The sequence below is a fragment of the Alnus glutinosa genome, chromosome 3 (assembly GCF_958979055.1).
Source record: "Alnus glutinosa chromosome 3, dhAlnGlut1.1, whole genome shotgun sequence".
NCBI classification, from domain to species: Eukaryota; Viridiplantae; Streptophyta; class Magnoliopsida; order Fagales; family Betulaceae; genus Alnus; species Alnus glutinosa.
This window is the reverse complement of record NC_084888.1, coordinates 2,277,265-2,346,010: the sequence shown is the minus strand read 5'-3', so window position 1 is coordinate 2,346,010 and position 68,746 is coordinate 2,277,265. Positions and strand designations below refer to the sequence as shown.

The 68,746-nt window shown below is 36.1% G+C and overlaps 9 protein-coding genes and 3 non-coding genes across 14 annotated transcripts in view; 4 read left to right on the top strand and 8 right to left on the bottom strand.

Annotated features, from left to right (window-relative positions):
• LOC133863653 (cell division protein FtsY homolog, chloroplastic) overlaps positions 1-2,558 on the top strand; it is a 5,413-nt gene extending 2,855 nt beyond the window's left edge. Inside the window, exons 6-12 of one of the 2 annotated variants that reach the window (XM_062299692.1) lie at positions 4-124; positions 255-323; positions 425-507; positions 1,217-1,285; positions 1,380-1,442; positions 1,568-1,694; positions 2,199-2,558. In XM_062299692.1, the coding sequence (XP_062155676.1) occupies positions 4-124; positions 255-323; positions 425-507; positions 1,217-1,285; positions 1,380-1,442; positions 1,568-1,681 (519 nt within the window). In that variant the 3' untranslated portion in view covers positions 1,682-1,694; positions 2,199-2,558. Of the gene's footprint in view, positions 1-3; positions 125-254; positions 324-424; positions 508-1,216; positions 1,286-1,379; positions 1,443-1,567; positions 1,695-2,147 lie in introns of both variants that reach the window. The other variant, XM_062299693.1, reaches the window with a different exon arrangement.
• Positions 2,559-6,295: 3,737 nt separating this feature from the next.
• LOC133862602 (uncharacterized) lies at positions 6,296-12,152 on the bottom strand. Its single transcript, XM_062298443.1, has 3 exons — positions 11,668-12,152; positions 10,626-10,775; positions 6,296-6,424 (listed from the first exon to the last, which is right to left on the bottom strand). The coding sequence occupies exons 1-3, from the start codon at positions 11,914-11,916 to the stop codon at positions 6,296-6,298; spliced, it is 528 nt and encodes a 175-aa protein (XP_062154427.1). The 5' UTR covers positions 11,917-12,152.
• Positions 12,153-15,909: 3,757 nt separating this feature from the next.
• On the bottom strand, positions 15,910-22,092 carry LOC133863663 (uncharacterized). The gene is made up of 3 exons (XM_062299701.1): positions 21,757-22,092; positions 20,931-21,077; positions 15,910-16,499 (listed from the first exon to the last, which is right to left on the bottom strand). The coding sequence occupies exons 1-3, from the start codon at positions 22,003-22,005 to the stop codon at positions 16,356-16,358; spliced, it is 540 nt and encodes a 179-aa protein (XP_062155685.1). The 5' UTR covers positions 22,006-22,092; the 3' UTR covers positions 15,910-16,355.
• A 744-nt stretch (positions 22,093-22,836) lies between these two features.
• Positions 22,837-24,014, bottom strand: LOC133863662 (uncharacterized). The gene is made up of 3 exons (XM_062299700.1): positions 23,693-24,014; positions 23,237-23,383; positions 22,837-23,100 (listed from the first exon to the last, which is right to left on the bottom strand). Exons 1-3 carry the CDS (start codon positions 23,972-23,974, stop codon positions 22,957-22,959), a joined length of 573 nt encoding a protein of 190 aa, XP_062155684.1. The 5' UTR covers positions 23,975-24,014; the 3' UTR covers positions 22,837-22,956.
• Positions 24,015-26,379: 2,365 nt separating this feature from the next.
• On the bottom strand, positions 26,380-30,202 carry LOC133862599 (transcription factor MYB3R-3). The gene is made up of 7 exons (XM_062298440.1): positions 30,165-30,202; positions 30,009-30,063; positions 29,725-29,782; positions 29,450-29,544; positions 29,243-29,346; positions 27,910-28,038; positions 26,380-27,517 (listed from the first exon to the last, which is right to left on the bottom strand). Exons 1-7 carry the CDS (start codon positions 30,200-30,202, stop codon positions 26,380-26,382), a joined length of 1,617 nt encoding a protein of 538 aa, XP_062154424.1.
• Positions 30,203-34,191: 3,989 nt separating this feature from the next.
• LOC133863456 (elicitor-responsive protein 3-like) lies at positions 34,192-36,973 on the top strand. Its single transcript, XM_062299385.1, has 5 exons — positions 34,192-34,346; positions 34,756-34,821; positions 35,172-35,298; positions 35,562-35,676; positions 36,440-36,973. Exons 1-5 carry the CDS (start codon positions 34,274-34,276, stop codon positions 36,584-36,586), a joined length of 528 nt encoding a protein of 175 aa, XP_062155369.1. The 5' UTR covers positions 34,192-34,273; the 3' UTR covers positions 36,587-36,973.
• A 510-nt stretch (positions 36,974-37,483) lies between these two features.
• Positions 37,484-45,631, bottom strand: LOC133863455 (digalactosyldiacylglycerol synthase 2, chloroplastic). Its single transcript, XM_062299384.1, has 5 exons — positions 45,436-45,631; positions 41,996-42,398; positions 41,241-41,507; positions 39,274-39,623; positions 37,484-38,323 (listed from the first exon to the last, which is right to left on the bottom strand). The coding sequence occupies exons 2-5, from the start codon at positions 42,275-42,277 to the stop codon at positions 37,807-37,809; spliced, it is 1,416 nt and encodes a 471-aa protein (XP_062155368.1). The 5' UTR covers positions 42,278-42,398; positions 45,436-45,631; the 3' UTR covers positions 37,484-37,806.
• Positions 45,632-50,021: 4,390 nt separating this feature from the next.
• LOC133863589 (uncharacterized) lies at positions 50,022-54,468 on the top strand. Of its 2 annotated transcripts, none has more exons than XM_062299601.1 (7): positions 50,022-50,181; positions 50,688-51,024; positions 51,104-51,197; positions 51,842-51,963; positions 52,067-52,216; positions 53,575-53,673; positions 54,118-54,468. In XM_062299601.1, exons 2-7 carry the CDS (start codon positions 50,704-50,706, stop codon positions 54,166-54,168), a joined length of 837 nt encoding a protein of 278 aa, XP_062155585.1. In that variant the 5' UTR covers positions 50,022-50,181; positions 50,688-50,703; the 3' UTR covers positions 54,169-54,468. The 2 variants fall into 2 exon arrangements, with proteins under 2 accessions (XP_062155585.1, XP_062155586.1); XM_062299602.1 differs by having other exon boundaries at positions 50,026-50,181; positions 50,695-51,024.
• A 4,713-nt stretch (positions 54,469-59,181) lies between these two features.
• LOC133865105 (small nucleolar RNA R64/Z200 family) lies at positions 59,182-59,283 on the bottom strand. Its single transcript, XR_009899637.1, has one exon. It is a non-coding gene; the product is annotated as a small nucleolar RNA R64/Z200 family (small nucleolar RNA).
• A 310-nt stretch (positions 59,284-59,593) lies between these two features.
• Positions 59,594-59,671, bottom strand: LOC133865080 (small nucleolar RNA SNORD18). Its single transcript, XR_009899613.1, has one exon. It is a non-coding gene; the product is annotated as a small nucleolar RNA SNORD18 (small nucleolar RNA).
• Positions 59,672-59,760: 89 nt separating this feature from the next.
• On the bottom strand, positions 59,761-59,839 carry LOC133865104 (small nucleolar RNA Z199). Its single transcript, XR_009899636.1, has one exon. It is a non-coding gene; the product is annotated as a small nucleolar RNA Z199 (small nucleolar RNA).
• Positions 59,840-63,215: 3,376 nt separating this feature from the next.
• On the top strand, positions 63,216-68,238 carry LOC133863588 (uncharacterized). Its single transcript, XM_062299600.1, has 6 exons — positions 63,216-63,718; positions 64,333-64,492; positions 65,552-65,739; positions 67,098-67,221; positions 67,481-67,611; positions 67,919-68,238. The coding sequence occupies exons 1-6, from the start codon at positions 63,497-63,499 to the stop codon at positions 68,048-68,050; spliced, it is 957 nt and encodes a 318-aa protein (XP_062155584.1). The 5' UTR covers positions 63,216-63,496; the 3' UTR covers positions 68,051-68,238.
• The last annotated feature ends 508 nt before the right edge of the window (positions 68,239-68,746 follow it).

Sequence of the window (68,746 nt, the reverse complement as noted above, 5' to 3'; positions counted from 1 at the left end):
CAGATATTGATGGCAGCAGGCGATACTTTTAGAGCAGCTGCTAGTGATCAGCTGGAGATATGGGCTGAGAGGACTGGGTGTGAGATTGTTGTGGCTGAAAGGGATAAGGCCAAAGCATCATCAGGTAGACAACTAAAGTAAACTAGTCTAGTGAATTCATTTTTGCATTTCATTTCAAATGTTCTGTTGTCTGTAGAAGTTTTAGATGCGATTTTATAAATACTAATTCATGATATTAAAGTGCTTCTTAATAGTTCTTTCACAAGCTGTGAAAAGAGGGAAGGATCAAGGTTTTGATGTAGTGTTATGTGATACGTCTGGACGTAAGTATACAGCTTTCATGGTTAGCTTTTTGCTTTTAGCATGGTTTAATGTGCCTCTTAGTGGATTAAATTTCAGCACAACTGTAATTTTATGTTGTCAGGTCTACACACTAATTACAGCCTAATGGAAGAGTTGATTGCATGTAAAAAAGCTGTGGGCAAAGTTGTTACTGGTGCACCAAATGTAAGTTCAAATTATGGCAGCTTTTCTTTCTTTTACAATTGAAGTATTATATGTTTGAATGTTTGCGAATCTGGAGGCATGCCTGAGAAAATTCGGGGTGGGGATCTTGGATATGGTACTAAAGTATGACCTCTATGATGCTGTACTGAAGTATGACCTCATGTCTGTTATTTGCTTTGGCCCTTCGTGACATAAGCTAGTGGTACTATTGAAAAACTGATTTATTTTTTTTATTTTTTTTTCTTTTCTATAAAAAGGTAACAACTCATTCAGTGTGGGTGTATACCATTTGTCATCCTTCTTCGGTTTTTACTTATCCCAATATATGTTATAAGGGACTTATTTTTCCTGTGTTACTCCCGTATACTGGTTTCCGTCTCAAGTACCAGCTATTATTGTAATCTACAGACAGGTTTCCCAAATGAAAAATATTAGATGTTAGTTATATGCTGTAAATTGGTTTGTTTGGACAACTGTAGTTATTCCATTTAGAGTAGTCATCTCTTCTGGTCTCTTTGAATTGGTGTGTTTGGACAACTGGAGAATGGCATACGTAAATTTTTGTTTTCATATCTGGATCTATATGAACGACGACTCCTTGTCTAACCAAATTTTGTTTGTCTCTGTTGTGCGATGTAATGTTTTAAAACTCTTATTTGGTAAGTATGTTTTCTAAGACTTGTCTATAATGATATCGTTTTATTTGCAGGAGATCCTGCTAGTTTTGGATGGGACCACCGGTTTGAATATGCTTCCACAAGCAAGAGAGTTCAATGAAGTATTATTCCCATCTTTGCCTTTCGCATGTGACTGTTTTTTTTTGAGGCAATACAACGTTTATGTAAATATCTGACTTGGATCTTTTGTGGCAGGTCGTTGGAATTACTGGTTTGATTTTGACAAAACTTGATGGTTCTGCCCGAGGAGGCTGCGTGGTATGTTTTAATTTTCATCTGAACAATATTCTCTGGTGTACTTTCTAGCTTACCTTTTTCATCCTCTTATATATTTATATTTAAGATGATCTTGGTAATCAGTAAACTGTAATTTCTTGTTTCAGGTCAGTGTGGTTGATGAGCTTGGCATCCCTGTGAAGTTTGTGGGTGTTGGAGAAGGTGTTGAAGACCTTCAACCCTTTGATGCAGAGGCCTTCGTTAATGCCATATTTTCATAAAGCCTAAGAAGTGGTCAGTACAAGTAACCGTGAACTTTTTCTGATCTCGGATGATAGTGAAATTTTAGATCATTTCAGTTGTTTTATTTGACTTGTATATAATACATTCTCATTAATTTCAAAAAAAAAAAAAAACATTCTCATTGAGGTAAAGCAGGCGTCCATGGCACCAGCTTCCTTCGGTATAACTTCTGCTTTTCTTCTTCCCCCCCCATATTTCAAAATTGATAGTATCAGCTCTAACCTAACCCACCCCTTAATTAGTTCCCCCATGGAGTTTTGGAATTATCTCTCATCAAATTTAATCACTACTGCCTATCTGATACTATTTTACTGGTTCAGAAACCCAATCGATAGTGTAATGCAAATTTCTCTTAAGATACAGTTACAACTTACAAATGATTTTTCCTTGAATTTTTTCATAGCAAGCTAAATTAATGTTTTTTTTTTTTTTTTCTCTTTCAAGGGTTTTGCCTTACAAATTACAATTCAGCAGAACTTCTTACCATACTAGCAGGACACTAAGGTGAAAGCAAGCAAACCAATAAAATAGTGCCGGAAGTGAAGAGGTTAACCTTGAGGCTAGTCACAGCCACAGGGGTTGCAAGAATACATTCTTACACAAGATGTGAAGAAGTGACGTTGGGCTGCTGCAGAGAAATAGCTCTTGCTGAGACCCTGTACACAATGCTTTCCTGCTTATAGACGTGGCTGGCTCATTTTTGGGTGTGTTTTAGCCATTATATAAGCAGCTTGTTTAACTCGTTTTTTCAATGTCAAAAGGGTATAAATGGTACTACCGATTTATGAAGTGAAACTCTGATGCGGCATTCTTTCTGTACGGTGCTAATGATATGCATTCATTTATTTTCAATCATTCCGGATTTGGGTGGGTTTGGAGGGGTAATAGATAGTCAAATATCCATCCATATAACCATTTATTACCTATTTAAGGAAGTACGTCAATGTTTAGGATATATAATATTTATAGAGTTCTTCATAATATATATATTTTTTTTAAAATAAAATAAAATAAAAAAAAATCTTAGCTACTATTTTCCATTAAATGGTTATTCTCTTCATTTATCATCTAATTAGGTTTCTTTCCGGTTCAATTGTATCCGGTCCTCGTAAAAATAAGAGCAAAATTGTCTTTTCACATTTCTTTGGACAATTTTCTCCTTATTTTTATAAGGATTAGATATTCTCTAATCCTTATAGGTTTAAATACATATAGGTTTAAAAGTACTAGCAACATATTTCTTAAACACCTCTTTCCTAAATGGAAGGAAAATCCCCCAAAATTTCAAAAGACTCGTATGCAGCAAGTTCTCCTTCCCTAAACTAAGAGCAGGCTAGAGTATTATCCAAAATTTATAACTCCATGGTGGAAGAATCTTGAAATGATAACATCAATCCTTAGATATTAGGATCTTCTACAATGAAGTGTCTAATTGCACGCAATTCAGGTAATCTTACAAAACAAAGAAAGGCTGCGGCGCCTACTTATTTCAGGTAAGTGGCCTTGTACTCTGAACTGCTTAAGATAGGTGGGCCTTGCAACCCATTCTCTATAGGCTGCTTGAATTTCATGCAATTAGGTTAATCAAATTGTAGAAGATGCTAACCCACCCCTGGGCTAAACATCAAGATAACCTCGTAATCATCTTCTTTCTCTTATATAAAAGCTCATGAATTCACCCCATGGTAAAATACAAAAAAATTCTTAGTGTTATTGAATATGAAATTAAAGCACTTACTATATCCTCCTAATGTTACTTGGATATTATGAAGGCATAAAAATAATAGATAGTTAGCATTGCGATATATATATATATTTTTTCGTAAGGGCATTACTACGACATCTATGTAGTTAATGCATAAAATACTTTTAAAGTAATTAAAAAGGTCATTTTTTTTTTGACATGTTCACACAAGAGGAGGAGGGGGGATTCGAACTAGTGAGCTCCGCTTCATGAGGTGTGGTTCTTAGCCGATTGATACCCCTTGAAGATGTAATTAAAACGGTCATTATAACATCATTAGTATGCTAAAAGCTTAATAATTTTGTATAAAAACGGACATAGTAATCCCATTAGTGTAGATAATGGGAACAATACTTTAAAAACATATGGATGACATAACGGCATAAATATGAACATTTACTATTATACCATTTGTAAAATTTGAAGGCATAACGACATTAGTGCTACTAATGCTTAAAAACGTTTTAGGATTTTTGACAGCGTAATGGTGCTATTATGGAATACCCAATTGAATTTGGGCATTATAATGACGTATTTGGTAAACGTATAATGAGTAATAAAAGATATAATATTCCTTATTATCATTTTATTCATCTTTTAATATTCTATATAACTCTCAATAATACCTTAAGTACTCCTTATTACTTTATACATTACATATATCAGTGAACATTTAATTATATAAATATTCATATAGTCTTTATATTCTTTTTGGAATTTACCATTATATTATTATTTAGTCTTAAATTTCAATTTAAGACATTCATATTTCAGGATTTAAAATGTTGGGTGCTACAAACTGATCAGCTGCAATTTTACCAGTTATTTGACGTGAATTCTTATCTGAAGAAGTCAAAGTTGTCCTAAATTAATAAAAACCATGCCTAATTAATCTCTTCTAAATTCTAAGATAGATATTCACGTAGAGCTATAAATAGATAGTTTTGATCATCGTGGGATTGCATTGTCCTTCAAAGTCGTTGTATATAAAAACCAACATCCATCCTTCTTGATGTACAAATTCCCGCACAGCTAGAAGACGCACAATTAACCATGGCTGCCACTGCTCGCCTGGCTCTTTTCTGTGTTGTTTTGGTCGCTCTCTTGGCACTTGATGAATGTAAGCATATATCTCTAATTATTATTGCTTCAATTTATCTTTTTTTCTCTATTTCTATTGGATTTATCTGAGTACTGTAACAACATATATATTACTGTTGTATTTGCTCAATGTGACATTATCAGGCAACCAAACTGATGGCTCTGGCAACGGTGTTGCCGATTTGGGTGAGAGCAAAATAAATATTCCACTCTGCAAATTGAAAACATGTCCCGGGGCTACCGACGGAGATCAATGTTGGTGTTGCGTGTTTAAAGGTAGTAGGACTAGTGATTGCTATTCCCAAGAGTTAGAACAAGCTGAACAAAGATGTAAAGATGGTTGCCATCCTTTTGATGAAGCAGTACCATGAATATGGAACGGATCGGATCACCCTCAACACGAGCAAGGGAGTGGATGAGTATTATAATAATAAGTTATTAAGTTTTATGGAATATTGCCGCCCTTTTCCTCGGCCACTACAACTGTTTTTTTTGTTTTTGTTGTTGTTGTTGTTGCTTTCTTTGTGTTTCGTGGGTTTTCGTCTCCCCAGCTCTTTTGTGGTTTAATCAAATAATGGAGACTTTTGTAATCAACTATGTTTGTTCCTCGTACGTCGACGGATCCCGTTCGGTTCTCGACGGTACTTCTCCTGCGACAACCACTTGACGGTTGTTGTTATCTTTACAGCTTGGGGCTCATAACCGAGCTCTTTTGCTCTTATTTACCGCTTCGTCCATCCATATAACCATTTATGACATATTTAAGAAAGTGCATCAATGTTTAGGATTTATATTTTATAGAGTACTTCGTAATAGAATTATTTTAAAAAAATAAAAAATAAAAAAATTCTTAGCTATTATTTATCATTAAATGGTTATCATCTTCGATCATTTATCATCTAATTGGGTTGTTTAACTAGTTATATATGTTTAAGAGCCCTAGCAACATATTTATTAAACTCCTCTTTCCTAAATGGAAGGAAAATCCTCCAAAATTCCAAAAAATTCACCCGCAACAAATCTTCTTCTCTTTCCTAAACTAAGGAAGGCTAGAGTACTACCCAAAATTTTTAACTCCATGGTGAAGAATCATGAAATGATAACACCAATTCCTTAGATATCGGAATCTTTTACAATTTAGTGTCTAAATTGCGCACAATTCAAGTAACCTTACAAAGAAAAGTTACGGAGCCTACTTATTCCAGGTAAGTACCCCTGTATTTTGAGCTGCCTAAATAGGTGGGCCTTACAACACATTCTCTATAGGCTGCTTGAATTCCATTCAATTAGGTCAATCAAATTGCATAGGATCCTTATCCATTCCTTGGTTAAACATCAAGATAACATCATAATCATCTTCTTTCTCCTCTTCTATAAAAGCTCATAAATTCACCCCATGATAAAGTTATTGAATATGAAATTAAAACACTTACACATTTGCATTTCCTCCATGTCTCAACACATTTTTTTAACTTATCAACTCTCCTTAACCGTTTGTCAGTTCTATTTCAGCAAGAAAATTTTGGTGCATGGTAGAATTCAGCAAATACTGTGGACTCAATTCATAATTAGTAACAAACGAAGTGGAAGTAAGAGTAGTAGAGCACTTCCAATGACTTATGCAAAATGGCTAACCAAAAATCTAAATATGATTTTTATATTACTTTTTTAACTATCACATTTTTCAATATGCCAAACCAATGGAACATTCTTAATGGGTTTCACAAAAACATTAAAAGGTAGAGATTTAAACTGAAACAAAAATTCGAATTTGTCGAAACCACAACAATTCATAACTTGGCATATTGAACTCCACTGCAACTACAGTAAAATTTCTTTCACTCCTGCCCACAGAGCCATCAACTATCACCTCCTCCTGTATACAGAAAAAGTAGAACCTGGCGGGAATTTGAAAAAGGAAAAAGAACAAAAAGGCATAACAATGTGAAAGCAGTAAAAGAAATCACAATCATCAAGCATGTGCATGGATATGCTACTAGAAAACAATCAAAAGTAAGACATCATGGTAACAAATCAAAAGCAAGACATCATGGTAACGAGTTAGCAGAACTTGTCTTTAGCCTGGAATTTTCTTCCTCTATGACCAAATTAATGGCTTAATGACTGTTAGAATATTTTATATTCTCAATATTATGTATACCGTATCTTTCCTATTAGGGTTTATTCCATACCTTAATTACTCTAGGGTTTCTTAGTCACTACTCATAGCATCTCTATGTATAGAGGTCTCTAGTAATATGTAAGATGAGCTACTCAATACAATGTAGTCCTTAATATATTTCCACTATTTCTCTTCCTCTCTTTCTCTCTTTCACATATATTCTCTATTTTATATATTTATTTTATCAATGCCAGTGAGTTCTCTGCATCCGCCACCGCTGAAGGAAAGGAGGGTACAACAGAGTCACGGGAAGGTGATACCGAACAAAAATGGAGATGGAAACAATTACACAAACTCACACTCAAAATGAAATATAGAAGTTCACCACCCAAGAGATAACACCAAAAGGATATAGAATATCACCACCCAAAGGATTAGAACAAGGGATACAGAACTTTTAGAACGTCACCACTCTAAGGATCACACCAAAGAGATATAGAGATACAAGGAGAACTCTCTTCTTACAAGCCAAAGGCTGGGGTTTAATACAAAACTCTAGTCTCCCCCACACTTGCACACACAAGTATTATATAAGCTTATAATAATATTTTAAGCTTAAGATAAGCATCTAATGAAGTTAAATAAGTAATAATTGCAGAAAACAATCATCAATTAGTGGGGCAGCAGACAAGGGGACAAACAGTCACCTTAATGCATATTCCTAAGAAGCCTGATCACTCCACTTCAAACGATCATAACTTTTGGCATGCAACTCCAACTGAACTGAAACCTTTTTCGTTGGAAAGATAAGATTTTGAACCTCAAATTAAACCCAGGCATGTGTTGAAAATGATATATAATTGGACGGCCACGAGGTTTTTTAGAACTCTTTAGACCGCATCAGGATTTCTTCAATTGGGCCTTCACATTCTGATGAGCCTGTGGACTTAATTGGGTTGAAGCTTGAGCCTTTGTGAAATCGTCCTTGTTGGGTATACCAATGTCAGAGGGGGAGAGAGAGAGAGAGAGAGAGATCCCTAGGGCTTTTGTGTGAATGTTAGCAAGAGTGCTATTCCAAACAAGAAATGAATGGCTATTCATTTCCTTTTTTGGAGGAATAAATATACTTCATTTTGTGGAATAGTTATTCTCATGAATAATAAAGTAATAGAACGAATGGAATAGCTATTCTATTCTAGGCTCTAATCCGCGTACCAAATGCACTCTTAAAGTCTAAAACGATTTACCTATACAGTAATGATATTTAATTATGAAGATTAGTTGTATAGCTAACCCTGTTAGTTCGTTGTTGCAAGAATAAGGGCATAATCTATCTTCCTTTTAATTTAAATAGTATTTCCATTGCTTAATGGATAATTATTTGCTACCAATAGGAAATTCTTTCTCATCTTTGCAACTTCTTCCGAAAAGAAAGCCATATTCCTCTGGAATACATTCTATAGATAATACAACCAAAATACACATCATTTCTGGAGCTTTTAGCATTTGATCAAAGCCCCCAACTGATGCAACGAGACATAGTGGGTCACTGAATCTACAAGCACACAACTCACAATTCTTCCACAAAACCAAGAAAAATTCAAGGGATTGCAAGAAAAAAGAAGAAAAAGCACTCCTAGCATGGCGACCAAGCCGTCCTTACACGGTTTGAACTACCTATGAACACTATTGCGAACGGGGCTTTCAGGAGTACCCTCGAGAACACCCTAGATCGAATGCGCTTCGATCGTTATAGCAATCGAGGCTTTCGAAAAATCACTCTGAAGAACATCTTGCGATTCTATTTGAACGAGAGATGATGTTGTTTGAACACCACCTCTTCTCAAATTTCTTCATGTATATATGGGCTATTGATCTACATCGTCCTCCCTGGGTTGTAGAGAATTATATCTCGAATTCGCATCGTCATCAAAAGAATTACCGATGTACGAAACTTAATGCTTGACATTAACTACATTAGACGTCTTGATGTGACTAGGAAGCTTCAACCGATAAGTAGTATAACTGATTTTCTCAACTATTTCAAACTGGCAGCAAGCATGTTATATTCCACGGGGAATCTATCTTTAGTCAACACTACCCACAAAAAATCGCCCACCTCAAACTCCACAAAATGTCGCTTCTTATCCGCATTCGCCTTATACTTGGCAGTAGAATCTTGCAAGTCCTAAACATGAACCAAATCTAACGATGCACACTAGGATTGTTCCCATAACGACCAACATTTCTACAACCTGTTATCCTATGTCCATGTTCACCAAATTTGAAACAGCGTGGTGGGGCACTAGTCAAAGCCACCTTGTTAGGCTGGGCATTCGGCTACCCTTTATTCCGTGTAAGTAGTGGAACAACATTACGTACAGGTGGTGTGGGATTTGGGCGACTATTACCTCCAATACTTCCTCCTACGATTCCTAATGGTCTACTAGACAATGTTTTCTCCAAGTACAAAGCCCTTTGTTGGGCTTCAAATTCATTAATAGGATCAAAGAAATTTAAAGCATCTTGAAATTGTTGTCTCGTATCTCAAAACCAATTGATCATCTGACTCTGCAAAATCAACAACCGCCACCGCTCTCGTGTGTTTCAACAGTGTATCCCAACTATTGATCTTGGTTTCCTCTTGCCGCACTCTACTTTAATTCAATTGTTACCACCATAAAACAGATCTCCGACTAAACTTGGTTGCCACCAAAGGAGCTCTCCTATCTTCAAGAACCTCCTTGAAATCCAAGATCTCCTCATCGGCTGCCCATCCAAAAATTCTTCGGGTTGCAAGCAAGCAACCTTGGAACTCCGATATGTCAAGTTTGAACCCTGCCTCCCATCTGCTAGCATTGTTTGGCACTAAGGGGCGCTCCCTACTTGATCTATGCTTTGCAAATGGATTAATAAGCTCATCCTTAACACTAAACTCGTCATCTTCCTTCACGAAAAGCAAATTTAGTTGATGGCAACGCTCGTTAGCACCCCCAAGGTGGGAAATTGCTCAGTTAGTGCGCCAATCCGATCCCCAAACCACTCAAACTGGTCACCAATTTGATCAAACCGCTTCCTTCCCCCCTCCCTCCTCCCCCACAACACAAAAAAAAAAAAGAGAGAGGGGATAATTAGCTTTTGCCCCCATCAATTACCGGCCATTGGCAACATACCCCCATGAACTGATACCTCCACCAAAAGAGAGTATCTAACCATCATCTTTACATATTTTGGCTCATTTCGTCAGTCTAATTCATGCAAAAACTTAAATGCCCTAACTCAATTTAAAAAATGACCAAAATGCCTTCATCTTAAAAAAAAAAAAAAAAAAAAAAAAAAAAAAAAAAAAAAAAAAAAAAAAAACTAAAGGAAAAGGGGGTGGCTCGCGGCCACCCCAGCTTATCTCTGGAGTGGCTGTACGGCCACCCCAGAGGCTGTGGGTGGCCCGCAAACCACCCGTAAAGGTGGCTCGTGACCACCCCGGAATTTGGGGTGGCCAAAGCCACCCCATAGGTGGCTCCGGCCCACCCTGGAAGCTGGGTGGCTGCGCGGCCACCCTAGAAGCCGGGGGTGGCCGAGCTAGGGTGGGCGGAGCCACCTCTGGGGGTGGTTTGCGAGCCACCCCCTCCCCCAAAGAGGTTGGCTACTACCTTAGGTTTATTTTTTTTGTTTATTTTTTATTTTTTTTAAAAAAAATATTAATTTTATATTTTTTTGTTAATTACTGTGAATGGCATTTTGGTCTTTAAATCAAAATTAACTCTAAAAAATGGTATATTCCATCCAAGTTAACGGAATTCCCTGACGGAAGGGGCCAAAGTATGTAAATATGGTAGTTGGGTACTCTCTTTTGGTCGATGTGTCAGTTCATGGGAGCATGTTGACAATGACTAATAGTTGATGAAAGAAAAAGGTAATTACCCAAAGTAAAAAAGAAAAAAAAGAAAAACCTCACATTCATTGGAGCACTAGAAAGGTATGAAATGCTCAATTCCCCAAGAGAAAGTTCCTTATCCTCGGCCACTACGCTTCTGGCACAAGCGATTGACACCGTCTCAGCAACATCAGCCGCAACAAACCCTCCATGAAGTGAACCATAGAAATTCTGCAAACCCAAGAAAAACATTTACCAATCATTCGAGGAAACGACGAATGTCACAATAATTAAATTCATCATTTCCAATCAGTTTAGGCTTTTGAGACCAATGGTAATTTTTTAGAGAAAAAGAAAAGAAAAACATTACAAGAGTGTCATGAATTTTAGTTAAGGTTGAAATACTTAAACATATTAAACAACTTCATTGTAATCCATTACAGCAATTGTCAGTTTCATTGCCTAGACTATGTGGACGAGAATTTCTTAAGAAACATGAAAGGTTTAATCCATGTATAGTTTTTTGAGAATTGCTAGATATCCTAAATTTTTTTTTTTTTCAAAAGTTGGCTCCCAAATGATGTGTCATAATCCCATAAGATTGTGACACATTTCCCAAAATGATAGATCACATGAGATTGTGACACATTATTTGGGAACCAACTTTTGGATTTTTTTTTCTTTTTTCTTTTTTAAAGGGGGGGGGGGGGGGGGGGGGGGGGGGGGGGGGGGATGGGACAAGTAATGGTGGTACCCCAAACAACAAAATCATTATATGTATGCCAAGTAGTGTAGAGATGAGCAAAAAATTAAAAAAAAAGTTATGTGGCATTGATCTAAGTTGATAAAATAATTGTAATTTTCATAAGAGAACGAACTTTAAAGCTATGAGAAATAAGCTTCGTTAATTTCTCATTTTCTGCGACCAAATAAGCATAGAGCTTCCCAACTTTCCTCGGACCCAGACACTAAAACATCTTAGTTCTCAAATCAGACAACAGAAATAACACAAAAATTACATTTTTCAACGAACAACTCGAATTTAAGTCTCACGAACCAAAACAGAACAGATATAAAAGAGAACCATGGAAAAGGAAGCAAAGAGAAGAGTGACGAGAGTTACTGTGACAACAGGATTGATGGTGTGGAGGCAGGTGACTCGGCCACGTAGGACCCGGTCTGGCTTGACGAAGGCGCGAACCAGGTCGGAGTAGAAGCCCTTGGTATTGCAATTATCTGGGATCGAGTCGGAGACTCCCACTGTTTGAAGGCAAAATGTTACCGCCGATAAATGTTCCGAAGGAAATTCCTTGGCTATTGTTGCAGAGGAAGACACTACTTCTGGAAGATGAGCATCTGAGGGCTTTGCCATTGTCTATTTGTCTGCTTTTTTCCTCTCCTAATCTGGCGGTCTGCCTGATCAACTCAGTGGTCTTCATTGCTCCTTTCATAGTGATTGATCCTGCCTAGGAAAACTACAGCACCCCTATCCTGTACTTTCAACAAACGCGTCGGCCAAAACCATTCTCAAAAGCCCTGAGCCACTTTCATTTAATATGAGTGGGCTCGTATCAGACTAAATAGAAGTGACTAAGCCACCCTCAAGACTCTAAAGAGTAGTTTCGGCAATTTTTTCCTTTGGACGTAACTGAATCAGAGTGATAGGGTGGTCCGGCCACCACAAACTATATATAAGAAAAACAGTGATCATTCACGGTCACTGATCTGCGCCCTGCGCAGGAAGCCATCCGTCAGGAAAAATACTATACCAATCTCTGTTCAGCGAACAGTAACCGTATGAACTGTTTGCTGAACAGTAATTTAATAAAAAATTTCAACAGAATCATAGTAAAAAAAACTGTGCCAATTTTTCAATAAACAGTGACCTATCATAGTTCACTGAACAATAATTTATTGAATAAATAAATTTCATCAATTACATGCAGCGATCGATTAAACCAAAAAACAAAAAGTTAAATCAAACGTTCAGAAATATTCACGTGCGTCGTCAACGTTCAGAAACCTCTCTCTTCAAGTCTAAACCTTTCTAGCATATTTAACAGAAACTACACGTATCTCATGCCCTTTTAACATTCTTTTTAACATAAATGCAGATGCGACATATCAAAGCATAGACAACCCTTTTACCCTTCTTGCTCAACAACAATCTTTCAAAGTTTATCAAAGCCTTTTCATTTGTTCAAACAAAATCACACAAACAAGCAAGATAGTGCAAAACTTTGCAAAAAGTATTACCGATTATAAAGTAAGATGCTTATCTGAGATTTGGAGACAAGATGCAGTGGGGAATACAGTCTAGAGTAGGTCAACGCTAGTGAAAAAGAGAAGAGCGGCATAGAGAAGACCAAAAAATAGAAGAAAAATCAAGAGTTTTAACATATTTTTGGTGGATATTCTTGGAATTTTTTTTTCTTCCCGCTCAAAAATTTGGTAACTGTCACGCCAAATATTTGCTATGCGAAATCGAGGTTTTAGTTTAAATATGCGCCTTTTCAATTAAGCACCTCCTAACCTGTTGCCAAAAACTGTGGTTTTTTCCACAATTTTAGAAAATGCGATTTTAAATCACAATCCCAAACACCCCACGTTTTGCTATTTCCTTTAAAATCGTAGATTATTGATGCAAATAAGCAATCACAAACGTACCCTTATTATTCTATTTTAGATTTCTTCAACTATTACACCCTTTGTAAAATTCGATGGCATATTAAAAACGTTTTAGGATTTTTGACAACGTAACGGTGCTATTATGAAATACCCAATTGAATTTGGGCATCATAATAGCGTATTTGATAAATGTTTTTTGCGTCACGCCCTTATTACGTATAATGAGTAATAAAATAGATAATATTTCTTATAATCCTTTTATTCATCTTTTAATATTTTTTATAACTCTTAATAATACCTTAACTTCTTATTACTTTATACATTACGTATATCAATGAATATTTAATTTTATAAATATTCATATAATGCTTAATTACATTCTTTTTCGGATTTACCATTATCTTATTATTTGGTCTTAAATTTCAATTTAAGACATTCATAATTCAGGATTTAAAACTTGGGGTGCTACAAACTGATTAGCTGCAATTTCATCTGTTGTTTGACGTGAATTCTTGTCTGAAGAAGTCAAATTAACTTCTAAGATAGATATTCACGTAGAGCTATAAATAGATAGATTTGATCATCGTGGGTTTGCGTTGTACGTCCTTCAAAGTTGTATATATAAAACCCTACATCCATCCTTCTTGCTGTACAAATTCCCGCACAGAAGACGTACGTACAATTAACCATGGCTGCCACTGCTCGCTTGGCTCTTTTCTGTGTTGTTTTGGTCGCTCTCTTGGCGCTTGATGAATGTAAGTATATATCTCTAATTATAATTGCTTCAATTTATCTTTTTTCTCTATTTCTATTGGATTTATCTAAGTACGTACTGTAACAACATATATAATACAGTTGTATTCGCTCAATATATGTGACATTATCAGGCAACCAAACTGATGGCTCTGGCAACAATGTCGTCGATTTGGGTGAGAGCAAACTAAACATTCCATTCTGCAAATTGAAAACATGTCCCGGGGCTACCGACGGAGATCAATGTTGGTGTTGCGTGCTTGACACTGATGATCATGATTGCTATTCCCAAGAGATAGAACAAGCTGAACAAAAATGTAAAGATGGTTGCCATCCGCCTATTGCTGATGAAACACCATGAATATGATACGGATCACCCTCAACCCGAGTAGGGGAGTACTGGATGAGTATTATGAAAATAAGTTTTACGAATCACCCTCAACTTTTTGCATGGACCTATTGTTCGTTTCCTTCTCTGTATTACCTTTTCTATTTGGGTTTTGTTATTGAGGTGCCCACCTCGTTCTGTTTATTTATTCCCTTGTAACCCTTGTCCCATTATTAAATAATAATAAAAAATATTGATAGAATATTACATGTCGATAATTATCTATATTTCAATTAAAGAGTCAAGAGTCTGTAAGACTTACTGCTTCGGTCCAATTGTCGTTAAGTGTAAGAGACTACTGATGAAGTGAAACTCACGCAGCATTATTTCTGTACGTTACTAATGATATGCATTCATTAATTGTCAATCACTCCCGATTTGGGTGGGTTTGGACTTTGGAGGTGTAATAAATAGTCAAATATCCATCCATACTACCATTTATTACCTATTTAAGGAAGTAGGTCAATGTTTAGGATTTATATTTTATAGAGTACTTCGTAATAGAATTATGAGAAATGATCCCTACACTCATTTTTCACAACAGTTCCACAACAAGCTGACATGGCTGGTAAAATTTTATTATTTTTTTATAAAAAGAAATGAAAACAAAACAAAAAAATAATAAAATATTACCAACCATGTCAGCTTGTTGTGGGTCTGTTGTGAGAAATGAGTGTATGGATCATTTCTCTAGAATTATATATATATACATATCTTAGCTATTATTTTTCATTAAATGGTTATCCTCTTCATTTATCATCTAATTGGGCTGTTTAACTAGTTACATATGCTTAAGAGCACCAGCAACATATTTCTCAAACTCTTCCTCTTTCTTAAATGGAAGGAAAATTCTCCAAAATTCCAAAAAATTTGACCGCAAACAAATTCTCCTTCCATTTCCTAAACTAAAAGAAGGTTAGAGTACTACCCAAAATTTATGACTCCATGGTGAAGAATCATGAAATGATAACACTAATCCCTTAGAGACCAGGATCTTCTACAATTTAATGTCTAAATTTCACGCAATTAGGGTAACCCTACAAAGAAAGGTTACGGAGCCTACTTATTTCGTGTAAGTGGCCCTATACTCTGGGCTGCCTAAGACAAGTGGGCCTTGCAACCTCTTTTCTATAGACTACTTCTATGTCATGCAATTAGGTCAATCAAATTGGAGAGAATCCTTATCCATCCCTTGGCTAAACATTAAGATAACATCATAATCATCTTCTTTCTCCTCTTCTATAAAAGCTCATAAATTCACCCCATTATAAAGTTATCGAATATGAAATTAAAACACTTATATAGTTGCATTTCCTCCGTGTCTCAGACACATTTTTGTTACCTATCAACTCTCCTTAACCGTTTGTCAGTTCTATTTCAGCAAGAAAATTTTGGTGCATGGTATAATGCAGCAAATGCTGTGGACTCAATCATAATTAGTAACAAAGGAAGTGGAAGTAAAGCAGCCTCAAGATAAATCCAATTTTTTATTCTTTATCTTTTGATGATTGCAAGATTACAACTATTTTAGACCAGAAAATTTGGTAATGAATTATAGAACATCCATGGCCCTCATGTCTAACATAAAAGAAACACTTACAAGTTAAAGGCTATATGAATTATTTCATCACTTGAATACTTTCCCCTCTTTGGGTGAGAAATGATCCTCTTCAGCCTTATGTTATACCAATTATACATGTGAAAATGCATATAAAATCTATACTAGATTGCAGGAGCAAGAACCAGCAACATATTTAATCCCCATAGCATAATGAGTAATGCGATAAGTTCATCTTGTGTTCCTAAAAAAATGAGGCAACTTTTAAAATCATCATTAAGCTTGTGATCAATCAATATTGAATTTTGATCAAATGATGATTTTAAAAGTCACCTCGTTTTTAAAGGTACACAAAAGTGACGCATGAAGGACTTCTAAAATTACTCATAGCATAAGTATCTATTTTTCAATATATGCCGAACGAATGGAACATTCTAGAGATTTAAACTGAAAAAAATTTCGAATTTGTCGAAACCACAACAGTTCATAACTTGGCAATGGGCATGTTGTAGAAGGTAGCACGAGCAGTATAGATTAACCGGCCTGTTTTCTTGAGCTTGAACTCCACTGCAACTACAGTAAAATTTCTTCCACTCCTCACTACAGAGCCATCAACTATCACCTCCTCCTGTATACAGAAAAAGTAGAACCTCACGGGAAATTGAAAAGGAAAAAGAATAGAAAGGCATAACAATGTGAAAGCAGTAAAAGAAATCACAATTATCAAGCATGTGCATGCATATGCTACAAGAAAAGAATCAAAGTAAGATATCATGGTAACAAGTTAGCAGAACTTGTCTTTAGCCTGAAATTTTCTTCCTGTATGACCGAATTAATGGCTTAATGCCAGTAAGTTGAGAGCACATTTTTACATACTTGAACCATGACAATGCATATTTTTTTGATAACGTGGAACCTCATCAAGGTAGGACCCTTCGGACCCACCACATGAGGAGTAAAACCCGGATACACAATCCTACCTGCCAGAACCATGTTTTAGGTAATCCAAGAGAACTCCTAGTACGGAATCGAACCCGATGTCAATTGTCAATGCCTACGGCTCATCCAAACCCACCCTTTGACCACAAGGCTGCACCTTGATGGGTATGACAACGAATATTAAGAGCCGAACCAATAACTTACGAGAAATACCATACTTCTCATGACACATGCTGCAAATTAGTAATCATCCTTTAGGACTCGTGCGATATGCAGGGATCTTCAAGTAATAAGTGATAGAAATAACAAATAAACAATGCAATTTCAGTATCAAGATCAATCTTAGTCTGATTCACCCAACAAGAATGAGGCTGCAGTTAAAATGTTTCCAAAAACTCCGGCCTTTGGCCTGCATGCTCAGCTTCACATCTATTTTCCTTTGTGCTTATCACATTCTGTTCCAAGGCAACCTGAATTTGGCATCTAGAGGAAACAGTCCGGCACTCTTAAGAAAAGCTAAAATTCTTAACAGTGCCTTTCTAGCAGAAAAACAGTGCTCACTGCTCACTGAGTTACGAAGCCAGCAAATGACAGGCAGATAGCAATCGAAAATATAAATTCAAGGAGCGTCACATTCATTAAATCTTAGGGCACGTTTGATATGTAAAATGACTATTCCATTGAAAACATGATTAGCTATCACTGAGAATGAAAGAAGCTAGGATGAAATTGTTATTCCTATTTATTAGTTTGGTTGTAACATTGGAATAGAACCCTGAATATGTATTCCACTCTTTGGTACAATGCAACATGCTGATAATGGAATCATATTGTAATAAAATTTCCTAAAACACCCTTACAATACAATTCTAATTTATATTTTTATGGACTTTTTTCTTCATTTATTTTTAAACATAAACAGTTATGTTATAACTGCTTTATTTTTTACACCAGAATACCCAATATAATCAAAGTCAAGCATAGGTTCCTATGCTCATAATATTCTTATTTTTTTCAAGTTAATTCCCATATAACAGAAAAAATCACAAATTTTGCAGGTATAACTATAAGGATGTTTCACTGCGCCCAAAATATTCTTATTTCTTCAAGTTAAAGATATTGCAAAAATACCATAACAATAAAAAATTATTAAAAAAAATCTTTGCAGCAGACCCCTTAGAGCTTCATCCCTTATTTTCAAAATGCAATATTTCACTGTTAACACAACCCACAAACTAAAGAAAGAAAACAAATTGGTATTGCAGCAAAAACAAATGAAATAACAACAAATCTTGAATCCAATTCTCTCTTTTCTTTTAGTTTTTTTGGGTTGCCTTTTGCCATTAGAATCACAGTGAAATTTCACATTTGTTGAAGTCACACAAAACCACAAAATATGAGAGAGAGAGAGAGAGAGTTAGTTACAATGCTTCTGTTTCTGAGAGAATAGCAACGAAGACGCCACCGCTAAAGGAGAGGATGGTACGACAGGGTCACTGGAGGGAGAGAGAGAGTGAGACATCCCTAGGGCTTTTGTGTGAATATTAGCAAGAGTGCTATTCCTAACAGGAAAGGAATAGCTATTCATTTCCTTTTTTGGAGGAATAACTATGCTTAATTTTGTGGAATAGTTATTCCCATGAATAATAAAGTAACAAAACGAATGGAATAGCTATTCTATTCTAGGCTCTAATTTGCGTACCAAATGTACCCTTAGTCTACAACGATCTACCAATATAGTAATGATATTTAATTAAAAAGATTAGCTATGTAGCTAACCCTGTTAGTTCGTTGTTGCAAGGGTAAGGGTGTATTTTTCTTCCTTTTAATTTAAATAGTATTTCCAATGCTTAATGGATAACTATTTGCTACCAATAGGAAATTCTTTCTCATCTTTGCAACTTCTTCCGAAAAGAAAGCCATATTCCTCTGGAATACATTCCATAGATAATACGACCAGAATACACATAATTCCTGGAGCTTTTAGAATTTGATCAAAGTCCCCAACTGATGCAACAAGACGTAGTGGGTCACTGAATCTACAAGCACACAACTCACAATTCTTCCACAAAACCAAGAAAAATTCAAGGGATTGCAAGAAAAAATAAGAAAAAGCACTCCTAGCATAGCGACCAAGCTATCCTTACACAGTTCGAACTACCTATGAACACTATTGCGAACGGGGCTTTCGGAAGTACCCTCAAAAGCACCCTAGATCAAATGCGCTTCGATCGTTATAGTGATCGAGGCTTTCAAAAAATCACCCTGAAGAACATCTTGCGATTCTATTCGAACGAGAGATGATGTTGTTTGAACACCACCTCTTCTCCTCAAATTTCTTCATGCATATATATGGGCTATTTGATCTGCATCGTCCTCCCTGGGTTGTGGAGAATTATCCCTCGAATTCGCATCGTCATCGAAAGAATTACCAATGTACGAAACTAAATGCTTGACATTAAATACATCGGATGTCTTGATGTGACTAGGAAGCTTCAACCGATAAGCAGTATAACTGATTTTCTCAACTAGTTCAAACATATTCTCCCACGGGGAACCTATCTTTAGTCAGCACTGCCCACATAAAATTGCCCAACTCAAACTCCACAAAACGCAGCTTCTTATCCGCATTCGCCTTATACTTGGCAATAGAATCTTGCAAGTGCTAAACATGAACCAAATCTAAAGATGCACACTATGATTGTTCCCATAACGATCACCCTTTCTACAACCTGTCATCCTATGTCCAGGTTCACCATATTTGAAACAACGTGGTGGGGCACTAGTCAAAGCCACCTTGTTAGGCTGCGCATTCGGCTACCCTTTATTCTATGTAAGTAGTGGAACAACATTACGTTCAGGTGATGTGGGATTTGGGCGACTATTACCTCCAATACTTCCTCCTACGATTCCCAATGGTCTACTAGACAATGTTTTCTCCAAGTGCAAAGCCCTTTGTTGGGCTTCAAATACATTAATAGGATCAAAGATATCTTAAAACCAATTGATCATCTGACTTTGCAAAATCAACACACGCCACCACTCTCGTGTGTTTCAACAGTGTATCCCAACTATTGATCTTGGTTTTCTCTTGTTGCACTCTACTTTAATGCAATTGTTGCCACCAAACAACAGATTTCCCACTAAACTTGGTTGCCACCAAAGGAACTCTCTTATCTTCAAGAACCTCCTTGAAATCCAAGATCTCATCTACATCGGCTACCCATCCAAAAATTCTTCGGGTTGCAAGCGAGCAACCTTGGAACTCCAGTATGTCAAGTTTGAACCCTACCTCCCATCTGCTAGCATTGTTTGGCACTAAGGGGCGCTCCCTCCTTCATCTATGCATTGCAAATGGATTAATGAGCTCATCCTCCACATTAAACTCGCCATCTTCCTTCACGAAAAGCGGATTTGGTTGATGGCAATGCTCGTTAGCACCCCCAAGGCGGCAAATTGCTCAGTTAGTGTGCCAATCCAATCCCCAAACCGCTCAAACTGGTCACCAATTTGATCAAACTACTCCTTCAAGCGTTGCAAATGTGTCATCAATTGCTCATCACATGTCGTGTCATCGTGCTCATACACATTGCCAATACTTGCATGGTTATTTCCTCCTCTGCATGCCATAGTAGGAAAGAAAACTTTAGCTTTGATACTATCTGATGCAGGATGGTGTAGTGGGTCATTGAATCTATAAGCACACAACTCACAATTCTTCCACAAAACGAAGAAAATTCGTGGGATGCAGGAAAACATAAGAAAAGGCACTCCTAGAGTGATTCTTATTGAAAATTGATATAGTCTAGCGGCCCAACTATCCTTATTAGGCTTAAATAGAAGAAGGGTCACAGCCCTAGAAAACAAAGTATAAAACTACCCTGCCACAATTGCGTTTGAACACGATTTCATCAACGCGCTTAGATTGTCATAGCGATCAAGGCTTTCGGGAACTCACCCTAAAGAACATTTTGCGATACCATTCGAATGAGAGGTGATGTCATTCAAACACCGCCTTTTCTCCTCAAATCTACATCACTAACACAACACATCAAAGTACAACCTCAAATAACCCCCCCCCCCCCCCCCCAACACAACAACAAAAAAACAAAAAACTCACATTCATTGGAGCACCAGAGAGGTATGAAATGCTCAGGTCCCCAAGAGAAAGTTCCTTATCCTCGGCCACCACGGTTCTGGCACAAGCGATTGACACCGTCTCAGCAACAATCGCAACAAACCCTCCATGAAGCGAACCATAGAAATTCTGCAAACCCAAGAAAAACATTTACTAATCATTCGAGGAAATGACGTATGTCACAATAATGATTAAGTAATTAAATTCACCATTTCCCATCAGCTCAGGCTTTTGGGACCAATGGTAATTTATTAGAGAAAAAGAAAAGAAAAACATTACAAGAGTGTCATGATTTTTAGTTATGGTTGAAATACTTAGACATATTAAACAACTTCATTGTAATCCAATACAGCAACTGTCAGTTTCATTGCCTAGACTATGTGGATGAGAATTTCTTTTTTTTTTGTGGGGGGATGGGACAAGTAATGGTGGTACCCCGAACAAGAACAGCAAAATCATTATATGTAAGCCAAGTAGTGTCGAGATGAGCCAAAAAAAAAAGTTGTGTAGTATTGATCTAAGCTGATAAAATAATTATAATTTTCATAAGAGAAAACGAACTTTAAAGTTATGAGAAATATCAATTTCTGTTCGTTTCTCATTTTCTGCGACCGAATAAGCATAGAGCTCCCCAACTTTCCTCGGATCCAGATACTAAAACATCTTAGTTCTCAAATCAGACAATAGAAATAACACAACAATTACATTTTTCAACGAACAACTCGAATTTAAGTCTCACGAACCAAAAACAGAACAGATATAAGAGAACCGTAGAAAAGGAAGCGAAGAGAAGAGTGACGAGAGTTACAGTGACAGCAGGACTGATGGTGAGGAGGCAGGTGACTCGGCCACGTAGGACCCGGTCTGGCTTGAGGAAGGCGCGAACCAGGTCGGAGTAGAAGTCCTTGGTATTGCAATTATCAGGGATGGACTCGGAGACTCCCATACTTCGAAGGAAAATTGTTACCGCCGACAAAAGTTCCGAAGGAAATTCCTTGGCTATTGTTGCAGAGGAAGACAGTACTTCTGGGAGATGAGTATCTGAGGGCTTTGCCATTGTCTCTTTGTCTGCTTCTTTTTTCCTTTCCTTTCCTAAGGCGGTCAACCCGATAATGTCAGTGACTCAGTGGTCTTCATTGCTCCTTTCATAGTGATTTTAAAATGCGTTATTTGATGTAATATTTTTTAAAAAAAAATGGAGTTAAATGGTTTGAACTTTAAAATTATAATTTTGCTTTTAAAATAATTAATTTTTTAAAATATATATCCTTACTTTTGATTTGAAATCACAATTTTATATATATATGTTTTCAATTCGTAAATTTTTAATAACTCAGTTTCAAATAATATACTTTTTACAATTTAGTTTAAAATCATAATTTTTTGACAAGTGAAATCACACTCTCAAACCCAATCGAACTTCAGCTTATAATTGAATCTCAAACATGCTCAAACCCGATTGAATAAATTTGATTCGGTTCAATAAATATGCTTTAACATAAAAATATGCTCAATTATTAACCTGTTATTAAATTATTGTGTGATTACCTAATTGTTTAGGTATAATGTTGCACTCTTGATGTTCATGTTGAGCACAAGAGCCTAGCGGGTGGATCTACTTTAGTATTTATAACAATTACTGAAAGCGCATTTTAAACTATGAAAATTGTTAACATAAAAGTTTTGAAACAAAATAAAGAATTAATTTTGTTAGATCAATTTTTGGTACGGCTTGGCCGATGATGCACAACTTACAAAATAATAGAAGCGTCAAAGGATCTGCGGTCTTGACCGGAGATACTCTAATACTTAAATTAGCACACTTCTTTGTGTTTATAATATTTTTAGTTCGGCCGCTTCGATAATAATTTTCTGGCTCCGGTCCAAATTGACATATATTTTATTTACTATTTCTCAATAATAAACTTAAAACATTTAGTTAACAATTTTCCATACAACGTTAAGAATTAAGATGCATAAGCCTCAAAGATATTGAACCACAAAGGCTTCACAACTTGGCAACCGGCATGTGATAGAAGGTGGCCCGAGCAGTGTAGATCAACTGCCCAGTTTTCTCCAGTTTGAACTCTACTGCAACTACACTCAAATTTCTTCCGCTCCTCACGACGGACCCATCAACAATCACCTCCTCCTGTACGTGCATAAACAACACTCCCATTTCACTTCTGGGGCTTATTGGCGTATTCATCAACGAATCTGTTTTCGGCTTCTACAATTTCTACAAGAAATTTGGTATAAAAAAAAAGGGGGAAAAAAAAAAAACTCACGTTATTTCGAGCACCGGAGAGATATGACATGCTGAGTTCCCCAAGAAAGAGTTCCTTATCCTCGGCCACCACGGTTCGAGCAGAAGCAATTGACATCATCTCAGCAATAGCCGCAATAGCCCCTCCATGTACTGTTCGATAGACATTCTGCAAACCCACCAATGGCAAAAATTTGGTTGCCCAGAAAACGGAGGAAAACATAAATTTCACCCAGTAAATTAACTGAGCTCCGATATCCAGAATTCACTGATTTGGGATTTGTCAAGGTTATATGCGAAAGGAAAACTTTACTTTTCCCAAATGTGACCTTCTGTTAAGACTTCAAAAATGTCAGAATTTCCAAATTACTCTTATTTTTGAAAAATAAATAAATAATTTAGAACACAAGCCGTGACCCACGGCCAAGGCCAGGCTGTGGGTTTGCAAGGGAAAAGAAGTAAGATTAGAAATTGTTACAGTGATAGCGGGTGTGACCGTGAGGAGACAGGTGACTCGGCCACGAACGACTCGTTGGGGCTTGAGGTGGCCGCGGATCAGGTCGGAGTAGAACTCCTTTGTGTTGCAATTTTCTGGGACGGGACCCGAGATTTCTACGTCTCCAAACATATCTTTGATCGCAATCACAGATTGAGAAGGAACATCCTTGGAGATTTTCATTGAGCCACAGAATGATTCTGGGAGATGATGATTTGTTATGGAGGGTTTTGCCATTGCCTGTCCCTTTTCTTCTTGCGACATTTTGTTTTTCTTAATGGCCTAGCAGAAGCTCTCTGCGTCAAATCCGATATATTAACGGATGAGATGTCTTGTACATTTTTTTTCGCATATTTTATTTTTTATAAATTTATAATTAAGTCACGTATAATTTTACATATTCAATAGCAAATTTACACGACTCTTAAAAATGAGCAGAATAATAAAATCAAATATTTCTACTTAGGAGATGTAAAAAAATTACACGATGATAGTTTTTTCAACTATACAAATTTAATTTTATCTTCCTTATTTTTTATAAAAAAATTTGGAATTAAATCGGGCCTTGAAAAAACTACAACTTTTTTTTTTTTTTTTTTTATATAGATGCGACTGAAAAGTACAAGCAAAGGAAAGAACATACGAAAATAATTCCTAAACAACAGAGTTATTCAGATCTGGACCATGCGCAATACTGACAAACTGAGTAGTAGTGGAAGAAGTTGATGAGGGAATGGTGGGAATGCTGCTTGACGAAAATCGAGCTGCGGCCCATTGTGCCACATAATGTGCACCGAAGTTTGCACTTCTATTGACTTTCCGAGCTGACCAAGAAGAATCAGGGGGGAACATGTCTAGCGTTTTGCGAATTATGTCAGTTTTTTTACAACACTTAAAAGCCAAATCTCCACACTATTTGCCAGTACATTATTGGATTTTTTTTTTTTTTGACAATAAAAAATATAAAGGTGGAATGACAATGACACATCAACGTAATACGATAACAGTGAAATAATAGAGTAATATATATCATTACTCTTATTTATATGTTCTCATATATTTCTCACTCCCTTTTTTATTTTTATTTTATTAAAAAAAAAAAAAAAAGGAATTTAGTAACTAGATGTTTAGAGGATTTCAATTTAATGCTAAGTTTTTACTTTTGACCATTAGTTGTTTAAATGTTTTATAGTTTTAAATAGAATCCTCCGCCAATATCCCATTCAATTAATTAATGAGTAATGATTCACTATCACCTAAATATACAACTTTTCACCACCTTGCCTCACTTTAATTTATTTTTAAAAAATAAAAAAAAACTTAAAAAGTAGTGGGGGACCACCTTGACCATCTTGCCACATAGGCAAGGTGGTAAAAAGTTGTATCTTTGGGTGGCATTGAATAATTACTCTTAATTAATTGATGTCATGTGACATTAGTTTCAGGTAGACGAATCAATTAATGCCCTGTATTTCTCGATTGACACACTATATGCTAATGGACACAGTACATATTACATGATATATTTATTTTAAATTATAAATATACTTTTAAATAAAAATTAAAAACAAAACAAAATAACAAAAAGAAGAGAAATGGCCAACCACTCCTAACTAACTAAGGGAATCGAGGTGAGAACACCTCACAAAGGGATCGTTACCCCTAATTGTTGAGCGGAACTGCCCCTGATAAAAGAGTGGCCGCCCTTGATTGGTGAGGAGAGGCTCCTCATTAAAGCATAAGGTTGAAAAGATGCGTTTGCCCCTTATAAAGAGGGGTGGCCACCCCCACACCTAGGAAGAGAGGGGTTGCCGCTCCTTATCCAGTGAGCAGTCCCTTACACCATTAAGAATGGTAGGTCACTTTCTTTTTCTTTTTCTTTTTTATAATTTTGTGCATATTTATAATTTAAAGTAAGTGTGTAATGTGATGTGTACAATTAGCAAGTGACATGTTAAAATGAAAGCCACGTGGCGTCAATTGGTTAGTACAAAATGAAAATATTTTTTATTAGATTACCATTGGTCTTATTTTTTATTCCTTTGCATAAAACATAATTCAATGGGCATATGTCCATTGTCCACTACTGAAATTGTAATATTTGTATCCAGCATACAACTCAATCAGACAATTCATGCTGAAATTTTCAGAACAGACCACCAGTATAGGATATTACTGTTGCTCAGCCATTGTGGAAGTGATATTTGTGCCTTTATTGAGTTGGCTGCCCAAATCCTATCCCCTCAGTCCAGGCCTGTTTAGAGGTGTATCAAAATTGAACACGAAAATAAAAATAATTAATCTGCAAGAAAGAGCCAAAAAAGGAAAAAGAGAGAGTATTAGAAAATGAAAAAAGTAGAAGAAATATGGGGAGCAAAGACAACAAATCCTATCTGGTCAGCAGGCCTGCTTCATATCTATCATAATCTCCTCATTGTTTTCTGCTATGGTGTTTAAAATCAAAGCTAATTGATAATTAGTTTTGAAGAAACAGAAATTTATATCAACAAAAGACTGGGAAAGTCACTCACCAAATTTATATCAACAAGTTATAAACTATCTCCTAATCGAGCAGCTTGAATCCTTGACAGATGCTGTTTATCAGGCTCTTGAACATTCCACTGAACCATCTTAACCGCAATTGCATGTTGGCAGAATCCTACTCAGAATTAAATGCATGTTCCAGCCTCCAGGCGTTTTTCTACACATTTTACAGAAGCAGAAGTTTCGAGCTTCTGGGACTTTGAAGGAGGCAGGAAAAGTTGCTTCTCATTTGTCAGAACTGCATCATTGTGATTATTTGCATTGTCAATTTTCCTGGAACATTGAAGGCTTCGTTTTCTTATGATAGATGGTGTATTTTTATAACCCCTTGCAGCTCTCCTCAATATGGATTCTGGACTGCTACAATCAACAGTTAGTCCTTTATTGTGGCTTGGTGGTGTACGAAAAGAAACTGGACTTGATGCTGTTCTGATATAGCTATCTGTACTTGGGAATCTACCAGTTTCCAAAAGAATGTTAAAATCCTTCTGGAGGAGTGGTTTGTAGCACAGCCAACCATGAGTCGCATCCTCTAAAAGAGGATTCTTGGATTGGCCACTTAATTTTGAATTCCCATTTCCAGAGTTGTCTGAAGAACATACATTACCTTGTGGCCCATAAGAAGATTCAGGCAATCTCTTAGCAGTGACAGGAGGAGCCGGCTCATGAAGAAAATTATGAGTTATTCTCTTGCAACTATGAACATCTGCAGGTATACTGAAACAGAGTTGCAAGGGTCCGGAAAGTGCTCCGAAAGGCATCGGATTGATAAATTCATCAGGCTCATGAGTTTTTTCATCTAAAAATTGATTTACTTGATGAATGGATGGAGTATTACATAACTCATTGGACCGGATAGCTGTATGATGTGATTCTCTCAATGTGTCACCCTTATTAGCACTTTCTTGGCATTGTCCAACACCCAGACCACAAGAAGTGGCATTGTCATCATCAAAAATTGTTCTTGGTGGTGTTTTTGTTAGATAATTTGCCCCTCTTTTTGGAGACCTGTAATTCTCTTTGTTTGAAGGTAGCAAATTGCTCTCCTTTCCATCAGCAGTTCCAAGAACCAAATCCAGTGAACAAGTGTATTCACTTCCCTCCAAGTTCACTTTCTGATCAAGACTTTGTTTAACCTCCTTAGACTCTCTACTTTCGGCTTTTGTTTTATGATTGTAGGGATCAGAACCACGCGCTAAACGAAAAAGCTCTACTTTCTTCCTCACTGAGCAGTTCCAGTGATTTTTTATAGAATTTTCAGTCCTGTTCATATCAGATAACGTATCATAAGAAGTTCTCATATCCAGCTTGAAAAAATAAATTGCTCTTTATCAATGTATGAAATTCAACTGATTTCAAAGGGCATAATATCCCAAGTATAATGTAGCCTTTTCAACAGGACCCCTTTTTTTCAATTTGATTACACCAGCTCTATAAAATCTCATTTTTAGGGAGAAAGAGAGGAAACATGTAATCAATTGCCATCTGCTCATATAATAGTTCAGTTATACACTTTTTAAGTGTTAGAATATATGAAAAATATATTCTATATTTGGTTGATATTGAAATATTTTCTATTTACGGGTTAAATATATTATCCAGTGAAATATATTTTTGATATATTCTAAACTTAAGTAAAAGTTTTGTGGTGATACCTTCCATGCAGGAACTTTGCTATCTCAGCCCACTTGTTCCCATATATTTGATGGGACGTAATGAGAGTCAACTCCTCTTCTTTGGTCCATGCAGTCTTTTTTATATCTGGGTTTAAATGGTTGTGCCACCTGAAAAAATAAAAGGAGGAAAAAAAAAAAAAAAAAAACAGTACCTAGATTTAGATTTATTCATTTCAAAGGAAAGGAAAATATAAAGAGGCTTCCTCTGATCAATATAAAATAATCAAAGATGAAGCTAAAGCAGTTATCTACTGCATATGCACAGGGTCAAAGGCAAGAATTTAGTCTAGGTGGGCTGTGCTGGACTGGGAATTTTGTTTTATTTTTTTGAGTGGGAGGACCTGTGAAGATTTAAAAATAAAATATAAATGAAGAAAATAGTGGAAGTAAAAAGAAAAATAAGACAATAAAATTTGGATATAAATCAGGTTTGTAGGAAATTTCATACAACCCACATATAATTGATATGTGTCCATTAGCATGTGAGAAGTACATGTTATTTTAATAGCATGTGCTTCTCACATGATTTTTTAATAGCATTAATAAAAAAAAAAAAAAAAATGTGATTCTCACGTGTTTAAATGATATATGTTAATCTTATATGTAAGTTGTATGAAATTTCCTACAAACCGGTTTGTAGGAAATTTCTGTCCATAAAATTTTGGAGTGGTTCGATATTAAACACCTACGTCTGATTTTTTAGAGTAATGCTACATGTCATACCTATGTCCCTCTTGTGTCCCTCTAAAAATGAGGTGGCTTTTAAAATCACCATTGAGCTTGTGATTGATCAAAATTGAATTTTGATCACATGGTGATTTTAAAAGGCACATCATTTTTAGAGGGACACAAGAGGGACACAAGAGGGACATGGGTATGACGTTTAGAATTACTCGATTTTTTATAATCTCTTTACAATACAAATGACCTCTATTTATAGGAGAAATATGGTAAGTGAAACCTTGAAAGCAATTCAAATAAGGTAATCAAATCACTAGGATTTGATTAAAATTACACATATATGGAAAATATAAACCCAAAACAGAAACAATCTATATTCTAACAGGACCATTAAAATATGAAGAAAAAGAAAAAACTATAAAAAAAATTGCTTTCTTTTCTCCAATTTTTTGGGGTGGAATTGTCCCTGCATTTGTGTTTTTTGTAGCCTTTTATGTGTGTACATACGTATGTGTGCAAGCATATTTGATATTACATATTTCATCTATGCTAATAATTAAGCAAATGAATAGGTAAAAGCAATTAAAAAAGAAAACGGATAAATTGTAGTTACTGACCAGAGTGCACTTACCTTTCTCTACATTGCTTGCCTATCCGGCCTGGCAAGGATTTTGAAATTTCAGACCATTTCTTGTTCCCCAGCTTTGCAACGAGCTCAACGATGAGATCATCTTCCTGGAAGATTTAAATAAGAACTAAATCAGAATCATAGACAATGAACTTTTAAATGGAGGTCCTTGTTGAAAGACACATGCAGCCACTGGTATGTTATTTGCACCTCCTTGCTCCATGGCCCTTTAACAAGATTGGGATTGAGAACCTTCTGCCAGCGATGCAGACATTGAACATCAGTTCTATCAGTAACACATTCAGCTGCAAAGGATACATATTGAATCAACATTTTTGCTTTCTGATTAGTTCTATTAAAGAGGAGGAAAAAAAAAACATGGATCTTTCTTTCTTTCTTTCTTTCTCTGGTTTCATATGTCTTTGATTCAATTAAAGCCAAAGCTTTTAACAAGAAAAATACTATCAGGAAGGGATGATACACACCAATCTTTTTCCAGTTTTTACCATTGAACTTTTGGACAGCAAAGGTTAATATTCTATCCTGTTAACAAGAAACAGGGGACACAAAACAAATTAGGTGCTTGATGATGAACATTTGATAGTCAGAATGCAAGTTTTTATCCAAAAGAAGCAGCTAAAGATACATGGCTTGCACATCAATACATCAGAATGTATGCATGCAGCTGACAAAAGAACGTTTAATCTGTGCAATTAACTTATGCAATAAGACGCTATAAAGAATACAAAAATCTCTAGCTATTATTGACCTCCTCCTCTGTCCATCCCCCCTTTGTTGATCGCCTTGTTGCACCCGTTATCCGCCTAAAAATACCATCAGGGCTATCATTACTACACTTGCAGAAAACAGGGTAAAACAACAATTCATATTCACAAATCAAAATGCAAAAAAGATAGGAATATACAATTCAGGATTCTTGGTTATCTGCTTCTCATACTCCATAGGAAGATAGCGATAATAGAACAAGACACAGCTATCTTTGGTTGCTCCCTTCACTCAATTGAGCCTAATGCAGCTACATTCTTTTGTTGAGTAGAATTCCACGCTACTTGGATAATAAAAACACATAATAACATCTATTTTTCTTTTTCTTGAGTCAGTTTTCTAAGCATCCAAACAGACTCAAAAGGGGTTCTAGCCAAGTTTTTATCTTCAAATTAACAAAAAAAATATATATATACAAACGATTAGCAGCATCATACAAAAAAGATATAGAAACACAAACCCTTGAAAATAGATTGGCCTGGGAACCCCATTATCACAACCAGACACCATAGGACTTTTAGAAACCACACCCTCCTTTTTCACATAACTATCACATTCTTTAATTCCTTTCGTTATTTTAAGAACACTACGTGTAACCAAAGGAGTATTAAAATAAATATAAAATAAACCCACAAGGGAGAGTCATTCTTTACATAAACCCAACTGAGATGAAAAGCAAAATCAACGGAAACGTTATGGTTTTGATCAGGGAATTCCAAAAGAGGAGTTTCTTTTTTCTTTCTCCATCAAAACGTTTTCTTTTTCTTTTGTTGGGTTAAAAAAAAGCTGTAACGGCTAAAAGATAAGGAATTGAAGCAGAATAACTCAAATAAGTACGAGTGTGTGTGGGGGATCAGAAAAGAGTTTGGGTTTTAGAGGAGAGTTATAGAGACTGAATCTGTTGGATGATGATTGACGTAAAATATTAGGTTTAGCTGAGAGTGAGAGAGAGAGAGAGAGAGTTGGCGGGAAGTGAGAGCCACAGGAGTACTAGTACTACTGTACTACTAACAAAGATTAGGATCCAAACGACAACGTGAAAAGTTCAATTTTCAACTTTCAATTTTCCTTTGAAACTATATTGTCATCAATCTTTCAATTGGTCTTTAAAAAGACAAAAATACCCCTACAAATAATTTTAAGAAGACAAAAAATGTTATAGAATTAATTTTATTTTTTTATTTTTTTATTTTTTGGATTTGAGGGGCATTTTTGTTTTTAAGGATCAAAAGAGAGTATTGCAAGCCCTTTGGTAAATTGAGAGAACACATTCAACCAATTGAAAGATTGAGAGAAAGTTGAAAATTTAATACTAGATTGGGGAGGATAATTGTAGTGATAAGAGAAAACATTAATTGTAGTAATGTTTCTTAAACCGTTGATCAAAGTTCAGAATTCTCAAACTTATGATCGCACAAGGGATTTCTCAAAGAGGTTTACTTAGATATATGGGTATTACAGCTTTTACTACAAGACATTTACATACTGAGGTGACAATCAAGGGCAGAGGGAGGAGGGGTCATGGCCGGTTAAAAAAAAATCTCAGAAATTAAAATATAAGCTAAAAAATTAAAAATTTAGCCTATTGGCCTTTACTAATATTTTTTTTTTTTTGCCACTGGCCCTTGCCCATAAAAACTTTTGGTTTCGTTCCTGGTGACACTTTATGTGGTATTTATCAAGTCAACCAATAAAATGTGAACGGTCATATAGCAATCCACGTATATAATACCTATTTCCATAGAATCATGAGTGGATTGTCAAATAAATTTATAAGAAAATTATAATAAAAACTGTATATACATAGTACCCTAAGTATTTTCCATGTATATTAAGACCTTGTATTGACCAAAAAAAAAAAACACACGAAAGTTGGAGCTGTATTCAGTCATTCATAAAGACTGATTCAAATGTTGTTTGAGACTATTAGGTCATTATTTTGGGATAACTATGGGACAAAAATGTAGTTTTAGCATTACTCTTTTAATATTCATTAGAGTTGTTTGAAAGGGAAATGGTTTTTCTACATTACATTATCCTACATTAATCATACACCAAGACACATAAGGTGTGAGTCTCATATACATGGGTATCACACCCAATGTGTATTGATGTAGGATTTATGTAAGGTAATGTGATGTAGAAATAACACATCCCTGTTTGAAATGCTTTAAAATTTATCCACTTAATACAGAGAGATAACAAATGAAAGTGGATTTAATTTATGATCCGTTTGTTTCGGCGTAAAATGATTTATGCATTTTTCGGTGTTTGGCAGGGGCGAAAATAATAGTCAACTGGAAAATGATTTCTGTTTGACCAAAAATGCTTAGTAAATTTCGGAAAATGCGTTTTCCGAAGATGTCAGACGCGGTCGATTTATTTTAAACGACACAGTCGACCTTCACGTTCAAGCAGCCGACCACCATCGAAATATTGCCGGTATCGGAATCCGACAACATCCGATTAATATCGCCGGAATCTGTCGAAAGAATCCGGCCACTTTCGCCAGAATCCGGTCAACCCAGATTTCGACGACCAATCTGGTCAGACTGGCCGGATCTGGCCAGAGAGCCGGAATCCGGCCGGCTGGCCGGATATGGCCAAAGAGGCCGATTCCCGGCCGGCTTTGGCCAGAGATGCCGAATCCCTGCAGGCAGGCCGGAATTAGGTAAAAATGGTTAGAATCTTGTCGGTCAGTGACCGAATCTCGTCATCAATGATTTTTATATTAATATTTATATGTTTTGAATAAAAATTAATTTTTAAAGGTTAATATGATTGAATGAAAATATGAAAAATATTTGTGATTTTCTGTACGCGCCAAACACCAAAAAATGCTTTCGGCGAAAAATATTTTTCAGAAAAATGACTTCCTTGAAACCATTTTACGTCGAAACAAACGGAGCATTAGTACACAGGTTGACACCCAAACTTGGTTACATCTATATTCGAGTAGGACATGCTCTTTTATCTCCAAGAGGTAATTCAATCGGTTGGAGACCACGCCTCATGAAACAGAGGTCGCTAGTTCAAATTCTCCCTCTTGCGTGGACATGTCAAAAAAAAAAAAGGACATGCTCTTTTATGAATAAATCTCTTAATAAACATTAGCAATAAAAAAATATATATATTGAAAATATTAAAATATCAAGACCATGTGCATGTGATATATATATATATATATATATATATATATATATATATATATATATATATATATATATATAGTCACATAAATACTCTGATTTGTCTGTTAATGTATTTTTGAGAGTGTTTTTTGTATTTAATATGAAAAAGTGTTATGGTATAACATAAATTAATGTTTTTGTTTAAAGAAAGCAAAAGTGTTAACGAACAAAGCCTGGACTCAAGGCTCAAGTAAATGCTTCGACTCAACAATGAATTGAATTAATGAATTAGTTCTTATCTTATTCCTAAAAAGACATGTGATGGCTATTATATAGTGGACTTAATTAGCACCATTAATTTTTGGGATTAATGAAGTAAAGACCATAGACGTTGGGACGTTGGCCGGTCTAGCTGCATCCATAGAGAGGGGATCGAGATAATTGTTTTGCCATTATTTTCACAGAGACAAGGACATAATAGTCAAATTACTGAAGCATATTATCAAGCATATTTTTAACCAAAATCTCATACAGAAAGAATAAGAATTGAATGCCCTTTTTTTGTGGTATTTATTAAAATATTAATTAAATGATTAAATTAATTATTTATTATAAACGACGATTTAACATATCAAAATAAAGGTCTTGAGTTCGAATGTTAACTCCACAATTTACCCCCAAATTTATTTAAATATTCTTAGGCTATGTGCGGGTGTATTATCTCTCGGTTTTGTGTTTTGGCCGTTCATTTTTATGCGTGGGAGATTGAGTCTATAACAATATAACTAAATGAAAATTTAATTAATTAATTTTTGAATATAAGAAAACGATTTCTTAAAATTATGGCCTTAAGCTTAATATTCATTGAAGCGGTCTCAATAATAAGTGCTAATTTAATAACCAGGAAAACAGAAAACGAAGGAATTAACGAGCATGAGTTGGCAAGGAATATTCAAAGCATGTGCGTTGTGTCGAGAACTGACTAATGAGCAACAAAATAACGGTAATTAGTTTGAAGCAAACGCAGAAATAGATTCCTCTTCCTCGCGCGGATAGTCGAGTTTTTTCTGGTCAGTTTTATTGCAGCTTCTCAATTCCTGCTGACTTCTCTCCAAAGATGGCAGCCGCACGAGGAACGCTTGAAGTTCTTCTCGTTAGTGCCAAAGGCCTCGAGAACACCGATTTTCTCTGTACGTATGATCTTGCTCATTGCTGTATATATATATATATATATATATATATATATATATATATATATATATATATATATATATATATATATACATTTTTTTTTTTTTAATTTGTTATCTGATAGAGCTTCTGCTCTAAATCAAATTCAAAAGATTTATGATATAGCGGTTAATCTCAACCTAAATCTTTTTCTCGCTTCTCAATGACTGTTTGTAACTCCGTGTTTTAAAACAAAAGGAGCTAGATAGACCAACAACTCTTTTACAACTTGTTTTTTTGTACCATTTTTTTTAAAATTTTTGTGATATGAACGTACATGATTTCTTCCTTGTCAATCTGTATCGCAATCAGACAATTGATCCCAGTTAATATTATTGTCTGATGGATTATGTGTTCATGATCGAGCAGCTAATATGGATCCCTATGTCATTCTCACTTGCCGGTCCCAGGAACAAAGAAGCAGTGTAGCATCAGGTACATTTGTAACTGTCGTCGTTTATTGATTTTTTTTACCCCTTTTTTTATTTTTATTTTTTCAAGAAAAAAATTGTGCAATGTTTCATGATTTTGATAGCAGTTCGTCAGTAGCTTTCACTGTAGGTTCTTCCTATCAATAACCTTAACTCTCCATAGGGTGCTCCCCGGCCATTTCCTATGTTGTTGTTTTTTTCCCCTCCTTTTTTGGTCGTTTCTTTTCTGTGTTGTCTTGTTGTGGAGTTTGCATGTGTGCTATTTGCTTAAAAAAAAAAAAAAGGTAGGTTAGTGTAGTCTCTTCAAGCAAAAGAATGTTGTAATTTTCTACAACTAGAAAATGTTTGATGCAGGTCAAGGATCTGAACCAAAATGGAATGAGAGCTTTGTTTTCACAATCAATGATGGTGCTTCAGAACTCAGTCTGAAGATAATGGATAAAGATACTTTCACCAAGGATGAATTTGTTGGAGAAGCGACGTAAGTTATCATAATTTCATGTTTACTCATTTATCAGACACATCTAAGCACAGTTGGAGTTCTTGACTCTCCATAAGCATACTAAGTGTCTATTTTGGGTTTACAATTTCAAAACGCGTGATTTGAACATATGTTTCTCAATTAACAATGGTTTGAACTTTGAATCAGTAATCTTGTACAGCCAACCACTGATCGATCTGCAGTTTAAGTAGCAGTTAGATATCATGTAGTTCATATTAATATGTACACATACAACCCTGCAGCATTCCTTTAGAGCCATTGTTCATCCAAGGAAGCCTCCCATCAACTGCATACAGTATTGTCAAGGATCAGGAATATTGTGGAGAAATTAGAGTTGGCCTAACTTTCACCATCGAGGTATCTCTTATTCTATAATTAGAATTTTATTATCAGTTGTATGTTTTTAAATACAGCTCCTGGTTACATTTGTCAGAAGGGACAATACTGTTAGTTTACCCAAATGGGGTAGGTATAGTGGGATAAGAATCTCCTCTCATTCGAGTGCCCGAATAACACAGAAATTTGGATAGCTTAAGAGAGAAGGACTGCGAGGCCTATCTGCCCTAGGCAATCTAGGAATATTACATCAACAATTTTCACTTCTCAACCTCCTATTTGACAACCTTCCTCCCCTCCCTTTCTCTTATTTTCACTTCTCTCAAAAAACGTCAACTTCCAAACATTCTAATTTTTTTTCACTTTTTATATTACATCAACAATTTTTTATTACTATTCAAATAAAAAACTCACAGCTATACATTTTTTTCTTCATTTTTTCATAAAAATTCTTTTTACTTTATATCACATCAATCACTTCTTACTACCACTCAAAAAAAAAAAAAAAAAAAAAAAATCACCTCAAATATGGGGGAAGGGGTTGTCAAACGGGGTTTTATCTGAATTCATGTGTTATTCGAAAAGCCTGACAACAGGAGATTTCAATCTAAATATAGAGTTGCATTAGATCGCGAAAAAGTGAGATGATATAGTAGGAGCATTATTTAAGTTAATGTATGAAGAACAAGTCACATGAATACTTGCTGCTTTGGACTTCACATAACTGCAATGTCATGCTTGCTTTGTTAGCGTCCAACACTCATACCTCCATTACTTGTTGCAGGGAGGCAGCAGTCGGGAGTGCTGCACAGAGGAAGTGAACTATGGTGGATGGGAAGAATCATCAAGAGAAGAGGAGAGCTATGGTGGATGGAAAGAATCATCAAGAGAAGAGGAGAGCTATGGTGGATGGAAAGAATCATCTTACTAGGATCAACCTTGCCCTTTGTTGATCCACAATTACCTGTTGATTTGCGGTTTGAAGTTTGCCCTCATCCCACTTGGCTAATGTAAACTGGCTTATCAACCCTTCTTAAAAAAAAAAAAAATTAAAAAAATATATCAAGGACTAGTGGGCATTGCACATCAGCCCAGTAAGATGAATGTGGAATGATGGTGTAGTATGTAATCCACTCTTTACCTAATGTTAGAATAAACCAAGAATAAGCAGTTTTTGAGTCATTACAATTCCGCTTTCATGTCGTTGTGCCATAATTGGGTTGAGCCAAGTGTTTCTTCAGGTCAAAAAGCACCAAATTTGATGACTCATTGAGACACTCGGCCAAACTTCCGATAACCCCACAAAATTTGATTGGCAAATTTAATAGTTTTGTACCTGAAGTCATGTGGGTTGTCATATTAGTTTATAAAAAACTTGTAATAAAAACTGGAATACCCCTACCATCACTCTTTTATTAATGTAATAACTTAACGCCCTGATTCAACTTGAAGGAAATTTGTGTCATTATGACACATTCATTAGTCTACGAAGCCAAGCAAAGCCCTTCTCAATTATGAATTATGCATTGAGACATGCCTACACACACTTTCATTCTTAAGTGTACATTTCCTGTTGCACTAAAAATCACCATTAAATTTAAGATGAATTATTATTAAATTTTAAATTAAATGGTAATTTTTAATGTCACATCAAAAATGTGTAGTATAACATTTGTTGCATCTATCAGTTTGCATGCACTTCCTACATACATGACCTCAAGTTTATGCCAGTCAAAGGATGGGCTCGTCCTCTATCTAACATTAATATGAAAATATCACGGAAACCATCCATCTAATGCTCCAATTTTACTAGATCTAATGGCCCATATTGACCATCATAACCACACTTTCCTTTTAGAACATGTAGAGACGTTTTCTTCAATGTACAATCAAGATCTTATTAGTGCTAAAATTCTTCTATCATGGAAACCGGTTCTTATAATATGTTGACATGGTTGGGCTATAATCAGAACACTTTACTACACATGAAAAAGGTAAGAGTTCAAACTAGTCGATAGGTGATGGTGGCTTCTCAGAACATATTACCAATCTATGTCATTACTAAGGTTCTTCTTGTATTCAGTTTAAGCAGACTTTTTTTTTTTTTGATAGAGAATCCCAAGCCAATATCATAGAAGAAGCATAAACCTATCATTTCCTCCAGCCTCGCTTTCCTTCAGGAAGGGCCAACCCTAACTCTTTGCGTTGTTCTTCATCTGGCTGCAAGCTCCCTGGAATTGCACCAAATATTTTTCGTGATGCTTCAAACCCAGAAGCCACATAATGCATATATGCTGCTGCATCCTCCATGCTCCTCCCCAAATTCAAAGAAGTGGACATAAAGGTCTTTGGATTTGGAGGAATTTTTGACAGTTTCTTTGCAGGTGCCTGGTCCAGCTCAGTAGCCTTCAGAAACCGTTCTGTGGCTGCCTCCCATGACAACACATGCCTCTGTGCATTGGTCAGCTGGGCAGGTTCTTCAGCTAATGCCTTGCGTGTGGCTTCCACAAACCCATTGCTGTCCTCATAAGTCCAGCAATTTGGGAACTGCTTGAAGAATTCGTTTGAGGGATGATTGGCACATACAACAATTTTGCCCATTGCCAGTGCTTCAGCTGTGGTGGTACAAACCACATCTGTGGTGCTTGGATTCAGAAACACTTTATAACTGAAAGAGAAACAAGAAGAAGAAAAAATATTTAGTATGGAGCAACAACAACCGTGTTGACAGACTCTAAGGAAGAAATCTCATCTGGGATTGCTGTTGCAGACCATATCAGTGGTGTTGGACTCAGAAATACTTACATTACCGAAAAAGAAACAAGAAAAATAGAATTTGATCCAATCATGTTAACTCCATCTCTAAGTAAGAAATCCTTTAGACTCGGTCTATTTAGAATTGTCCTATGCAACTAGAGTTCCACATGTTATTAGCTTAAAACCACAAGACCAGTTTCATGCATAATTTAACAAGCCACCACATTGAAACCTGAAGAATGCAGGTACCAACTGCTCAGCAGCAGATAAAGAAATACATCAAGGTTCATGAAATTCCTATAACTTAAATAACCAAGTAATCTACATATTTAATCTCTCAATTCAAACCCACCCCAACCCCCCCCACCACCACCACCACCACACAAAGGGAGGATCAGAATCTCTACTAGAGAATAGAGATGAATAGCACATTTTTAGCATAAGAAAAACCATATCGAGACATGGTTATAAAAAAACAAAACAGAGTGCCGCTAGAAGAAATATGACCAAGTGGATTATCACAAATCAGTCAAGTGATTGGACAGGATTTATTCTTCTGTCGTTGCAAGCAACAGAATGGAATTCATGCAATTATTAGCCCAATAATTCTTTGTCAGGGCCAGGGGCTTTCGGTTATTATTATTATTATATTTGGGGGCGGGGGGGGGGGGGGGGGGGGGGGGGCAGATCATAGACTTGTTGACACGTCTTGCTGATAAGGCCACCAGCAACCTCCAAGCTATCTGATGCATGGCATTATTTATTGACCAAACCTCACACTTTTCCCTTTTTACATTAGGGATAAAACTAACAACAAACTTCGTGTCATAAAAGGTTTGGACATATACGGAAAAGGCTTACTCATGGAACAGAGGATCAGCATGATCACGCCCAGGGTGAACTCTAACAACTAGTTCCAACTCTTTAGCAGCTTCCTGAACTTGATCAGAGTCCTCACCATTTCCATATAAATCAACCTCGAGCCCAGCTAGTTCCTTTTGGTGATCATGAAGAAGTCTTAATAGCTCCTTGTAGCCTTTGCTCCATACCATTTTCCCAATGAAGTAGGCACCTTTCGTGAAGGCTCGTTGCCCATTTTGTTGTTGCTCTGTCTTTTTTTTTCCTATCTCAAGGAACTTGGGATTGACTCCATGAACGTTGCAGATGATTGACTTGGAATAATCCTGTGTGGCAGCAGATAATCTGATAACCTGCAATCCAGCACAAATACGATCTGGTGAGCAAGCAATTCTTCCAATATAATAATGACACATTTTGGGAATAGGCAAATTCAACTTTCCTCAAAATACTCCACTTTCCGATAATACATTTTTAGCATGTACAAAACAGTAAAGAAATTAGTAATTATAAAGGTTTCTTCTCCACATTATCATTACTATTTATAAATCTTGGATTAGTTGGAGTCACACACTCACAGTACACCTAGATTTATTCCACAGACAAATAATCCTAAATGCCTCATAATCCCCAAAAAACATGCACTCAAAACTTTAACATCAAGAAAGCAACTACATTCAACTCCCAATGTATAGAATTAATGGCCTTCAGATCTATACTAAAGACAGATTTTAAATGCCTAATCTCCCCATAACATTCTAGCACAACAAAAATTGATGGCCTATAATAGATCTTCTCTCTCAAGTGGTGCATCAGCATATCAATACCCTGAAAATTAGACTACCCTAACTTGTTTTGCAAGGCATCATTGTTTTGATGCCAAGGAATGATTAATTAGGTAATTAACCCCACCTGGCTCATAAGGGTGGTTTGGATATTAGTGATCAAGCTGGGTCGGGGATTTCAAACCTACCTTTGGGGTAATGAATATTCGTTTTCACTAATGAGTATCATGTATGCAAACTTCTTATATATATAGATTAATCTATTATATGCTGTTCATGCAGGCCCCTAATCATATGGGTTAGAAAATAAATAACTAATTCAACCAAAATAGTGTAGCAGGCAGCCATGGAAGGAAACCAAGGCGCAACAGCAGTCAGCATAGGTGTCTCCTGCAGACTATTTTAAAAAACTTCAAGTAGAAAAGTCAAACTTAGAGCTCCGGGATTTTGGTAAGCATAGTTATTAGCTAAGTATTTAATGTTTTGTGGTGAAGGTTTGCTAATTTACGTAAAAAGTAGCTAGAAAGTTCTTTGCTGTGAAAGAGCTTAAGGGTGAAGAAAGCCAGTTGCTTTTAGCTAGCAGCTGATACTTTTTGGGGAAAAATCAAATTTAGTCCTTAAGTTTTTATGCGATCTCAATTTAATCCTAGAGTTTTCAACAGACAAATGATTTGACCTACATTTGAATATCCATCCGACATCATCACCTATGAATTTGATATGTACTGATGCCACTATAAAACAACCATCTTGACTTCCATATTTTATAGAAATATCACTTCATGTTAAGGTGTCGAAAAATAAACATTGGAATAACCAAATGTTGGATACTGGTAGTCCACATGAAAACAAAAAGATAAATGCTACACTTCCCAATTTTTTTCTCCAAAAGATGGTTCCCACGTGATGTGCCACCATCCCATAAGATGGTGAAACATTTCTCAAAACAATAGATCTCATGGAATGATGACACATCACTTGAGAACCAACTTTTGGAGAAAAAATTTGGGAAGTGTAGCATTTCTCAGAGGAAAATGCTAGACACAAAAACAATTCCTTGCGCTATTTTGCCTAATACAATATAAAGTCAAAATGCCAAATAACAATAAACAAAGAAAATTGAAAATATTTAAACATCCAAAAATAGAAATTTAAATCATGAAAACTCAGTTACAAGAAACAAACCTTGTGGCAGTAAATATTAACAACCCAGCTATTTCCGTATTTAAGAAGAAATGCTTTCATTCGTCCATTCTTCTCTCTCTTCACATATTCCAAATAATTGGTGTGAATAATTCCTATAACCAGGCGGAATTTAACCTTCCATCTGTTCCCGTGATGATACCATGTAAGATGCTCAGGCTCCTCAAGAACAGCAATATCTGCCTCTTCATCAGGAATGATTTCAGAAATATCTCCAACAGGAAGAATGCTCCTTTTATCTATTGAAAACTGCACCCAAATTGATGTCATGGATTAGAATTGTTCTCTAAAACTGAAAATAAGAATGGAAATGGCAATAAGACCCTGTTCTTAATATTGTGCCCAATGTTGAGTCTAATACAGGAACAGAGAAGTCTGCACAGAGCCAAGGCAAATGGTTTAACCTCAATGGCCATTAGGGTTAACTTAATCCCAAATCCCAATAAAATCGGAATTAAGGCTTTGTTATAGTTGAGTTAAGCATTATGCTTGAATTAGACAAGTGGGCCAAGGGGAATAAGATGGCATAAGCACTTCATCATTCATGAAGTTTCAAAGGGATGATAAAAAAACTTTTGCTTGCTAGCCTACACATAAAGGACAAAAGCCTCCCTACTTGAGCAAATAACTAGTTATTCAACTCTCCTTTTCGAACATGTTCAACCCACTTCCAAAAGTGATTAATTTGGGTGCATGAGTGTGCATTGAGGATAGTATAAAATTACATAAATGATTACCTTCCCAGGATAAAAACGTATACTGAAACAAGATCTGAATCCAGCCCTCTCCTCAAGCCACTGATGGACATATTTCTCCTGCTCAGATGGTGAGCTAAACGTGATGTTGTTGGGATGTACTAATTCTTGATCTTTCAAAGATAACCACGGAATCACCAAAGTGACTTTTCTCTCCCCATCTTTTGAAAGATAGGCTGCACGAAACAGAGGGTTGACAGCAGTTCCAGTCATCCATGGAAGGCTGGCAGTTGTAAAAATCGCAATATGCTGCTTTTTATCCATTCAGTAATCAGGTTCAACTTCGAAATCTAACCATCTCCATAGGCACTCTCACAACTTGAATCATACTACTTAGAAAGTTAAGTAAGCACAACTTTCAAGAGCCACAAATTATTGTCCTCAACTGCATAATGGATGAAAGTAAACTATCACGCAAAATATCTAATTGTCATACAAATTCACAACAAAATTATGAACGAAGCAGCCCAATAAGGAATCGAACATAACTTGTGCTAACTAAAGAGAGAGAAACCGTCACATAGATTAAACAGCATTCTCATATTCCTCAAATGTTTGGTGATGTTCATTAAGCTGTATAGGGCCTAATTCAATTATCTCAGAAAACTTTTTTTTGATAAGTAAATGAAATTTTATAAAAAGCGTAAGGCGCCCCTCTAAGTACACTGGAAGTATACACAATGAAACACCTAAGAAGGCAAAGAAAAACGAACAAGAAAATCAGAGAAACTAATAGACACGAGTGACAAAAAAGCCTCCGTCCAAAGATACAACATAAGAAAAAACGAAGCAACAATATCCTCCATGGAATTCTCCAAGTCTTCAAAACACCTAATATTTCTCTCCTTCCAAACACACCAAAGAATGCAAATAGGCACCATCTTCCAAACTACAGCACTCCTTGACCTATCTGCCTTCCACCAACAAGCAAATAAATCTACAACTCTCCTAGGCATAACCCAAGACAGACCAAACCGAGAAAAGACATGATTCCACAAATTAGAAGCCACATCACAATGAAGAAGAAGGTGGTCTACAGTTTCCCCATCTCTTTTACACAAATAGCATCTATCCACAATGATGATCTTTCGCTTCCTGAGATTATCCGTTGTAAGAATCTTTCCAAGGGCTGCCGACCACGCGAAGAAAGCCGCCCTCGGAGGAGCCTGAGTCCTCCACACACTCTTCCAAGAGAAATGACTACCCTCACAACCGGCCAAAGAGCTGAAATAGGACTTCACCTTGAACACCTCTTTCTTAGAAGGGACCCACCTAAGCCTATCAGCACGATCTCTACTCACCGTGGCTAAATGCAACACATGATAGAAAGATGCAAATACACCCACTTTCCAGTCATGCGCCTCTCTAACAAAGCTCACATTCCATTGGATAGATCCGCCCAAAACCTCCATATTATCCGCAACAGAAGCATCCTTCATCCGAGCAATACCAAACAGAATAGGAAAAGCTTCCTTCAACACCCTATCCCCGCACCACAGATCATGCCAAAATTTTGTTCTAGCCCCATCCCCCACTTCCAATCTAAAGAGACCAGAGAACCTCCCCCACCATTTCCTGATATTCTTCCACAACCCCACCCCATGAGCACCTATAGGCTCGCGGGAACACCACCCACGCCACAAACTACCAAACTTGGCGTCCACCGCAACTCTCCCCTTAGGGTCAATTACTTATAAAAAAAAAAAAAAAAAAAAAAAACAAAAGTAACAATTGCCCATCAATATTTATTAACAGATATATACATTTAAGAAAAGGGTTTCTTACAGAGGGAAAATTTCAAGTTCGTTTTGCATTTTCTCCAGCAAACGGAAAAGACTTTAAATAAATTCTTCAAACAGTGAATTTTCTTCTTTCTTATAGTAAAATCAACACCCCAAATGATTGTTTCATATTACATTGTAAACAAAATTACACTCTAAAAGTAAACAATTGAGCTTAACTTTTCTATAGGTGGTGCAAATAGGAGTAAATGATGAGCCAATCTAGATTGCTTCTAAAAAAGGTGGAGAAATGCTAGAAGTACTAAATCTTTTAATAAAGATGGGTAGTAAGATGATGTAGAGCTTATTCATTGGAGATAATCAAAACAATTAATAAAAAGAAATGCTACGGGCACCAATGAATAAGCTCCACATCATCTTAGTACCCATCTCTTAGTAAAAGATTTAGTACCTCTAGGATTTCTCAAAAAGGTGTTTATGCGTGTGCTGAGACTTGGGAGGCTATGAGGGAGAAAAATCAGGAAGTGGGGTGGAGGAATGTCTAGTCTTCTATAGCCATTGCACGACACACTTTTATTACTTGGCTTGCTGTTATAGATTGTCTTGGAACAGGGGAGAGGATGTAAAAATAGGGATATCGTGGAGATGTGCTTTGTGGTTTCTGCCTGCAATGCATTGAAGGTAGAGGCCATTTATTTTTCCAACGTGCTTTTAGCAAAAGAATATGGCAGGTTATCTTGCAAACTTGTCTAGTAGATGATGTTCTTATTTGTTGGGATGATGTGTTGAGATGGGGTTTGAAAGAATGGATGAAGAATTTGAAGTCCACTTTATGCAGACTTGGCTGGTATGCTACAATCTATAATATCTGGAAGCAACGAAACAAAGGTAGTTGCTCGAATTAAATGGGAGGTTAGGGCAAAGGTTATTGCAACTGGAAAATTTAAAAGGACTCGGGAAAATATAGCTCTTTGTGATAGTTGGGGTATACATGTATAAATCTTGTTTTGATTTGAGTGTATAGTTTGTTTGTAGTCTGTTGGTGTTATAGGCATGTATAGTTGATTCTTTGTTGTTGTTTAGGCTTGTATAGTTGCTGAGTGTTTTTCTGCAGAAGTGTGGCTTGCAGCATGTCTGCATTTGTTCCGGTCTTTACTGGAGTGATATTGTAAAGTTGGTTCTTTGTTAGTAAAACATTTTCATTCATCGAAAAAAAAAAAAAAAAAAAAAAAACTTTTCTATATTCTCCAATAAATCGACCGTATATTCTCTATCCAAATAGCATTAAAACTGCTAACTTGCACATAGAAAATTTCCCATATTTAGTCAATCACATCAAATTTACTAAAAAATTCACTCCAAATCCATCCTAACTAAAACCCAAGAACCCAAAATTCACCAAATATTCAAAAACTAAATATAAAATTGTGTAACCGAACCGGCCAACTGACCCAAATAAACCAAGAACGCATTAAAACGAAAAGGAAAACAAGATTCTTCTCAATAACCAGATGTTGCAGAAATCATAAAAAACAAAAGGAAATACCGTAATTTCAGAGCTCCAGTATCGCACGCCGTACAAGAACGATAACGTTAAGCAATTTAGGATCAGACATAATTGTAAATACAACAATCCAAACAGCAAAGTAAAATTGAAATTTAAAAATAAATAAATTGTACCTTAAATTATTTAGGGAAAACATAGGCGAGAGAGATTTGGTGGAAAAACAAGGCGGAGAGAGAGGGGTAAGAGAGAAAATGAAGGAATATTGGAAACGTGCGAGAAGCGGAGAAGGAAGGAGAATACGCCTTTTTTCACACGTTACTACGCCGTCGAAGGCAACATTTTTCAGAGAACGATGAGACGGCGTCGTATAACATGCATTCTGCCGAATAACATGTGTCGGTGATGGCGATTGGTGACTTCCCTGGCTTCCACTGATTGGACGAAACAGTTGGATGTGGGCCGTAGGATGATTGGGTTAGGGGTGTTTACATGGGTCCACACGATTGTTTTTTTCTTAATAGGTCCACAAAAAAATAGAAGGTCATTTATTTTATTTTTTATTTTTATTTTTTTTTGAACAAATAGCATGTGCTATTTAGGATCTCAATGCCCGAAGGCTACATCGTGAGCAATGAGAAACAAATCCCCCCACAAGCTTTTAAGTCAGAAGGATCTGACTTAAAAAACAATTACATATATAGAATCTCAAATTTCACTAAAATTGCAATCAGCTCCTAAAAAAAAAAATTCTAGTAAAACTTGAGCCACACATAAGCAACTGTACCTAGAAACAAGAAAATACACAAACACAACTAGCAGAAAATACAATCCAAAAACGCCAGAAGGGGAGCACTGTCTTCGCCGGAGACCGGCGCGTGTACAACACGCGCCTCCCCCGAAAACACTAGCCGACAGATTAGCCACCCAGAGCCCCGACCGTCGCCTTTGCTCAGCGAAAAAACGCCGGAACGAGACACCATGCGCCGGTAGAAGAGAGAACTTCACTGGCGCGTGACAATCACGCGCCGGTCACCAGTGATCCCGACAACCGGAAACAGCAGCGGCGGAACAAGAAAGCGCCGGTGAACTCATTTGGGCGACGCGTGTCTCTAGAAAGCCGATGGATAGCCGAGATCTAGCGTAAAAATTTGAGCGCAGCTGATACACACCACAAAATCATTTTCCCATTTTATTTTTATTTTTATCTTTGACAAGCAGCAGCATCTTTTATTTTCTTTTTCGCAAACGGCAGCACCATAAATCATTCTTGATACTCCAGTCAAGAAAAGGGGTCGTCTGAAAAACGACAATTTTTTTGGGACAGTCTAAAGGAAGAGTTGCCTTGAACAACACATACTGCAACAGCAAGTAAACTTGAGAACTACAACAAGGAGTACTAGTAATGATTGAACCGGAGCTGCCAAAAAGAAACATCATCGCAATGTTCAGCGAATGAAATGCCCAACAAATGAGGCATTGTGGACACTGCATTTGGATCTTGAGGTCTCCATAAGCAAAACGAGAGTGCTATCTATGGAGATCCAATGAACGCATCTATATATGCAGCTAGATCTTGAGATCTCCATAGGCCAAAATAGGATATCATCTATGGAGATCTAGTAGGGAATAAGAGGGGGGAAGTCGTGGATCTATTGCAGGAACCATAAAAAGGGCAATGATGCGTGCAACATATGTGGGGGCAAGGTGGCTTGTAGTGTGCATATGCGGGGTAGAGGGCAGCGACGAGTGCAATGGATGCCAGTGAAGGTTAAAAGGATTGCGCTTGGGTGGATGAGGGAAGGGAAGCGTGATAGACCTAGCTAATCAGGGGCGGAACTACCAGGCCTAATGTTTTTCCTAAAAAAAATAAAATAAAATAAAAAATAATTAAAATTAAAATTTTACTCCTAAATTTTTTATTTTTTTTTCAATTTAGTTGGAATAAAAAAGAGAGGAAAATAAAAATGAAAATGAAAATGAAGAATAAAAAAATGAGAGGGAGGAGCAGTGATACCATCCCCTGCCCCCATTTTCATTAAAATGGAGATGTGACATCAGAAGTTGTTTTGATTAAAAAAATTATTTTCTTTAAAAACAAGCCGGTTGGAGGATGGTAAAAAATGATTTCCCGAGAGAGAGTAGGCCTCCTGATTTTTGGTCGGCACGCACAGAGAGAAGACAAAGCACTCATAAGGAGGAGAAAAAAAATAATTTGAGAGAACGAAAAAGGAGAGACGTGTTCTCTCGAATTAGTTTCTCTAGCATTTTTATTTATTTATTTATTCTTCTTTATTTTTTTTATTTTTTTTTTAATTTTTTAATTTTTGGGTATATATAAGTAAGAGGGGACCAATTGTGGAGACCATATTGAAAATTAATATCCTAAGGGGCCTAGATGGTAAGGCCTAGGCACTCCTTCATACAGGTTCAATTGTAGAGACCCTACCTGGGAATAACCATAGAATCCCCTATCCTCTGAGAAACCAATGTCCTAAGGGGCCTAACAGTCTTATGTGAGTTCAATCGTAACTTGACATAAAGCCTATTAGGATTACAAGAAACCAATGTCCTGAGGGGCCTAGACTGTAAGGGGCCTCAGAGTTGTAGACACTCCCTCATATTGGTTCAATTATAGCTTGACATCGAGCCTCATAAGGGTTCTAGTTATGTTGGGTTTGTTTGTCAAGCAACATTATAGACATGTACTTTTTTTTCTTTTTTTCTTTTTTTATATTTTCTACTACTAATTAATATCAAAGCATTCCCACTTTTTATATCACATTAATAATTTTTTATTATTATCCAAACAAAAAAATTCACTACAATACAAAACTTTTTCACCTTTTTATACAAATTCTTTTTATTTTATATCACATCATCATTTTTTATTAATTTCAAAACTAACAACCCCACTACTCTGTTCTGTTCTGCACATGTCCAGCTCTTACATCACTTAGCCAGTCGCCTAAGGCTCCTAGTGGACATTGGAAGAAGGCTCCAAAATAATAACCTTATAATTAAGGTCTCTTAAAAAAAAAAAAAAAATTGTCTAAGACCTCAATTATGGTTAAAAAAACAATATTTTATAATTAAAGCCCAAATTACGAAAAAAAATATCAATAATTAAATGCGCAATATATTGAGAGTTTAGATGGAGAAATAGAGAAAGATGGGAAGTCAAAGAGATGAAAATGTCTTAATTATAGTAAAAATATCAGCTAATCCTCTCTAATTAAGGCCTCAATTATAATTAAAAAAATAATTTTCAATTGGAAGACATAAATAACTCAATACACAAAATATTGAGACTTTGCAGGCATAAAGAGAGAAAAATGAAAAATCACATAGATAAAATAAGACCAAAATTATAGAAAAATGTTCATCATATCTCTCTAATTAAGGACCTAATTATGGTTAAATTATTTAATTTCAATAAATTAAATTCATTAGAAGATAGTTTGCAACCAAAAAAAGGTCATAATCTTGAAAGTGTTATCAATCATGATATTTATTCAATGGTTCGGATTTATTTTCAGAAGCCACATATTTTAAAGAGATTTTACAAATAGATTTAAGTAGTCAAATCGACGTATTAAATTATATAAAAATATTAGATTATTTTTCAAATGCGTGTATCTTTTATAATTTTTTTTATTACCAACACTTGTTATAATTGCTTATGCATAAAGAAGTTTTTTCAAAATTAAAATTGATAAAATCCTACATAAAATCCATAATGTCACAAAAAGGATAAGTGAATTAGCCGTATTATCAATTGAAAATGAGAGGTTAAAAAAACTTACATATCACTATTTTTTTAATATTTAAATATAATAAAAAAGCTCACTTAAATTTATTGCTTTAAACCTTAAAATTGATTGAGCCGACCCTGTTAAATCAGGCGGTGCGTTGCCCTTTAATTAGATCCCAAGACACAATCCACACCAAACTTTCACCACGGGACCACCACCCTCGTTGCTCTCTAGCATTTTTTCTTTTAATAGAATGAAACCACCCTAAAAGATTGAGAATTGATACACTTATATATTCTATACATATGTTGTATATTTACATATAATTAAGTTTCAAATCTATTTTTAAATTTGTAAGGCTCAATATGAGTACCATAAATCTGAAAGTAGATTTAAAAATGAGATGTACAAAAAATATATATGAGATATAAAAATATCATTTATCTAAAAGATTTATGTGTATGTGTCCATAAAAATATATGTACGTAGAATTAGACCAGATCCATTGTGGTCTATAATAAAAAAAAGGAGAAATTTTTTTTTTTTTTTTTAATTTTCATTCATATTTTGTTTTTCATTTCTGTATAAAAAATATGTAAAAAAATTTGTAAATTTATCATTAAATAATTTAAATTTATGGACTCACATATATGAGTCCTACAAATTTAATTATGAATTTAAAAAAGAGATTGACCAAAAAAAAAAATGTGCACACTGAACACCATCTAAAAAATATAAATGTCAGACATCTCAATATTTTTTTTAAAATTTGGTTCCAATATGATGTATCACAATCCTATAAGATTGTAACATATTTTTCAAAATAATAGATTTCATGAGATTATGACACATCATATTAGAATCAAATTTTTTTTAAAAAAGTATTGAATTAAGGCTCCCCAACAAAAAGGAAGGAAGAACTGTACAGGAAAGTTTTTACTGACAAACCACGTGTAAGAAATATAGCCCTCGGCACCGTCCAAGTATTAACAGTCTAGCATTCCTCCAACGAAAACCGTCGTACAAGGGATCTATATAAAAAGCTAAGCTGCTCTGGAAGTATAAAAGTGGAGAATCCTCAAAAGTTATGGACCGGTAGCTCAGCTTTTAGAGCTTGCATTTTTGCCCTAGTTTCAACAAAAATCACAGCGAAAGCCCAAATCTCAGGTAAATGCTCTAATCAATTTCGCAAAGAAATTTCCACAAATGTTTCTGATATTCGAACAATTTCCAGCTAAAGTTCCAAGCATTTGTTTGTTTGTTTAAATTTATTTATTTATTTCGGGTCGGATTTTGTTGATGGAAGCTGTGAATGTAGATCTTCTTTTGTGTTTCTTTCATCTTCTCGGGAATCAGATGGGGCTTTACCTGGAAGTTCTTTTGTTGATTCAGACTTCTATCAAATTTAAATATTTCATGAGTTAATAGGGGTTATATGTACGGTTGAGCCCTTAAATCTCATCTGAATCTTGATCGACTAGAATTTTCATAATTTGATGGTCTGATTTCTGATGAAAAATAACTTCAACTAAGCAACTGATTGGGCACATCATTGGCTGTGTTGGTTGTCAAAAAACATCTCGCTTAAAGGAAGACGTGTATTGTGTAGGATATGTGGCGTTATTAGGAATATAGGTTTTAGTGATGAATTCTTATGTCTCTTTAATTTTTAGTTTTCAGCTCGAAGAAATGTTGATGGGTCATGCGGATGGTCTATCAGAACTGGGGTCATCGAAGGGTCGACTACTTAGTGATCCTGAATCCGAGTTAGACGATGATGATGCTGCAGATTGTTCTGAGCAGATACTGTACTCAGCCTCCTTTGAAGAACTTGCAAGCAATTGCGTTAAATATGAAACGGTTATATGGCTTTCTATATCGCTATTGCTGGTTCTAGCTTGGGGAGTGGGCATCATAATGCTTCTGTATCTGCCCATTAAAAGATATGTGCTTCAGAAGGATATTTCCTCACGCAAACTGTATGTTACCCCTAGTGAGATAGTCTACAAGGTATACCACTTGTTTGGATTTTTCTCTTGCTATTTATAAAAAGCACTGTGTATCTAATTATTCATTGCTCTTTGTGAAGGTCTCAAGGCCTTCGTTTGTACCCTTTTGGGGCACTGCGACAATTGATAAGCATGTGCCACTTTCCATGGTGATTGATATCATTATTGAACAAGGTACTGATGCAGGACTTTTCAGATGCTTTTCGTGTTATGATTATGAAATAATTATTCTGGGTTATATAGTTATTGGTTGTGTGCCCATGCAATGTATCTGGTTTCAAGGGTTAGTAGTTATGAGTTGCTAAACTGTAGTCGAGAGTAAATGTGGCCGTAGCAGAAGTCATGACTTAATATTCTAAGTTTTTTGGATGCACGTCTTGTAAGATGGCTAAAGGGAGTGAATGGTGCTGTTCTTTTTCTTTTTTTTCTTTTTTTTTTTTATTTTTTTTATTTTTAAGTAATTGGCCCCAAGGGGAGGGGGAAATTAGTATTAAGATTTTTATATTCCCCCCCTCTCTCTCTCTCTCTCTCACCCCCCCCCCCCCCCCCCCCCCCCCTGAAAATGACACACACAAAAAAAAAAAGTAAAGAAAAAGGAATGTTAGGGCAGGAACTTGAGTTAGGAAAGCCGAATTACTCATTTGTCCTCTGATTTTTAAGTTTCCTTTTCAATTCATAGCTATCTACATTAGCTTCTTGATCATGTGAACTCGTATGACTTTGATTCAATATTGTTTTGGGTGCGTAAATTTTCCAAGTCAAATACTTCATTAAAAAAGACAAAGACATATGGCATTTTTGTGTTCTGTTCTCAATAGGTTGCTTGCAGTCAGTGTACGGAATCCATACCTTTAGAGTTGAAAGTATAGCACATGGAAAAGCTGCACCTGTAGATGAACTACAGATTCAGGGGGTTTCTAACCCTGGACTTCTGAGAAAGGTAAATTAAGCTTTTCTTCTCTTGGTATCCTAGTGTCAGATTATAATCAAAAGGAGGAGCCAGTTATCAAATTAAAACTTATCTTGAGTTGCATGTCTTGTAGGTCATCATAACAGAAGCTTCAAAGATTATACAAGATGTTGGTAGAAGTTGGAGGCCTATGGTTCTAACTGCTGAAGGCGAAAACACGGGTCGTATGGGATCATTGACTGAGGGACCAACTGCTTTGAGATCACCAATAAAAAATCTGAAGGTAGTGATAAAAATCTGTTACTAATACTCTTTAGAACTTTTGGATGCTACCAATAATTTTGTAAAGCACAGTTTGTTTTAGACTAGCATGAAACTCAGTTAGGTTTGTGGCAGTTTATAAACAAACCCCAGATGGAGCCAGTTTAAATTGGCTGAAGTTACCTTGCAAGCCATGGAGGCATGAAGCTTTCTAAGATCTCATAGAAAAGCTTATTTTCAATTCCTTTCTTTTTGTGTTCTTGCCCCTATTCTGGTTGGAGAAAGGAACATATCATGGGCCATCCCAGAAATTGTAGCTTGGTAGTTGGGATAGACGGATGCAGATCAGGTTTTATGCTCTTTATGGTGAAGGGTCTGGTATTTAGAGCTTGAGGGTCTCAGGAAACGTTCTTTTAATCCAATATGAGATCTTAATGCAATTCTCCCTTGTTCTGATAGTGACTTTGAAAATTTTGGTCATGTTTGCTAAGTGTGTTTTGAAAAGTGTTCTTTGTGTTTTGATTTGAAAAGAGTTTTTGATGTGATGGAAGTTGAGAAGTGTTTTTGATGGGGTTCACATTTGAAAGTGTTGTTTGTAAGGTACACGTACGATAATTGTTTGGTAAATTTTTTTAGTGTTTTCAAAGAAACAAACATTAAAAATACTTATTTTTATTAAACATGTGTTTTTTTTTTTTTCAGGTTTGGAGGCCACTTCTTACTTGTAAATATATTTTTAAAAAGAAGTGGTCGCCCAATGCAAGCACCCCCAACAAAGAGGGGGTGGCCGCGCTGTAGGAGGTGGCTGCACACAGCCACCTCTAACTTGTCGGGGCTGTGTGGCCATCCACTATCTAATTGAGGTGGCCGCTCGACCACTTTGTCCTGTTGGCAATTTTGCTAAAGCAAAGGAAAACAAAAGATAGGCAATTTTGGTATCTGGACTCTTTTTTTTTAAGTTCCTGATAAAGGAATAAGTGAACTAAATTTAGCCGTGCACATGTATTAGTTTATATTTAATAAATGATATTCAGTTACTTGGAAAAACCAAGGATTAGAAAACACAGGACAACAAAGTCATCAGATTTTTCGAAAAGGTTCCAACAAATAAAGAATAATGATGAAACAAAATAATAACATCCGTCTTTACAAACTAATGGTTGATTTCCTTGTTTTTCTTTCTGCTAATCAGTCATCAATTTAGAATAGGTGACACTGTTATCACATAGCAGGATTTTTGCTTGTTTGTGTGTTTTTTTTCTTTTTTTTTCTTGTATTATTTCCTGTATAAGAAATGCTATATTGAAAATATTATCATCTATCTGGTGAGTGTTTTGTTCTTATGTAGATTCTTGCAATATTAAAATTATACTTATGCAGATGACAAATTCACCGCGCCATGCTTCATCGGAACGCAGAGGCATAGTAACTGGGGAATTGCTGCTAAATAAACTTGAAGAAGTAAATAAATCAGTAAAGGTGAATATCTTTCTCTTGTTTCTTTAGGGAGTAAGAAAAACATAGTCGCTTTGCTTGTTTTCCTTCAGAACGGATACCACTTTTTGAAACTCAGAAAACCTTAGGAAAATGTAAAGAAGTAACATAAAGATGCATTTTAAAGGAATAGTCTATGATAGATCTCCATCTCATAAGAGATTGTGAAATGTGTAGTGGCTATCATAGATTATCCAGATTTCGGAATTCAATGCTGAACAAGCATTAGTTGCTTTTCATCTTGTTTTCAAACACAAATCACCTTCCAAATTTTTGAAACATTTAGCCATATCTCTCAACTTCTAGCTGATTCAGTTATTTTTTTAGATAAAATTAATTCTTGAACTATTATTATTTTTCCTGGTCTTATAACTATATATTGATTTATGCAACTCTCAGCATACTTATCTTTCTTAACTTAATGACTAGAAACTCGAGTTGCTCGTCGAGAAGTCCCGTGCCTCCCCTGAAAGCAGTTGAATCGTTATCAAGTTTTGTCCTTATTTTGAAGTCCCAATTTATGGCAATAGGCAATTTGGAGGCGGAAGTACATCTTGTTATTTTGTCTATAGCTAAAAAGAATAGGAAAATAGTAAAAACCATAACTAAGCTAATTACCTATCCAGTTGCCTCGTTACTTCCATGTGTACATAATATGGATAGGAAATCTGAGCAGTTGCAAAGGGAATGTTTGGTAATGTGTTTTGAAAGTATTTTTCTGTTCGAAAAAAATGTTCTGACGACGGGACATAGAAATGAAAATTGTTTATTGTGTTTTAAGGAATACGTTGTGTTTCCAATTGTTTGTTAATAATGCATGTCTTGAGAACAGAAAATACATACAAACAAATATGGTTGATTGCCTGATTGAGACTGCGTTTAAGACCTCAAAAAGAGCTTTTAAAGCTCTTTGGAAAAAAAAACTGTCCAGACTTTCTTCGAAATACTTTTTCTCCTAAAATAATGCTGAAACCTTCGTTTCGGGAAAAGCTCTTCGAAGCAAAATTCTGGAAGCAATTTTTTTTTTTTATATAGATACGAGCAGGAAGGAAACAACAAACATTGCAAAGCAATGGCATAAAAATACAACATTTAACGATCTAAAGTAACAGGAACACTACGAATAGGATCGAAACCAACCAACACTCACAAGCTGAGTAGTAGGGGAAGAAAGGATTGTTGTTGGAGTGTGAATGCTGCTTGAACTAAATCGAGCGGCGATTCAATGTGCCATATAATAGACACCAAAATTTGCACTTCTATTGACTTTTCGAGCGGCGGTCCAATGTGCCACATAATGGACACTAAAGTTTGCACTTCTATTGACTTTTCGAGCTGACCAAGAAGAATTATGAGGGATAATATCTAATGTGTGTTGAATGATGTCAGTGATACGCCAATCCTGAACAATAGTTAACTGTCGAAGAGCAAGGATAACCACCTGAGAGTCACCTTCAACGACAAACTGGTCAAGGTGTAGTGATGAAGCTAGAGAAATAACGAGGTGTGCAGCTAAAGCCTCGCATTTATTAGGAGAACAAGTGGACTGGATCTGGGTAGTCATCTTGATCAATTTGCTCTCATGGTCTCGACAAATAGCCGCTTGATAAGAAAATGAGTCGCGAATGGCAGTATCAAAATTGATCTTGTACCAATTTGGTGGAGGGCGAATCCACTTTTCCGGAGCGGGGTCTAACTAGTTTGACCACGCATCGCAGTGTTGATGATAAGTATTGATGACTAGCTTGGCAAGGATACAAGCATCAAAGGAAAGGCCATAATGGAAAGCTTTATTACAATGGAACCAAAGGAAAGTCGCAAGTAACAGTAGCAAAAACTTGAAAATAATGAAGCTCCGAACAGGGAATGTGAAGAAGAGCCTCATGGTATAAAATAACTCGTATCCATTCACATAAATTGAGAGAATCCAAAGTGGTACAATCGAGCGGCCAAGGCGAGAGACGCCAAACTACTCTTGCAAAATGACAGTTAAAAAAGATCTCACATTTTTTTCACGCCCTCCCCTAAAAATTTGAGAGGAGAGACGTTGGTCCTAGGTACCCAAATTTTGGGTCTCAGTCACCATTAACGAACACGAACGAACTTCTTGGTGGCGTTGGAATCGATGAATTTTGGGAAGCTTTTGGAATCGAGCATGGAAGAGATTGGTCGGCAAATGTGAGTGTGATTTGTGTGAAGCTTTCGTTTTATTGAAATACAAGGGAGGGAAGGAAGCAAGGAAGGTGATGAGATGAGTCAGGGGAGGTACCGACAGTCTTTCGAAAAGGAAGCACGATATAAGTGATAGGAAATAAAAAGCTTTGCGGAGGTATTCTAGAGCTGCAATTTCGAAATGCAAGCACAATATCGTTGACAATAAATATAAAGCTTTGCAGAGGTATTCCACAGCCGCAACTACAAGCATGCGATAACGTCAAAGTTATGGAGTAAGGAAAATCTTATGTATTCAAATTAACCGTCATCGTTTTTAGTGGAGGTTTATGTTTGGTCTTATTTTCATCCTTTGTTTTCCTTTATGCGATGACAAAATCAGAAAAATTAAAATTAAAATAAAATAAATCATCTTATTCACTCCCCAAAACCAACTTAACTTCTAAAAGGTTCATACAACATACTCTATCAAATGACTGGTGGATTTTCTCCTACCAATTTAATTGAATTTGGTAGTTTTGGCTCCATATATAAAGAAATTCGGGATTTAGAAAAAATGACAGTTGCTGTGAAAGTTTTGAACCTTCAACAGAAAGGAGCTTCCAAAAGTTTTTATGACGGAATGCAATGCGTTAAGAAATATACAACATTAGAATTTCGTTAAAATCTTAACCTGTTGCTCCGACGTGGATTATAAAGGCAATGAATTCAAAACTTTAGTTTATGAATTCATGAAAAATGGAAACTTAGACAAGTAGTTACACCTAGATAGAGACAATGAAAGTCCACCTAAATATTTGAATATCATTCAAAGATTAAATATTACAAACGATGTAGCTTCTACACTACATTATCTTTACGATCATTGTAAAACACCAATTATTCGTTGTGATTTAAAGTCAAACAACGTTCTTCTTGACGATGACATGATTACAAAAGTACGTGATTTGGCTGGCAAGAATCCTCTCTACAAGAGATGATGTTTCTCCTAATCAAACTAGCAAAGTTGGAATATCATGATTTTGATCAACTTGAAAATCGTCGCTAATTGTCTTTCTATTATGCTCTACACATTCATTTAGCATTGTCAATTTTATTTCCTTAATCCCTCAATGCTTAACTATTCTTTTTTTAATAAGTAAATTTAGTCTTATTGAAAGCGTTTTTCAATAAAACGCTCTCAAGTACATCGAAAGTATACAAAGAAACACCTAATTAAGAATAGAAAAACGAACAAAAAAATCAGCAAAGTTAATCGACAATGAGGACAAAAAAACAACTAAAAATACAACGTATAAAAAAACGAAATTAAAATATTCTCCATGAAACCTTTCAAATCCTCGAAACACCTAAAATTTCAAATTGACATCATTTCCCAAATCGCAACACTCCTCGACCTTCCAAACTTCCAACAATAGGCAAACAAATCGATAATTCTTTTAGGCACAACCCAACACATACCAAAACGAGTAAAAATGTTATTCCACAAGACAAACTCCACATCAAAGTGAAGAAGAAAGTAGTCCACAAATTTCACTTCTCTCTTGCACAAGCAACATTTATCTACAATGATGATATGCATTTTCCTGAGATTGTCCACAACAAAAATCTTACCTAGGTCTTGCGACCACGCAAAAAAATATCACCCTCAAAGCAGCCTAAGTTCACTATAGGCTCTTTTGAGAGAAGCGTCAACCTTTATACCAAGCCAAGAAGCTGAAGGATTTGACCTTGAATAGTCATTTCTTGGAAGAGACCCACCTCTAACCATTCTGATAGCTAACACGTCGGCTAACAAGAAGGAAAACAAGTAAATCCATACCATGTGTAACAAGCACGCGTGAAAATTGGCCCTTTTTATCATGCAATTTTCAAAAAAAAAAATTACTTTGGAATGCAGGCTCTCTATCACTTTACTTTCTAAATATTAAATAAATTTTGTTTCTAATTATTAAATCCTAGATCTTTTAAAGTATGCATTAAGCAACTATAAAAAATCATGGTCACATTACCTTTGCATGTATATTGATTGCAGAGTATGTAATGGGCAATGATGCATCAAAAGAAGGAGATGTTTATATTTTGACAAATGTTATGATTACATTTCACTCTTTAACCCTCAAGGTGGTTTTCCACAAACTTAAGGCTACCGCAAGGTAGGTAGGTTTCTAAATACAATTAAGGTAGGTAGCGTTTAATTGCACTTAAATTATATTCAGAAACTTACCTACCTTGCATAACCTTAAGTTTGTGGAAAACCATCCCGAGGGTTAAAGAGTGTAATGTAATCATAACATTTGTCAACAATATAGACATCATTCTTTGAAAAAAAAAATGCTACATGTACTTAAACTTTTATAAAAAATGCCTTACTAAAATAAAGTGAAACTTATTCATTAGTATCCGTAGCATTTATTTTTATTAATTGTTTTGATCACCTCCAATAAATAAACTCCACATCAGTTAATAAGGGTCTCTTTGTAAACATTTTAAATACATAGAGCATTTCTCAAACCTTAATAGATGTTTTCTTATCAGTTGTAAAATAAGACAGTAAAATATTTTCCAAAGAACACCCATTGCATAACACACCCAAATCCCATCATCCCCTCTCCCATCGGTACCAAACTCAAATCTGTAATTTTTTTTAATCTGAAAACGTTTTAGGTCATACAATGTTTTCTCTTGAAACAAACAAAACCTAAACCCCTGGAATCTGATGCCCTTTTCTCACAGTATACAATTGTTGAATCACATTGCTTTAAACAGAAATAAAAGCTAAGGGTTACCAATAGAAACCACAGAAAGTGTAAATGCAATTAATGGGAAACAAGCTATATCTTAAGAAATTGGGGGTCAATGCTTCACATATCCATACAAATCAGATTTTGAGATACTACCCTAACCTTATTGACGGTGCAAGCAATTCTGAAGCTCACAAAGTAAGATTTCAGGTTACGTGAATTCTTATCTTGCTCCCCTCAAATCCAAGCAAGTGTAGTCGTGAATCGAGATCCAGAGAGAGGCGAGACCATTGTGTGCGAGTTGAGGCGGACCAGGCGATCCTTTCCCTGGTCCGCCGCAACTCGCGCACCATGGTCTCCCAGTCCATTTCTTAGGCGCAGAGGTTTCTGGAGGAACTAAGGAAAGAAGAATCTGTCTGAAGGATGCGAACGGCGTGATTTTTGGGAGAATAAAAGTTAGGGTTAGGATTGGAGGATAGCAGAGACTAGACTCTCGCCCCCCATTATCAAGGAGATGGTTCCCAAACAAGCCAAATTCTTTGCCATTTTCAACTGAAATTTTGCACAGAGAAAACATATTCTGCTCAGAAACATGAATGTTTGTCTCATAGATCTTTTCAAAGAGAAAAGACCTCTGAAGTCTGACATGTGATAGCTTCATGATTCATCACAGCAAATAATAATAAAACACAAATATATTGAAGACTAAACTACAATTTTAAAATTAAAATCAAAATTTTACCAAATGGCTTAACACATTTTGAAACAGCTAAACCTGAGCTAATCAAAGAAAAAAACAAGTATCAATTTCATAACTACCAACCAAAAGCAACGGCTCTCATTCAACATCGTATATTCAGCAAATCTACAGCCTCAGTATAGCGTATAAACTGCCCAAACAATTTGGGCACACAATCATCGAGCACAATTGCAAGCCACAAAATATCTCAAAACAAAACAAAAAAATGTAAGAAATAACAGAAGCTGAAGAGATCAGAGTGTGCTATTGGGGTTATCAGTCACGGTGTAGTCAGAAACACGGACCAAAATTTCTCTCATCATATCTCAGTTCTGGATCAATCTATTCCTAACAAAACACAACAAAAAACATTGAAAAAGAAGGAAATTTTTTTTGGAAAAGGTGGGGACGAAAGTAAAACATCAGAGACTTAAATACCAATAATCATGAAATTAATCCATCATTTTGTTGCAGTTTTTCTCTCATCACCTGAATCTCACTTCGCCCCCACGTCAAGATAGCAAAATCAATAATAGGAAAAAACGAAAAAGAAAAAGAGGAAGAAAAAGAAGCAAGAACTTGTCTACCGAAACCCTAATGAAGAGAGAGAGAGAGGCACGGGAAGAATGGTTATGCTAGGGCTTATATAAAGGATGAGCGAGACTCGAGAGGTGTTGCCCTAGACGTAGGTGTAGTCATCATTAAATTTTCACCGTCCGATTATCTTTTACTTTTTTTTCTTTTTTTTTTTGACATGACACCGTCCGATTATCGGGTTAAGGGAATTGTCAATTGTGGTAAATAAATATACACGCGAACTGGGCTTTTATCTTTATTTTCCAAAAGTGTGTGTCAGGCTATGGTGTCGGCCTGGCCCAATACTTCCGCTCAAATTTTTGATATTGGGTTAGGCTACGAAACTAGTTAGTCGTTTCCGTACATATACGGCCCCTCTCAAATTTTTGATATTGGGTTAGGCTGCGAAAAAGTTGAATAAAATATAATTTATTTTTAAAAAAAATATAATCAAAATTATATTTTATTTTCAAAATTTCGTATTCAAACACACCATGAGTTGAGAAATAAAGGGAGAGGAATAAGAGATTTGAGTGTTGAGAGGGTTGGGGATTTTGGGCAAAAGAATAATTTTATTTATTCTCACAGGAAATGAATAGGTATTTCATTCCTTTTTGAGTGGAATACATATTTCTCTTCGTAAGGGAATAGCTATTCCGTGGGAATAACTATTCCATTAAATAATATACAACCAAACAAATGAATAACTATTCCTTTCCATGGGTCTAATCCGTGAACCAAACGAGGCATAAGTCTTACCATTAAATAAATAAATAATGTTATGTGTGCAATTATTTTACAAATTTTGATACGTGTTAGCATATGGTTGGAGACACATCAACGACTAAGAAAAGTAATTTTAACATTCTTCAATCATATGTTGACATGTTTCAAAGGTTATAAAATAGTTGAAAGAATCATTTGTCAAAAGCTTCTCGGGGCTGGCTACCGTGGGCTTCTAGGTTGTCTTTGCTTAGTTAGATAGGGAAATGATAGTTGGGGGCAAACCAACCGGCCCCCAACCAGCCCTTTTATTAAAAAAATAATATTTTTAATCAAAAGCAACTTCTGATGGGACATCAGAAGTTGCTTTTGATTATAAAAACCCCATTTTAATGAAAAGGGGGGGGGGGGGGGGGGGGGGGGCAGGAGCCGATTGATTTGTCCATGCCTATCATTCCTCAGTTAGATAACATCCTTCAATCGTATGTTGCTCATTTTGCCCCATGAGTTAGAAAACTCCCATAACTCAATGAGATGTAACGGATCACTCCCACGCCATGTCATGTAAATGTCTAGGATCATGCTAAGCTACCACTCAACATTCCTCTAGCCAAGTTTGGTAACTAATGGGACCGCACTACATAACCTCCCAATATTCTCAAGAATAATCTCTTACATCGCCAACAAAAAATGAACAAAAACCCTAAAAACCTTACAAGAAAGAGGTGGGAATAACGAACGTATAAATGAGGATGGTATACACACTTTTTTCCATACCAACATTATGCCTTTTGTTTCCTTCTCTAATTACGAACTTAAGTATAGGATGTGTTTTCATCAATGCTTCCGACGAACTTCTTTATCCTCTTACCTTTCTCACATGGATAAAAATTTTCTACAAACCGATTTGTAGGAAATTTCTTATAATCCACATATAAAATTGACATGTGTCCCTTGACATGTGAGAAGTATATGTTATTTAAATAACATGTGCTTCTTAGATATTTTTTTAGTAAGCTTGACAATTTTTGACACGACCTGTGAACTCGACACGAAAAAATCGGGTTTGAGTTTATTATAATCGGGTTCGGGTCATAATTGGGTTGATTATAATCGTGTTTGACGGATCGACCAGCCAACACGATTATAACTTGAATAAGAGAGAAAAAAAAGAAGAAAAAGAACAAAGTCATTCACGCCTCACTATTCAGTTCACCCTCTTTTCCTTTTCTTGGTTCTTTTCTCTTCTTGCTTAAACACAGAGCATAGAAAAGAGAGAGAATCCTCCTCTCCTTTTTGATTTTCTTCTTATTCCTTCCTCGTCTTCTTCTTCCTCCCATCCAAAATATAAAGAGAGATGGTGAGAGAAACACAAGAGGCAGAGTCAGAGGGAGAGATCGAGAGGAGATCCCAGGGACCCGGAAGACCCGTCGAGCAGTGGGAGGCCCGAACGACCCATCAAACCCAGAGAGAGACCCGATCTTCCATGATCGCCGAAGGATGCGATTCCGGCGAATCATCGCCGGTGAAGTCAAAAGAAGTGTTATCCGGCGATTCTTCGTTGGATTCTCGGTGGATTTTCCTCAAATGTAATTCTTTTAAATTGTTGCGTTTCCATTATTAATATTATTTTGGGTATTTTTGGATTGTAAGTTTTGATTGAGCCGTGTGGGTTCATTGGGTTGAATTGTTGAAGCTTGAAGATGTACCCTTGTTCCGGCCGATTTTTTGGATTTTTTCTTCTTGTTTTCGGTTGGGGAACCGAATGGGTTGAAGGGATTTTTATTATTGTTTTTCTTATAAATTTCCTTGGGCTATTCCTCATAATGGCTGAATGGGAATTTTTTTTTGAGTTCTCTTGTTTTCCAGTTGAGCTACCGATCGGGTTGCTTCTCTTCTGTAATCGTGTGTATCGGGTCGTGTTTGGGTCACATGTTTCAACTCGATTAATAATCAGGTCGGGGTCGTGTCGAACCCGTTTACATAATCGGGTCAGTCGGGTCGACACGAACCCGACCCGTGAACCCGAATTGCCAAGCATATTTTTTAGTAGCATTAATAGAAAAACATGTGCTTCTCACATGTTTAATGGACACGTGTCATTTTTATATGTGGGTTATAAGAAATTTCATACAAACCAGTTTGAAGGAAATTTATATCTTTCTTACATGCTTTCTTTGTCCATATGTTTGGCTTAGAGTCGTTGTATCAATACAATTCATATGAGAAATGCTAGACATCCCAATTTTTTTTCCCCAAAAGCTAGTTTCCGAATGATGTGTCACAATCCCATGAGATCGTGACACATTTTCCAAAATGATAGATCACATGAGATTGTGACACATTATTTGAGAGCTAATTTTTGGAAAAAAAAAATTGGGATGTCTAACATTCCCCCGTATGTTTGGCTTAGAGTCGTTGTATCAACACAATTCATATATATATATATATATATATATATATATATATATATGAGAGATTATGTAATTCATAAATGTAATTGCCCTTAAAAATAAAAATAAAATAAAAATAAAATTACAAAATAAGAACCCGGATTGATTTTCCGAATCCAAACTCGGAATTGACGCATTCCGGGCTCGACCTGTCCCTTGCTTTGCCTCGCCACTTCTGTCCCTGTCGTACCCGTTCCTTTACCTCCATTTTCATTTTTCAGGACACGCGAGAAACACCGGCGGTGACAGGCTTGCGAGTGAAAGTAACAACAAAACGTGAGAAGTTTCCTCAAACTGCAAGTTGTTAACAAGGCCCATCCACTTATGTCAAAGCATCAAGCATACAGTCTTCCAACTTTATAGAAAGAACCCCTTCCCTCCATTCCCAGAGACAGAGGGAGATGGGTGGGAAGAGAGTTTTGGTAGTGGGAGGCACGGGATACTTGGGACAACACCTATTGCAAGGCTTTTCAGAGATCCAAGGCACCCCATATGATCTAGCATTCACGTACCACTCAAAGCTTCCTCAGGCTTTGCTTGATGCCATTCCTCATTCGCTCGCTTTCCATGTTGATCTGAGAACTGGACAGGGATTTGAGGCCATTTCACAGGCATTTGGCCAGGTCTGTTTTCACCCGAAAGATAAGAAAAGAAAAGAAAAAAAGTTTCAAATTTGTATGTTCGCTAATGGTAGTTTTGCGAAGTAGAGAATGTAAGAATTTGGCAAGTGGGTGTTTTTGTTCTTACATTTAAGATCTATATGTTTAAAGAAGAAAGAAAAAAGACGAGAACTTTGAGCAATAGATTAAATTCGATTGGCGGGTCTAAATTTTCTGCATGCTGCATTATGTGTTTAAAAGGGCATGTGAAACAGGCACCTCAAAGTGCCTCTACCTGGGATCTGTAATGGGTTTTATGGGTTTTTTTCTTGCCTGAGAAATTGCTTTGGAATTGGGATACTTTGCTTGAATATGAGAGAATTGCTGTCTTCCCTTTTCATTATTAGTTGAGAATAATCCATTCTTATGGTTGTGACATATGGTGTCACAATCTATGCCATAAGTTGTCTTGGGCAGAATTCAGAGATCCTGAAATGCTTAATAAAAGTTCCATCTGCTGTCTGTTATAATAAGTGGGTTGAATCTATTGTGCTGGTTCTTTAAAAAAAAATAAAGTTTTGAATACAGCTTAATTTCCGTTTCAAGAGCTGACAATTGTATCCTCTTTGAAATGGCAGCCTGATGTGGTTGTGAATTGCGCTGCACTCTCTGTACCTCGTGCCTGTGAAATGGATCCCACTGATACTATGTCTATTAATGTGCCATCTTCTCTTCTGAATTGGTTAGCAAACTTTGAAGAGAGCAGTACACTTCTGATTCACTTGTCAACCGATCAAGGTAAGTCGCACTGGGATTACTAGAGGAATGGAGCATAGACAATTTAATATTGCAATTCTTATTGTTTGTGTATATGGTCCAGAAGTCCTAGGACATAAACAGGGCATACCTATGTCTTATAAGTTTCCTAAGCTTGACTTGTTTAGTTGATTTCAGTCTCGCTGCAACACAAACCTGTCACAACTCACAAGTTTCTTAATAGTTTTATTTTGTCAATAAACAATAGCTTAACGAATAATCCAAGTTTTTTTTTTTGGGACGAATAATGAATTTCTGCTGCCGGACTTGAGCCTGGGTCCCTTGGGTGAGAGCCAAGTATCCTAACCATCTAGACTACAACAGATGGTTAAAATAATCTAAGTTTTACTTTTGAGGTGGCCATGCAAATCTTAAATCAACTCCAAAAGCCTTGTAAACATTACACATTGAAAGATTACATTTTCTTCCCAGTAGAGTCAGGTCTTAATTGTGATTGACAAAAACACTTTTGGATTACTTTCTCTTTTCTCAAGTCTCATCTTGTATTCCTTTGATTTACCTGGCCCTACCTGCTGAAAAAAACCAGTATTGAATATTAGGGCAATTTGCACATTATGAATTTTTCCATGTTAAAGACTGGATGCACATAACATACCACCGGAAGTAAATACAATAAATAACCTTTCTTGCTTTATGGTCCAGGCATTTTCTATTTCCTTTTAATGTTCATCTCTACCGAATTATCTAATGCCTTAAAATTTCTAATGCTACTACTGTAGCTGGCATGCTCTCGTCTATGGCATGCTTATACACACACACATATACATTTTTTGTTTTTCTTTCGCCAATAATGAATTTATGCACCAGTGGGTCTTGAACCCACAGCTTCACACTCCATCCCATTCTTGTGGAGGAGAAAGTGCTATTTGAGCTATAGCTTGTAGGCTTATTATATTTTGTATTAATTGGAAGAAAACAAATCTCTGTTGTAGCTACTCCCTATATCTTACTCTTATCATTTATCACGCTTTTACACATAGCTTTGTTTCTAAAATGCATATGATGTAAGTTCCCAAACAGTTTATGAAGGGGTGAAGTCCTTCTACAAGGAAGAAGACGAAACTGTTCCTGTGAATGTTTATGGGAAATCAAAGGTGGCAGCAGAGCAGCTTGTATCTGAAAAATGCTTGAATTTTGCTATACTGAGAAGCAGTATCATTTTTGGGCCACAGACTATCTCAGCTGTTCCAAGATCTCTTCCAATTCAGGTATGTATCCAGAATGCAGACCTTGTAATGTACATCTACAAGTTTGTTGGCTAAGAAATGCATCTGATTAGAGACTACTAAATATAGGGACTTTATAAATAAGGGGAAGAATATAATTTGCCTTTTTGAACCTGGTGATTGTCACGCACTGCTATGTTCTAAGCCAGGGGAGGAACCACCCCTAGCCTCAAGGGGTTCTGGGCCCTGCCAAAATTTAAAAATGTCACAAAATTTTGAATTTTTCTTCTTCTAAATTTTAGGTATTTTTATGAAATGGGCCCCTCAAAATTAATTTTTACCCTCAAAAGTTTTATTTTTTTAGTTTTGTCCCCCCCCCCCCCCCCTTTCCCCATAAAAAAATTGTAGTTCCGCCCCTGTTCTAAGCAAATGTATTAGTTTTCTGGTTCTCCTATTCTTGTTTTCACTATTTAGTTTGTCCATGAAGTTCTGCAACCTTCATCCTGTCTCTAATACGGCCTAATTTATTTATGAAAGTGGCATTTATTCATAATCCCCATCATTTCCCATGTTTAAACTCTTGCATCTTCCAACTTTATGCCTCTTTTTTGGTTTATATATAATTTTGGATGTGTCAGGAGTGGAATGGTTCAAAACTGATATAATTTACCAGTTCTATGTCCTAAAATAGAGAAAAGTTAGAAAAGAGGATGAAAAGCAGTCATAGGCAACCAGATCGGGTTACCTTGGTCTTCTGCATGCTAGAAAAAGTAATGTTTTGACTTATTTAAGATTTGTTTTTGGGGAAATTTTTAGCTTTCAACTGAGCACTGATGCAGAATTTACTCGGTTAAAGTTGCAAACCAAAATTAAGTTGTACTGTTCACTATTCTTGTCTAAGAGGTTTGTGACTGAGATGATAAAGTAAGAAGTTTCAGGTATAAGATTATTTCTTTGTAAAGATTCTCGGAACTTATCAAGCCAAAAGTAACAAAAGGTGAGAGATGCAGATAGTAGAATTGATCATATGGCGACAAAACAGATAATACTATAAGCACTGGTTAATGTTCATGTAAATTGTCAATCTCATCCAATGGAAACTTCAACAGGATATACCAGAAAATTGATTTATTCTTTACGAAAATGGAGTTAAGTGGTACGAGGAAATGGAAACCTTGACATTATTGTCATTATTGAACTTTCAAGTTGCTGTTTTCATTGTGTAGCGTTGAGACAGAGAGGCTGTCTTTTTTTTTTTGGGTGGGGGGGGTTCTTTTGATAGGATTTGTAATTATACAGACAGATTATAATTACATTTTCTAGTTAAAGAAAACAATCAATAAATGGGAAACTATGATTATTTTTTATATTGCCAACAATGTGGCACCTAATTGATGCAGTGGATGGATGGTGTCCTTTCCAAAGGAGAAAAAGCGGAGTTCTTTCATGACGAGTTTCGCTGCCCAGTTTATGTCAAGGATGTTGTGAGTATCATACAAGCTTTGACAAGCAGATGGGTGTCAGGTATAATTTATAGTATCAAAGCTAAAGTACTGGTAGTATAGATGATAAACTACAAAATGTTCTTTGTACATCACCATCCATTTGGTTCTTACATTGATTTACTCTTAAACAACATCGGTTGCTTATGAATTTTCCATTGCTGATTGTGCCACTTCGGGATGTTGCCAACCTTCTGCTTTGACCTCTGTACTCTGTCTCTGTCTATCTCTCTCTCAATATGCTGAGTTTCACTTTAATGACTTCATGATGCTTGTGCCAGAGGGTAAGCAAATGCAGTTGCTGCTAAACGTTGGTGGACCCGATAGGGTATCCCGTGTACAAATGGCCGAGGCTGTGGCACATGCCAGAGGATACGACACCGCATTGATCAAACCAGTGTCTGCATCATCGGTATGTTTAGCACTCACGAATTATTCTAAAATGTTACAATGCCTGAGAAGCAAACTTTTTAACATGCCTTTTCTTTTGTTGAGGCCTTGATACTTATCCATCAGTTCTTCATTTCACACCCTGACCACCGAAGTGTCAGCTTGCCCTTTTGGATGGACATGTATAATATTTTGTAGCTCCTGATAATTTCAATTGCTCTTTTTGCTAAGCACCAGCTTCCTCTCTACATGTGCATTTTGTGAGAATTTAGTTTTCCTTGTTCCAGTCAATTTAAACCGCTTTTTTTTTTTTGGAAATAATTCTCCAGGTTGATCGAGGCGTCAAGTCCCCAGCCGACATATCCATGAATATAACCAAACTAGTTCAGACACTAAATATTTCTCCCGTTTCATTCAAAGATGGTGTCATATTGACACTCACTCCTGAAGCTAAATTTTAAGGCTATCAAGATGTTGTAAATTGCTTCCTTGATGTTGTATAAGTGCTATGGCCAAGGGTATGTTGTGAACAATAATTATCAATACTAGACACACTTCCCCTTTATTGCCTCTCAAGGCTTATAAGTCCATTTCCCCTCTATTGTGGACTCAAATCATGAAAGAGAATCTTATTCTTTTATCACCCTTCTATTCACAATTTTTTCTGTTAAAAAAGGAAATTCTGAAGTATGAGTCTCATAAATTTTCAGAGGGCCCTTACCTATGCCCTCTGATTTGGTGTTAGTACTGCTTTATGCTGTCCTTATTGAAATGACCGAGTCATTTTTTTTTATCCATTTTCTATTTTTCTGCACAATTTTTTTTTTTTTTTTAAAAAAAATTTATTTTGGGTTCATTATTGAGGACCTCGCCTCCTTTTTTCAGGTCTTCTACTTTCTCTTCTTTTTGGATTAAGAGTGAGAAAGGCAATCTGTTGTAACCTTTTCCCTACTTCGTCTAGAGTAAAAAAAAAAAAGAAAAAAAGAAAAAAAGAAGAAGAAGAAGAAGAAGAAGAAGAAGAAGAAGAAAAAAGAAAAGAAAAGAGGAAGAAAAAGAAGGATGACTCTAAAGTGCATAGCTTTCAATCAAATGGAAATGTGGGATGTGATGACTGGATTGGTATTGGATCAATATTGTAAAATTCAAGGAAAAAAATT

Bases quoted from the DNA above. Each gene is read 5' to 3' on its own strand.
- LOC133862602 (XM_062298443.1), bottom strand. From the start codon at position 11,916: ATGGCAAAGCCCTCAGATGCTCATCTTCCAGAAGTAGTGTCTTCCTCT. The intron at 10,776-11,667 runs GTAACTCTCGTC...TTGGGTTTGCAG, and splicing joins CCATCAATCCTGTTGTCACA to AATTTCTATGGTTCACTTCA. The intron at 6,425-10,625 runs GTGAGGTTTTTC...TTCTGTATACAG, and splicing joins TTTCTAGTGCTCCAATGAAT to GAGGAGGTGATAGTTGATGG.
- LOC133863663 (XM_062299701.1), bottom strand. From the start codon at position 22,005: ATGGCAAAGCCCTCAGATACTCATCTCCCAGAAGTACTGTCTTCCTCT. The intron at 21,078-21,756 runs GTAACTCTCGTC...TTGGGTTTGCAG, and splicing joins CCATCAGTCCTGCTGTCACT to AATTTCTATGGTTCGCTTCA. The intron at 16,500-20,930 runs GTGAGTTTTTTG...TTCTGTATACAG, and splicing joins TCTCTGGTGCTCCAATGAAT to GAGGAGGTGATAGTTGATGG.
- LOC133863662 (XM_062299700.1), bottom strand. From the start codon at position 23,974: ATGTCGCAAGAAGAAAAGGGACAGGCAATGGCAAAACCCTCCATAACA. The intron at 23,384-23,692 runs GTAACAATTTCT...GTGGGTTTGCAG, and splicing joins CGGTCACACCCGCTATCACT to AATGTCTATCGAACAGTACA. The intron at 23,101-23,236 runs GTGAGTTTTTTT...ATGCACGTACAG, and splicing joins TCTCCGGTGCTCGAAATAAC to GAGGAGGTGATTGTTGATGG.
- LOC133862599 (XM_062298440.1), bottom strand. From the start codon at position 30,202: ATGGAGTATGAGAAGCAGATAACCAAGAATCCTGAATT. The intron at 30,064-30,164 runs GTATATTCCTAT...TGGTATTTTTAG, and splicing joins ATAACCAAGAATCCTGAATT to GCGGATAACGGGTGCAACAA. The intron at 29,783-30,008 runs GTCAATAATAGC...TCTTGTTAACAG, and splicing joins GGGGATGGACAGAGGAGGAG to GATAGAATATTAACCTTTGC.
- LOC133863456 (XM_062299385.1), top strand. From the start codon at position 34,274: ATGGCAGCCGCACGAGGAACGCTTGAAGTTCTTCTCGTTAGTGCCAAA. The intron at 35,299-35,561 runs GTAAGTTATCAT...ACAACCCTGCAG, and splicing joins GAATTTGTTGGAGAAGCGAC to CATTCCTTTAGAGCCATTGT. The intron at 35,677-36,439 runs GTATCTCTTATT...TACTTGTTGCAG, and splicing joins GCCTAACTTTCACCATCGAG to GGAGGCAGCAGTCGGGAGTG.
- LOC133863455 (XM_062299384.1), bottom strand. From the start codon at position 42,277: ATGGATAAAAAGCAGCATATTGCGATTTTTACAACTGCCAGCCTTCCA. The intron at 41,508-41,995 runs GTAATCATTTAT...ATTTGGGTGCAG, and splicing joins TACGTTTTTATCCTGGGAAG to TTTTCAATAGATAAAAGGAG. The intron at 38,324-39,273 runs GTAAGCCTTTTC...TTTCTCTTTCAG, and splicing joins GCTGATCCTCTGTTCCATGA to TTATAAAGTGTTTCTGAATC.
- LOC133863589 (XM_062299601.1), top strand. From the start codon at position 50,704: ATGTTGATGGGTCATGCGGATGGTCTATCAGAACTGGGGTCATCGAAG. The intron at 51,025-51,103 runs GTATACCACTTG...CTCTTTGTGAAG, and splicing joins CTAGTGAGATAGTCTACAAG to GTCTCAAGGCCTTCGTTTGT. The intron at 51,198-51,841 runs GTACTGATGCAG...TGTTCTCAATAG, and splicing joins TGATATCATTATTGAACAAG to GTTGCTTGCAGTCAGTGTAC.
- LOC133863588 (XM_062299600.1), top strand. From the start codon at position 63,497: ATGGGTGGGAAGAGAGTTTTGGTAGTGGGAGGCACGGGATACTTGGGA. The intron at 64,493-65,551 runs GTAAGTCGCACT...GTTCCCAAACAG, and splicing joins TCACTTGTCAACCGATCAAG to TTTATGAAGGGGTGAAGTCC. The intron at 67,612-67,918 runs GTATGTTTAGCA...ATAATTCTCCAG, and splicing joins AACCAGTGTCTGCATCATCG to GTTGATCGAGGCGTCAAGTC.